We start from the raw sequence: 72,089 nt of genomic DNA, 5'->3' as shown, positions 1-72,089 counted from the left end.
TTGCTTCTCTTGCAGAGAAGCTGGGTTTGGTTCTGAGCACCCACACAGAGGCTCACAATCATCTGTCACACTAGTTATAAGGTATCTGGGGCCTTTTTCTGGTCTCCTCAGGCACCAGGCATACACATCTTTTACAGACATAAGAAACATTTATACACCTAAAACAGAAACAATATGTAAATCTTTTAAAAGTCATTTAAATTGTGTTTTTGTTTTTCCATTTAGACATCTGACTAAGGTTTTTCTTTTTCCCATCTATCTTTCCTTAACAGGTCAGGCTGCAGTTTGGTTTCTATGTTGTGATAAAGACCATGACCAAAAGCCATCTGGGGAAGATATTCAACAGCCATCTTCCTCCTTCCATCTTCTGGGGAAATCAGTGCAGAAAGTCCAGGCAGGAACCTGGAGGTAGGAACTGAAGCAGAGACCATGGAAGAACACCACATACTGAGTTTCTCCACATGACTTTTGGCATCTTTTCTTACACAGCTGAGGACCACCTGCCTAGTAGTGGTACTTTCTACAGTGGGCTGCGCTGTAGATTTCACAACAATCCTCAATCAAGAAAACACCCCACAGACTCAATCTACAGGGTATCTAATGGAGGTGTTTTCTCAACTGAGCTTTTACCAGATTGACAAAAACTAATCAGAACAAGTAATGACTGTTGAAACAACAATTTATTGTTTTGTTTTATTGTTGTTCTTTTTTTTTTTTTTTTCAGGAAAGCAATTCTTATCAAGGCAGATAAAACAAAAAACATGTAAGCTTTGAGTAGAAGTATTAGTATTAGGGCACTGGAAACGTGAGTTTAAGAATGTCTCTTGCTTTTTAATTTGTTTTTGTTTATTTTATTTGAGATCATAATATACTTACATTATTTCTTCCTTCCCTTTCCTCTCTACCAAACCTCTTATTTAACCCTCCTTACTCTTCTTCAAATTCATGGTCACTTTTATTTCATTAATTATTGTTAAATGCACTTATGTATAAGTATATACATATATATTCCTAAATACAAGCTGCTTGGTCTATATAATGTTAACTGTATGTTTGTTTTCAGGGCTGACCTTTTGGTGTTGGCTACCAGTTGGTGTGCTCTTCCCTGGGAAAGTCTATTTCTCTCACTCTCTGCATGTCTTACTTGCCTATAATTTTTTGTGTCAGATGGAGACCTTGTGGTCTTTCCCCATGCACTTTTTGGCATGTCTATTGTTGGTTACCCTTGCTCAATTTATGTTTTGACAGTCATGCTGGTAGGATATTATAGGTGTAGCTTCTGCTTTTTCTAGGATACACAAACAAATTTGTTAAAACAATGATTCATGCCAGGTGGTGGCGATGCACGCCTTTAATCTTAGCACACAAAAGGCAGAGACCCTGGTTGATCTCTGGTCTACACAGCTGGTTCCAAGATAGCCATGGCTATATAAAGAAACCCTGTCTCAAAAAATTAAAAAAAAAAAAGAAGAAGAATTCATTGTTTCCTCCTACATTTTACATTTCACCAATTCTAATTGTTAACATTTTACCAATTCCAATTGTTAACATTTTCAGGCTACTGCCTCTGGACAATATGTCATTATTCAATTTTAAAAAGCCCCTGCCTTCATTTTTTTAAATGGCCAAATAGCTTTTTATTTTTCAAAAATAAAACAAAAACCATGAAAGATGAAGCTTCTGACTCTGACTCAAATATTTCCTTCCACTGTATCTGTCTTCCTCTAATCACAACAGTACCCATATCAAGAAAGTGTTATATTTATGTAACTTTGTATCGACATAGTTGTAATCTCAGTCAGTAGTTAAACAACTTTCTGTATTCAACAACTGTTGCTGGAGAATTTCTCTCCAACTCCCGCCACCAAGTCCGGCCAGTCTCAGAGCCCACTTATAAAATAAACACACAGACTCTTACATTATTTAAACTGCTTGGCCATTAGCTCAGGCCTGTTATTGTCTAGCTCTTACTCTTATATTTAGCCCATTTCTATTAATCTTTACTTTGCCACGTGGCTTGTGGCTTACCGGTAATTTACATCTTCCTTGTCCTCATGGTGGCTGGCAGTGTCTCTCTCTCAGCCTTCCACCTCCCAGAATTCTTTTCCTTGTCCCGCCTATACTTCCTGCCTAGCCAATGGCCAATCAGTGATTTATTTACTGACCAATCAGCAACACACTTGACATACAGACCATCCCACAGCACTTCCCCTTTTTCTTTTCTTAAAAAGGAAGGTTTTAACTTTAACATAGTAAAATTACATATAACAAAACAATTATCAAGCAAGAATTACAGTTACAATATTAAAGAAGAGATCCTATCTATCTTATATTTGTAAGTTTAAGGTTTTATATCTAACTTATCTTTTATTATAACTAAGGAAAATTGTAAGTATCTAGTCTTTAACCACATCAAAGACCTCAGAAGGATATACTACTACCTGAGAAATGGAGAAGGATATAAGCAACTTTTAGGAGTCTTGTAGGGTAGACAGAGACAGCTGGCAGCTTGGACAGTCATTCAAAGTTCTCTTGTAAAGTTGGGGCATCTGTCTTCAGCCCACAGGCCTAGAGTCTCTTATTCACTTTTCTCTGTGTCCTGTAGAATGTCTGGCAGTTTTCTCTGCAAAGCAGGAACCTGAAGGACCATTTTGTCAAGCAAAGTTCAGTGGTCACCTTTGTATGGGTCCTGCATGTCCAGTTGATCAGGCAGTCCAGGCAAGAACAGTTTCTTGCCCAAATGGCTATTTTTGTCAAGGTGAAGATAAACTCCATATGGAGTGTCTTCGATGCCCATCCTCCTCTCTGAAGTAAATCGGTGCTGTCAGGAGCAGACATGTCTCACTGTCCAGAAAGTCTAAATTTTTAAAACATTTTAAATGCCATATTCTGTAGGTCTTTGAAGTGTTTGAAGACTACCTATCTATCTGAAATATAACTATGTATACCTAGAAGACTTAACTAACATGGCTACAAATATGATTATCATAGATGACTAATTATTAATCTATTTTTTAATTATCCATTATAATTTTAAATGAGTTACATAAACATAATACCTCAAACAAGAATAGAAATATATATACAGTATAACAAAATTAAGTTTAAATTTGTATCAATAAACTAAAATCTATAGCAATGTAAAACATTTTAAACAAGTTGTTACTCTTTAAAAGTAGGTTCATTAATCTACTTTCATCCTATCATATCTAAACTATCCCCTTTTTTCTTTAGAAAGAGATTGTATTTATAATCAACCTGATTTAAATAAAAATATTGGTTTTTCTCTGTCCCACACCAGAGGGCTCTTCTGATTTGGGACATAAGAATCTCTTAACCATTTTTTTTTTAAGCAATATGTCTGGGTTTAGAGGGGGAGTGAGCCAATTCCATCTCTAAAGCCAGCTTGGTATATTTGGGAATTTGGGCGTAGTTTCTCTTACTACTTCCTGCTGGAGGGGGGCGCTGTATCTTCTGGAGACAGAAAGAGAATTTTAGGATCATGGAGCAGTCCGTGAGGCTGTATATCTGAGCCAGTTGACTTGAAACCATTCTGGATGTTGAATCATCTGGGCCATGGTGTCATTGGAGACCTTTCAGGGGGTCTTGGCTGGTCAAACCTGATGTATCTTAATCTGGAACAAATCCATAGTCTCTGGCTTTCTGTGGAAACAAGAGCAGAGACTCTTTTCCAAAGCAACATATCCTTATATCCAAATTTTGAAGTCAAGGTACCTTTAAAATATACATTTTGGCATAACTCAACAGCTTTTACAATCAAATGTTTTTCTGCAGTTACGAATATCAAAGAGAACATAATCCAGATTCTCTGTGTGGTAGTCATCTTTACGTGGCTTATTTTTTTATATTAGCTTGAGCCTATTACTTTTAAACTGCAGCCTTCTAAGCCTGAAATGGCGCAGTGGCTGCTGGCTCCGCCCACTTCAGCTTCCCAACATGGCTGCGGTCCGCTTTCCGCCAGCTCTGGGAGCCATAACTCTCAGAAATAGTGGGTCTACACTTTTACCAAAGTAGCGTGTAGCCCAGAAACCTCTTTTTTTGTTTTGTACTAGCAAAGGCTAAATTCACCACACAGTTTAATGTGCTACTTGCAGAGGCCTCATTCCTGCCATACGGCGGCAGGTCGAGCACGCACGCTAGGAACCCGCCAGCAGTAGCTCAAACACGCAGGCTGCCGCTAACTTGATAGAGACAACTAGGAACTGTTTTCAGCTCCGTTTTAGAATCTTTTTACTCAGGTTTTAGGTGGAAACTCTTGCCACCACGTTGGACGCCATTTGTTGCTGGAGAATTTCTCTCCAACTCCCGCCACCAAGTCCGGCCAGTCTCAGAGCCCACTTATAAAATAAACACACAGACTCTTACATTATTTAAACTGCTTGGCCATTAGCTCAGGCCTGTTATTGTCTAGCTCTTACTCTTATATTTAGCCCATTTCTATTAATCTTTACTTTGCCACGTGGCTTGTGGCTTACCGGTACTTTACATCTTCCTTGTCCTCATGGTGGCTGGCAGTGTCTCTCTCTCAGCCTTCCACCTCCCAGAATTCTTTTCCTTGTCCCGCCTATACTTCCTGCCTAGCCAATGGCCAATCAGTGATTTATTTACTGACCAATCAGCAACACACTTGACATACAGACCATCCCACAGCAAACAACTTCTCTCCTAACTATTGGGAATTTTTGAATGGCATGCTAATTTTCCCTAAGAAGCATCTTTCTTATATCTATACCTAGTTAGTTTATTTTTGTTTAGAACTAATTTTAGTAAGATAATTGTAAGTATACATTCATATACCTTTAAAATTTACCATTGTCATAATTTCATCAGAGGACTATTTATAACCTAATTATGTAAATTATTAGGGATGCAAATGTCACCTCAGAAAAGGATACTGTGTGACAAATGGTTGCATAGTCACCTATTAACTGGATTAGAATGTAGCATCTGCCAGCACCTATTAATAGCAACATCTGTATCTCTGTTGCTATCATGTTAAGTACTTGATCTGAAACAGAAAAATAAATATCCTATTGTAATTTATGAGAACATATTGTATAGAGAAGCTTGATTATGTCACACTTCAGCACGCACTATTCATCTTCATAGAACCATGTCAAAGGGCAAATGAAGGTCTTGGTAACTACTTCCCATTTTTGACAATTATAGGGAGTGAAGCCGTGTCCACAGTGCTCGCCTGAGTAAAATGATATCCCCATCTTTATTATGCCAACTTTTGTACATGAGAATGTCTTGACTCAGGAATTATACTATAAAACTGGTTCAATACAAGTGTGTTTCTGGCCGTGGATCTCTGCGTCCAGTTCCCTCAGTCGTTGGATGGGGTTTCTAGCACGACAATTAGGGTGTTTGGCCATACTATCACCAGAGTAGGTCAGTTCGGGGGTGTCTCTCGACCATTGCCAGCAGTCTATTGTGGGGGCACCTTTGTGGATTTCTGTGGGCCTCTCTAGCACTTTGCTTCTTCCTATTCTCATGTGGTCTTCATTTACCATGGTCTCCTATTCCTTGTTCTCCCTCTCTGTTGTTGATCCAGCTGGGATCTCCCGCTCCCCCAAGCTCTTTCCCTCAACCCTCGCCCTTCATTACTCCCACTCATGTCCAGGCTGTTCATGTAGATCTCTTCCATTTCTCCATCATTGGGCAATCCCCGTGTCTTTCTTGGGGTCCTGTTTTCCAGGTAGCCTCCCTTGGCGAGAAAGAGGAGGGTTTATATGAGCGAGAATTGTTGAGACCAAGGTTAGATAAAGCACAGGGACAAATAGCCAAATGAATGGAAACACATGAACTATGAACCAATGGCTGAGGGGCCCCCATCTGGATCAGGCCCTCTGAATAGGTAAGACAGTTGATTGGCTTGATCTGTTTGGGAGGCATCCAGGCAGTTGGACCGTGTCCTGTGCTCATTGCATGAGTTGGCAGTTTGAAACCTGGGGCTTACGCAGGGATGCTTGGCTCAGCCTGGGAGGAGGGGACTGGACCTGCCTGGACTGAGTCTACCAGGTTGATCTCAATCCTCGGGGGAGTCTTTGCCCTGGAGTAGATGGGAATGGGGGGTGGACTGGGGGGAGGGGAGAGAGTGGGAGGGGGGAGAACAAGGGAATCCGTGGCTGATATGTAGAATTAAATTATATTGTAAAATAAAATAAAATTAAATTAAAAAAAAAACTCGTCAAGATTCCATAGTCACTTTATTCTCTGCCTTTTGACCAGTTGTAAGGGCATATATTTAAAAAAATCATATTATGGACAATTTTATCCTATTTATTCAAATTTTTAAAAAATGTCATTTAATAAAGTTTTACAGTTTTTTTCCCAGGGAAAAAAAAAGTGTGTTTCTGAACTTTTCCATTCATAACCCCTTCTTAGTCTCTGTTATGATCATCTGATATTTAGTGAGCCTTCTGGTGCGCAAGTACTTCCACAGATGTGGAATGCTTAACTCTGGGAGCTCCGAACTTGGTTTTCGGTAGCACACTGACAGGTTTACATAAGCACAAAGGCAAACACATGCACACACAAAACAAAAAACAGTAATTTCGAAGTACAAAGAAAACTTTGTGGATATTCTGAATTCAATACTTAATGTTATGATAAATGGAAATTTCAGAAAGACAATTAAATAAGATTTTAAATAATAATATAAGTGGTATGAACTTGGTAAAGGTTTTAATATTTTGTTCTTCTCTAGAAAAGTACAGTAGATGCTTACCTCACCCTTACCTTGCAATTCAGATTTTTTTCCCTAAATCATGTTTTTTTGTTTGTTTGTTTTTTGTGGGGTTTTGTGTGTATGTGTTTGTATTTTTAATCACTTTTTAATTTTTCCTCTTTTTAAAAAAATGTATTTATTATATTATTAATGCTGTGTGTGTGTGTGTGTGTGTGTGTGTGTGTGTGTATGTGTGTGAGCATTCATGAGGAAAACACTCTAGAATCAGCTCTCTCCTTCTGCTGGAGCAGTGTTTTGCTTTTTCTGACATACTGTGCACTCCAGACTAGTTGACACATGAGCTTCCTAGCAATTCACCTGTATCTGTCTCCCATTTTATTTAGGAGTTTTGGGATTATAGGTATACACAACCATAGCAAACCTTCTTTTCATGTACTCTAATGATGTAACTCAAGTCATCAGGCTGAGTCAAGCAATTTTACACTCTATGCTAGCTCACCTGCCTATTTCCCTTTTTTATAAAGGTTTATTACCTGGCTACTGAATAGTATCACCTACTTTTAATACTTGGCATTTTCTCTTTTAATCTCATTTCTTCTTTTTTTGTATTTTAATGTTTATCCTAAATTATGAAAATAAGTCATTAAAATTACTTCTTTGATCCTACATCTTGGTCGGGATAGGCTTACATAATTCCATTCCCTGAATTGTGATCTGGACATAGTACCATGCTTTTGATAATCATAATATACCCCAAATAATGGAATGATCCTTGCTGTGTGTGGAGGGGCCCCAAAACAGCTTGACCACACAGCTGCCATGACAGGCCTAGAGGCCCAGGCACGGCTTCTGTGACAGGCTTACTGGCAGGCAACACCCAAATCCAGGAAAAGCCATAAGCTGACACCACCCAGGGATCCATGCAGAGATGAGGAAGTACCTGACATCCCAAGCATTCCAACCATGAGATAAGGTGGCCAGATGTCCCTGAGTTTAGCACCTGACTATTTTTGTTTCACAGATACCCCTAGACAACTGCCAGCCAATCAGGGTCCTAAACCCTGGAAATCCCAACCTCTGCTATGATAAAAAACCCTACCCTGCCTGGCCTCAGGGCTCTCTGCTCTCACTGCTGCATGGGACAGACCAAGGGACCAAGCTCAGAGCTTGAAAATAAAGGTCCTTTGCTTTTACATGTGGGATTCTGTCTCCGTGGTGGCCTTTTGGGGGTCCCAGCGATCTGGGCATAACATTGTGTCTCGAGGTACTTTGTACCTTATTGTCTATTTCTTTAAAAAATAAAATTGTATATGATTGGACCTTGAAACTCACATCATTTTTCAATATGAAATTAGATTTCCTGAAAATCTGAAAACTAGATTCAAGGTAAGTATCTCCTAACTCCATGGAGAGTCTTCACTTGTCCTCCATAAATGAGAAGTCCAACAGCTTGTTTTGTTGAACTTTCCTGCCCTTGTTTTCTTCCCATCTGTGTATTTTACTCCTGTGTTGTGCTTCCTGTTTGGTATTTATTCCTTTTATAACAATTATGCCCTTCATGGAGCCAGGTTGATTAGTTTTGAGAGTTTACAGACTACAATGGATTCTGCCCCTTCCATTTTTGCTGGAGACTTACTACAGGAGTGGCTAAAGCCTCTTAGCTGTGACCGCCATTCTCAAATTAGTGGGCCAGCCATCCCAGTGAGTTCATCTTGTTACTTTAAGTGTCTTTTTTTTTTTTTTAATGGTTCTGCCCTAAACTCATCTGCTTTTTTAGATGAAATAACTTTTTGTTATTGCTGCTTGTTTTCAGTTCCCACTTATATTTAAGTTTTCTAGGGATAACTTGAGCCTAGTTTTGATTATGTGCTTTTTTACTGAATTTATATAAAAAGTTACACACCACCACCACTGCCATCATTCCACAATTTACACATATGGAGTTTACAAACCCCATCTGCTTTGTCTTGTGATGACCAAATATATACTGAAGGAAGGTAAGTGATGCATGGGGACAAGTAGAAGGTGAGTTTGCTACAGAGAGAATACATATTCTCATATCATAATATCTTATATCTAACAATTGACAAGAATTACCTATAATATGCCTCTTCTTCCAGATACTCTGCTTATGCTCAACACAGACTTCTCACATCTTACTAAATAGGTCCTAACTTCCAAATGTCTCTGCTGAGAATACAGTGTTCATCTAACTAGGCATACACACTTACAGAATTTCATGGGTTGTAACAAAGCATCTCAGCACTTTGTTTTATTGTAGAGAATATTTCACACACAATCCCAATAGATAAATCTAATTTCCCTTGTTAATTATGTTAATAGATGTGACATGAATTACCCTTCAGAAATAAAAACAGAAAGATAAAAAAAAAATCTTACTTTGGTTCTTATCTCTTTATTCCTAGGCAAAAGGCTGTTTAAAAGAATTAGTAATTTACACAACAAATGTAGTTCCTTAGATATTCTTTCAATAGTAAAGTGACAGGGAAGTGGATATTCTACTCAGATACCAAAGTCAAGATGATTAAACATACACTTGGAATTTGACTCATCCCTGGAAGTGATCTTCACTCCACCGCCTTCCTTCTCTCCATGTATTTACCACCTTCTGTTCAGAATACAAAAGCACAATTTATGGATTTCTTAGGAGCTGGCAGGAATGAGAACGGAGACATTCTCCAGTGCAAATGAAAGACTGCTTTAGGTGCAGGGCCGACCTTTTAGCTATGAATAAAGAATAAGGCTTAGCACAACACAAGGCTGAGAGTTGAAATAGTAACTTAGACTGTCAGTGTCTTCACCTAAATTGTTCCTTGGCAGCCACGCCTGTGTTACGAATGTGTGTGTGTGTGTGTGTGTGTGTGTGTATGTGTGTGTGTGTGTGTGTGTGTGTACATCCTCAAACATAAGCATCTTTGTCCTTAAAAAGGGCAAGGGAAATAAATAAATGAGCAAATTTCTAGAATGTATGTGAGATTTGGTTGCTAAAATATTCACTTCGATTTCTCTAAATGAAATGGAAGATCTCAAACTGCATTCCCTTTGGCAAACGTGGTTCTTCAGATATCAAGGAAAAGATTGCATCCAGAATTTTAAAGGATTTTAACTTGAACTCAGGCAGAGGAAAAGGGATGCACAGTAATATGCAACTGAACAAATTCTACTAGTAGCAACAGGTTAAATCTCCTTGGGATTTACACTTTAACAAATGTAAAAAGTCTATGTTCACCCAATATCAATATTAATGATCTGACCTCAGTATTATAGTCAATGAATTTGCAAAACTAACAAGAATGACTATAAAATTAGAGTATTGCTCATTAAATAAGCAGAGGATTTAAAAATCCAGAGTGGTTATTCCTGAAACACACAAACTACAAAATCAAGCTCAACAGATTATATTTATATATTTGTGCATATGTATGTGTATGTGTAACAATAATTAAAGAAAAAGAGTCTATCATTTTGAGACTGGGGCGCAGTGGGAGGGCTTGGAACGTGGGGACATGAGAGGGCTGGAAGGAGGAAATAGAAGGGAGAAAAGTGGTATAATTATATTTCAAATAAAATGCATTTTAATTTTTTAAATTTAAAGCAATAAAACAGAAAGTGCAAATAAACATTGTTATATAGAAAATTAATGTTTGTTTTTCTGAGTTTGATATAATATGCAGTTTCTATTTTAATAATCATTTGTATATATGAAGAACTCCATGCTAAACAAGCTTACACATAAATATGTAGTTATATATGCCACACAAATAATAAGAACTCAATGAGTATTTGTGAAATTGTTTAATTTATAATAAGTATATACTCAATAGAAACATTATTAGTGAAAAGGAGGCTCAAATCCTTATAGTAACAATAAATTACATGGGAAAACGTGTTGTACATAAAAGCAGCCACCTCTAACTGTCCAATTATAAAAGTTAGTCTCTATTTGTATATCTCACCAACTTAATAATAGATCCCATGTCCCATATGCAGCACTGTATCTGTAGATCTATCTCGCCTGTAGTGTTAGTGGATATCTGTACAGTGTAAATGTGATTCAAATTAATTAAAGTGAAATTCAAATTTTAAGAAGATAAAGAAATTTATGAAATCTCCAAGTGGGATACTGAATTTACTTGCAGAGCCAATAAAAAACTCAAATGAGGTAGAACTCTACACTAACTAATAATTGCAAACAAAAGGCAATTGACGTTAGTGCTGAGTTAGTGGGTGCTTCAAAAGAAGAGGGATTTTAATATCACAACATCAAAGAGAAACTGGCAAAGCCTTTGAATGTTTTAACAAAAATATTTCTTTTTAATGCTATGAAAGAAGAAAAAGCTTTTCATTTCTTTTTATTCATCCTAAAACTTAGATCCTGGCTACATTTAGAAACTGACCTTCCTTAAATAAAACATCAAGCATATTGAGTTTTGATATTTGTCCTCACATTAAAGATACAATCTCAATATTCTTGTCAAGGTCACTAAGCTCTACTGCTTTATGTTTTCCTGGGTTCATGGTAGGAATTCTTTTCCTTATAATTCTTTTTAGATATTTTTTCATATTCTTCTCAGAGTCTGCTGAGAGGCTACTGTCTTTATCTAGGTGATCACCTCATTATTGTTTCTTGGGAGAAATTGGAGCAAATAATATACAATTTCTCTCAAAATATAGCCTTTAACTCATGACATACCAGCAGTTATTTTACTCTGTTTCCTTTCACATATTTTCTCTGTGTCTCTACGTCTACTTCGGTTCATGTTTGAGCTGCTTATTTAATGGGCATGTCAAAAATACCAGTTGTCTGAACATGATGCTGTTGAGAAATTTGCACTTGCTAATTTTCAGTAACTCTTTCTACTATCATTAAGGACTCTCAGCATTTTTGATCACCCCATACTGGAACATAAGATGTGTTTAGGCCACTGAAAGGTTCAGAGAAACCTTTTTTTTTTTTTTTTTTTTTTTTTTTTGCTGTGATGATTGATAGTATGAGCTTTGGCACTAGAGAGGGTTCAGTACCATGCCCTGTTTGATACTAATTAAATATTTTTGATCAAGTTATTGAATCTATTTAAGCCACATTTTTCTGCTGTAAAATGCCAGAATACAACAAGCACTGAGTGAAAAATTAAATTAGGTAAACATTAATTGCCTTATACATAGAAATTAGCCCTTAGTTAATTAAAATGTGCATCATGTCATATCTATGATTCTTGCTCTTTTTCCATATTGAGTTCACACATGGGATACTTGTAAGTGGATGGTTTATTGCAGGTGAACATTAAACCAAATTGAGTCCTTTTGAATTGAACACAATGAGCTTCAAAGTTAGTCTGAAATGTTCAAAAACCATGCAACATAATGAATTGAAAACCATTGCATTAAAATTTTAGTGTTCAATGTAATCAGTTTTGATATAGAAAAACAAGTTTACCAGGTGATCAGTTTACTCAATAAACAATCTTAATGTAACTAGAGCAATATTCCAAATCCTTTCACATATACATTCCTGCTCAGTCAGATTGTAAACCACTTACAATCAACTACCTGGCTTGTTTCAATGTGCATCATCTAAATATCCACATAGTATACATATGATGTTGTCTCACGGCTCACTGCAGCTCACCACTCTTATTACCTATCAGGTACTATAAGCCCAGTTTTGTAAATTGTGGGAAGCCAGGCATAATTTATCATTTCCCCCCTCAAAGTGTAGAGGAAAAAAATACAGATATTCCATGTACTGCAGCCTATATTGCTAGTTCAGTAGATAAACATTCAGAGTCCCAGCCCAAGATAGCTCACTCGCATTCATGAGAATCTGACAAGAGTTAGTGCACAGTGATGAGAGTAGTAACTGGAGAACTGCTGCCTCCCCAGATCAGAAAACAAGAGGACAAGAGAACATTGGCATCCAGCCGGGGGGAATATGAAGACAACATTATTCTGACAGGAGTAGGGTTCTTTCACGTTTAAAAGCAGTTAATTTAAAGCCAACATCTAGAGTAGGAGATAGTGACCATGGCTTATGAACTCATTCATTCCTCCCTCTGATCTTGTGATAAGAAATCTTATTGACCAAACTCTTCCAGAAACCAGAAGGGAAAGAGATTCTCTCCATTCAGTCCATAAATCTCAGACCGATAAAAAGAAAATCATAATGTAGAGTAGAGAGTGAATCTGTAAGAACAGAAAATAGACTGCCATGTGTGGCTCACCCCCACTATCTCATTCCAGAGAAAATTATTTAACTCCTCATAGCAAATGAGCTGAGCCTAAGGAAGGCTTGGATATGGTTGCATTTTGAAGTAAACTCTTACCAAAAGATAAATTCTTTGAGACTGGAAAAAATATCTGTGGTGATATATCATGTCCCCCAATATATTGTACACCCTAATAAACTTATCTGGGGTCAGAGAACAGAACAACCACTAGACAGACATAGAGGCCAGAAAATGGTCACACACACACACACACACACACACACACACACACACACACACACACACCTTTAATCCTAGCATTCTGGAGGCAGAGATCCATCCGGATCCCTGTGAATTCAAAGCCACACTGGAAACAGCCAGGCATGGTGACACACACTTTTAATGCCAGGAAGTGATGGCAGGAAGCAGAAAGGTATATAAGGCATGAGGACCAGGAACTAGAGCCTTGTTAAGCTTTTGACTTTTAGCAGAAGTTCAGATGAGATCCATTCAGGTGAGGACTCAGAGGCTTCCAGTTCGAGGAAACAAGATCAGCTGAGAAGTTGGCAAGGCGAGGTTGGATGTGGCTTGTTCTGTTTCTCTGATCTTTCAGCATTCACCCCAATACCTGGCCCTGAGTTTTTTATTAATAAGACCTTCTAACAATTCGTGCTACAAATATCGTCTGCCTGCAAATTCTCCTATGTTAATTGTCTCTTTACTGTTGCTTTTAAACAATTAAAATATATAGCAATTTTGACTTTTGAGGGATGCAGTCAACATTAAAACTTGATCATCAAATTCACTACAAAGATGTTTTCTTCAAATCAAGTGAGAAGTGGGCATGGTTGTACAAGCAAACAATCCTATTACTCAGCAGGCTGAGATAGGGACATTATTAGTTTGAGGCTAGTCTCATATACAAAGGAAGAGATTCTGTATCACATATACTCACATGAAATTGCCGACTCATTGAATCAGAATGATACCTAAAAGATCACAGGAGTAATTGGCTCTGACACTAAAGCCTAGGTGCTCTTAGGAGGCTTTATAAAAACATCAGTTTGAATTGAGACTAAACAATGCACTACAATTATCAATTAATATATGTCATAAATGACATACTTTGCTCTATAATGGCATAGTGCCACAATGAAAAAATAAATAAAGTCTCAAAATTCAAATAGAGCAATGAATAGAACAGAAGAAAGTCTCATAACTTCCTGAGTACAGTAACTGCCTGTATGGGACAGGCTATCCATATATTATCTGGGAAGGCACACAGAGCTGGGCTCTGATAGAGCTGTTCAGAGTTCATGCTGCACACTCTGTCCCCTCTGTATAAACATAAGAGACCCATCAATGAAACAGTGACATCCCACTCAGAACTAGGGGTAGCATTATTTAAAATACACTTAGGGCTTTATGGTGATATTTTATTTGGGCTGAAATGTGATTTTATTTGTATGTTAATAAATAAAAGTGCCTGGGGGTCAGAGCTAATAACAAGCCATTTAGCAGAAGTCTGGCAGTGGTAGCACATGCCCTTAATCCCGATCACATGACAGGCAGATCTCTGTGTGTTCACGGATACAGCCAGCATGGAGACGCATGCCTTTAATCTCAATACCTACCATAGAGACCTGGAGCTCTGTATCGACAGGCAGTGATGAGGAAGTCATGTGGTTGGGTTTACAACCAATGAGAAGGCAGAACAGAAAGTCAATAAAAAGACAGACACACAGGAAGTAGCTCTTTTTCTCAGGGGAAGGACGGCAGCAGCATTGGGTGGTAAGAAGGTGGTCTCAGCTTTTGGCTACTGCTCTCTGACCTCTGGGGCTTTTAACTGCATTTGGCTCTGTGTTTCTTATTTAATAAAATCGTTCAGAATTACATCTACAGGGCTTGCATAATCAGATATGCAAGGATTGTTGCAAGGAGGTGACCATCCCTCCAGTTCAATCTGAGTTTTCACAGCCCCTTTCTCTTCTTGTCTTATTCAACATTATGAGATAATGAACAGGACTGAAAATTAGGGTAAGCAGTTGACTAACCTCTCCTCTCAATCTTATAACAACTATAGAAAATAAAAAAGGTGGAGTCATCTCTGCTGGCAATAGTCAAGAGGGTGCCTGAGCTGACCTACTCTGGTGATTGGATGGCTGAATACCCTAACTGTCTCACCCAGTGACTGATGGAAGCAGATGCAGAGATCCATGGCCAGGTCCCAGGCAGAGCTCCAGGAGTCCAATCAACAAGAGAGAGGAGGGATTCTATGAGCAAGAGATATTGAGACCATGATTGGAAAAAGTACAGAGACAACTAGCCAAACTAGTGGAAACACATGAACTGTGGACCAGTAGCTGAGGAGCCCCCATGGTACTGGATTAGGCCCTCTGGATAAGCGAGACAGATATTTAGCTTGAACTGTTTAGGGGGCTCCCAGGCAGTGGGATTGGGACCTGTCCCTAGTGCACGAACCAGCTTTTTGGAACCTAGTGCCTATGGTGAGACTTTGTGCAACCTTGGTGGAGGGAGGAGTGGCTTGGACCTGCCTCAACTGTATGTACCAGGCTCTGCTGACTCCCCATGGGAGATCTTGCCTTGGAGGAGGTGGGAATGGGGGTGGGTTGGGGGGGGGAAGGCTGGAGGATGGGAGGAGAGAGGACAGGGGAATCTGTGGTCAATATGTAAAATGAATAGAAAATCTCTTAATTTAAAAAAAGGAGAAAAAAAAAAGAAAAAAAGAGCTATCAGCTTCCAAGAACCTATGTTTATAAAGTTTTGTATCCTAAGAAACCTAATACTGAGAAATTTATCCCTAAAAAGGAATATCTCAAAAATTTAATGAGACCAATTCCTTATACAAAAAAAATTGCATAATCTAGTTTACATGTAAGCACATTTTGTATGAATCTTCTTCTTGAGTCACAGGAGGAAAAGGGGCAGGATGAAGACAAACAGAAGGATGCAGACATATACCTTAATAAAATCCCTAATAGAACTGAAGATATTCAGCCTGGTGTCCTCTGAAATCCTACTGCCGTGCAGCGCAGTAATACTAGGTGAAGTAAAAGACTTTACCTGGATGAAAGTGAGCTTTTTAAAAACATGTAAATCTACCTTCAGTTTTGAAATCCTGTGTAGCAGGACAAGATGCAGTAAAAGGTTGTCAGATCATGATAGAGCATCACTAGCAAGGGGAAAGTAAAACTTGACCAAGTTTACTTATATTCATTTATAACTAAGATTTTATTTTAAAAGACAGAGGCAAAAATGTTTCATAGCTGAGTAGAACGTCTGTGCTTGAATATAATTTACTAGAACCATAATGGTAATAATTCTCAATTGTTACTGTGAATCAAAATCAGCTTAGAAAAAGAAGATCAAAATCAAAATAAAATAAAATCATAAAATCAAACAATGAAATTCCTTCAAGTTTTATCTCCATTGCTTTGGGGTAGAGTTGGTTAGTGGTATTTTATTGTTATTGTTGTTATTGCTGCTGTTTATTTTCCCAAGATAATTTGTTTTTCCATTTTGGCTGGCTGAGACCAGTGGTCTAACTGAACTGGAATAGCTATTTTGTAGATAATAAGATACAGGTATGCACTGTGGCTGTCTTATTTAGTAACAGTGTGAATTATACAAGTCACATATTCACTAGGAACATTATCTCAGTTAGATTTTCTATTGCTGTGTCAAAACACCATGACCAAAATGCCAGCTGAGGAGGAAAGGGTTTATTTGGCTTACACTTCCAGATCATAGTCCAGCATTGGAGGAAGTCAGAAGCAGGCCTGGAAACTGGAAGCAGAAGCTGATGCAGAGGCTATAGAGGAGAGCTGCTTACTGGCTTGCTTCCACTGCCTTATTCATTCTGCTTTCTTATAGAACCCAGGACCACCAGCCCAGGGATGGCACTACCCACCACGGGCACTCCCACATTGATCATTTATTGAGAAAATGCCTTGCAGCTGGATCTCATAGAGGCATTTCCTCAACTGGGGCTCCTTCCTCTCTGATGACTCTAGCTTGTCTCAAAATGACACACAAAACCAGTACAAACATGAATAAAATACACACTTGACCTGTCTTTCAGAGCTGTTGACAATCAAGTGATGTAAATGATATAAAAGCACTCTGTAAGTAATGCAAAGCATAAATGCAAAGTACTATATATGTACTTGAACTAATTTTTGTTATTTGTAGTACAGGCAAGACTAGAGCACCTGTCTTTATGAGTTTTATCTCTTTTCTGTTTGTTTGTTTGTTTTTTGTTTTTCTAGACAGGGTTTCTCTGTGTAACAGCCCTGGCTGTCATGGAACTCACTTTGTAGAAAAGGCTGGCCTGGTACTCACAGAGATTCACCTTCCTCTGCCTCCTAAGTACTGGGATTAAAGGCATGTGCTACCACCACCCAGCACATGTTATCTCCTGTATTAATACTTTTAAAAACCACTTGACTGCATCAGTGAATGAACTGCACATCCATATTAGGCATTTCATAAATTACATGCAGTGTTAAGTACATTAATGCAGTGGCCAATAATTCACATTATGTCCCTCATGTTCATTATTGTCACCATTTAAAGTGTGACTGGACCAAAAACTGAAAGTGCTGACTTCAGGAGACATCTCATATGAAATGTGATCTCTCAGATCTGCTGACTACAAATCTATAGTTTAACAAGATTCTCCAGGGGAATCAGATGCACATGGAAACTTGAGTGCTACTATTCGAAATCTCCAGTTGTCTGTGTTATGTAACTAGGATTAGTGTTATTTGGCCAGCTCTGTGGATCTGAGTTCAATCCCCATGACCTACAGTGGTAGAAAGACCAGATGTCTGAACATTTCCTCTGACACTTACAGGTGCATCGCGGCATGCACCACCCACATGAACATGCACACCTAAATAAATTAACCAATTTTAAAAATAGATATAATTTTTTAAAAGAAGGTTGTGATCCTGTATGAAACTGTAAGATTCAGTAAATCTTCCCTTCCTCTGGGCAGAATAATAGTATTCATTGCATTAATTTTCTCAAACACGCTTAAATTTCTCCTCATAATAATCAATTCTTAACAGTAATTTTGATTCATTTAAAGTAATCACTATTAGATCCCATGGAAACATAGGGATTTAATGTTCTCATTCTAGATGAGATGTTTTGAACAGAAGTGATTAGACTCTACGTGATCAAAGTTCCCCACTGACTATACAATATGCCTTTCGCTCCCTAGTCTTCAAAGAAACAAATTCATTTGACTCAGTGTAGGTTGAAACTAATTTGCAATTCTTAGGGGTGGCCAACACACACAATATTTGGAACAGATCACTCTAGTTATGGAACACACACCCTTGTAAATTTTAATTTGATCGGAATATTACAATTTAGAAGGCGTTAAAGGAGCAGAGCATAGTTTCATTATACAGATACAAAATAATGAAAAGAAGTAAACAGCTTTATCTTTAGTTTTTCTCTGGAAAATCTGTGCTCCAATTAATTATCCTGTCTTAAGTCATTCCCTAGGCTCTGCACAAATTAGGAGTGTCTGAGTGGAAATTAAATAAGGTGAAATCTTAACAAATGGCAGCTACATCAATCGCTCAGGCATCAACAGACACTGCATACTGAGTGAGTGGAAATTTTCTTCCAACCCTAGATTTCCCTCCGCATCTAATTGGATATAAATTGCAGGCTATTTATGCTAGAACCATGAGGAGATGGCTGTGGGAGAGTATCATGAACCTCAGGTACATTGCAATCAGTTTTTGATTAATTTGTTTCCATGGGAGGTAACGACTTTTGAAAAGTGAGGCAATACAATGTGAGCAGGGCAACAAGATGTGGCAGGAAAGATGCCCTTTAAACCTTTGTATGAAATGAGCCAGAATTAAGGATATGAAGTGATCTGCCTGGCTTTGTTGGAAGATGAGTGGAACTTCCACTCAGGGCAACTGTCAATTTCACTTTAGACAATAGAAGAATGGAGAGAGAAACTAAGTTCCAGATAATTATCAACAGCTTAGGGGGAGTAGATTTTTTTTTCAAATAAATTTCTACATCATCACATCTGTATTCTCTGCAATGTACCTTGTCATGAATAAGTACATTTGCAAAATGCCAACCTTAGTGCCAGATATAATTGAATCAGCTAGTTACAGGGCCAGACTCATTTTATATCAGTTCACACAAGTATTTGTCATGTCCTATGTCTCTCTTCATTTAATACTGCATGACTGTTGATCGATTTCTCACTTTCTACAGGAAATACTCCATGCTACAGGCAAAAGAAAACATGCACTTCTATATTGATTAGGACAATGTGAGAGTGGTCACATTGGCTATGTCCTTAATGTAACTCTACATGGAAATATTTCTTGTGATTGTCCATCTCAAATGGAGTCATGGCTCATTTCATCTAAGTATAGACAGTTTTCAGTTTTCATGAACGGACTCTTCATGGCTATGCATATATTCCTATTTCCTTTATAGACAAAGGGGTGGCCTTTAATTTAAGTGTCTGGAGATGACAGGGTGAACATTTACCATTACTGATAAACGAAAAGGCCTAAAAATTTCTAAAAGGTTCCACTTTTCACTGCCTGAATATTATGGAGCACTTGACGTATTCTAGGTCAAGTTCACTCTAATTAGCTTGGTTTCACAGGCCATAAAAACACTTAAATGTTTTTGCCTCTGGCAGAAATTAACAGAAAACAAATTAGACAAGTAGGCTTCAAACTTTACTTCTGCCTACCACAGCTTTACAGGATGCTCTCAATTTCTTCAGTGTTTTCACCTTGAAAATGCCAGCTCACTGTGCCACCACACTGATAAAACAGACTACAACATATGTAGAGAATACAGAATATTCTTTTCTGTACAGAATAATGTTGCCCCATACAGAATAATGTTTTCAAGAAATGCCACTTCTTCCTCTCTTTTATATTTGAAGAAGAAATCTCTGTATTTCAGAATGGTCAACAAAGACTTAAAATGTAGGTATACAAATACTAAAGTATAAAAAAGGTACAATAAGGACATTCAGATGCCATCTGTGATGGACAACTCTGAAACCCTATGGTAGCTGATTTGTGTTTCTAAATGTAATTGAGAAATGAAGTATTATCCAAACTCAATGTGTGTTTTTACTTTTGTTATACATCCCTGTTCTGTCAATTTATGTGTATAGTGTCTCATACATTTTGGGACTGTAAGGGTTTTTGGAGAAAAGAATTCAATTTCACCTGGAATATATTTAATCAAATGATTCTTTTATCCCATCTTCAGTGACTATTTTCTAAGATATATGGATGTAATAATACTCTAGCCCCATTATAGTACTGTATACTCATAAACACAGCAGATCTTGGCCCACAATTGCATGCATATCTGTGGTGTTCTAATGATCTTCCTGTATGTACCTATAAAGACATAATGGTAATCACCATGAATGCTGTAATGCTCGTATTGCAGATGACAGAAAGCTAGCTGCTCCCTGAGCTCTTCAAGAGCTGCTTTTCCTTTGTCCACTTCTCTCAAGTTTTCCACACGTATCCACAATCCAGTAGCTAACCAATTTGTGCTTTGGCACTAATGTTTGGATTTATTCTGCTTGACCAGTTCCTAGGCCGTATGCATTATTGAATCATTTCTTTTCTTTGTTGTCTCTGCCTATATTCTTGTCTTTTTTTCTCTCATCAATATAGCATAGAACCACCCTAAGTAGTAAACTGCCACCTACTCATTCCCATAGTGGCTTGGATTTTTGCTCATCCCATTCACACTTGTGTCCTACTGGTCTTTGTAAACCATGATATTGGCACAACCAATGGATAATCTCTTCTTCTTCAGACATTAGTTTATGATTCTGTCACTTTCAGTCCTCTCCACACACTGTGGCATTCTAGAGCAACATTCTTCTTTTATGGTATGGTATTGTCCCATTGACTTGTCCTTACTTTCTCACCAGTTTTTTGTTTGTTTGTTTGTTTGTTTTTTTTTGGGTGAATGTTCTGATTTCAGTTTACTGTAAGCAACACTATACCCATTTCTATGAAGAAGGACACAAAGAAGAGAAGTTATAGTTAGTGCAATAGTTTTCACATTCTGCTAGGCATTGTACCCTTTCAAAGCACTAGAGACTTTTAAGAAAGAACACAAACTGGTTGAAAAAAAGGACAAACCTGTTGACTCCACCTCAGTTCCTTCCAGGATCCACAAGGCAGAGCAGGAGAGATCACAGTGCTGTCAGTGTGTCAGAGAGAGGCAGTTCAGAATAGGAAAGCTTGTTAAGCTTTCTTTGGGGAAATTAGAAGATGAAGTCTGTAGAGGGGTAAGCATAGTGAGAACAGTGTAAGATCCAAGGTGAATGCCTTCCCTCCAAGTCTACATCTTCAAGTCCAGCTGACTCATCAGCTAAACGAGTGTGAATTGCCCAAGTTTGTTTGCCCATTCTCCCATACCTGCTTTCTGGATTTCTTTTAGACTTCTTCTTCTTCTTCTTTTTTTTTCATTCACCATGATTATAATTATTTTTACCAACTTTTCACATTTGATGACTAATAGTTTCTCCTTTGTGAGTCACTATCCACAGCTTTTGATGATAGATAGCCACATGTTCTTTGTGAGTCCATCCAATTTCTGTGATACTTAAATATAGTTATAGTTAGTTAAGATTAGATAGTTATAGTTACAGTTTTCCTTGTTAAGAATTTCAAAAAAGAAACTCACTAAAGAGGTGTAAGTATATAAATTTGAAAGATATTATAAGATAGTTCTCTTTATTTTTTTTTTATTTTTTTATTTTTCTCGAGACAAGGCTTCTCTGTGTAGCTTTGCGCCTTTCCTGGGACTCACTTGGTAGCCCAGGCTGGCCTCGAACTCACAGAGATCCGCCTGGCTCTGCCTCCCGAGTGCTGGGATTAAAGGCGTGTGCCACCACCGCCCGGCAAGATAGTTCTCTTTTAGTAATACAAGTTAGGATTAAAAGTGAATCAGGTACATTTTCAACTTACCAAAATAGGATAGATAATGGAATATTTTCTCTGAGTTTGTCAAATGCAAATGGACTAGACATTGTTGAGGTATTTATTGTTTGTATATATTATGTATAGTTACTGTACTTATTGTATATAGTTTTTCTTATATTAGTTATAACTTTTTTTCTTTTTATTAGAATAAAAGGGGGAAATGTGGTGATATTTTAATTGTTCTGAAATGTGATTTTATTTGTATGTTAATAAATAAAGTTTGCCTGGAGATCAGAGGTCATATAGCGAGGTCACATATCGAGCCATAAACAGAAGTCAGGGGGTGGTAGTACATGCCCTTAATCTGATCACATGGCAGGCAGCGTCTCTGTGTAGTCAAGGACACAGCCAAGCATGGTGACACAAGCCTTTAATCCCAGTACCAGCCATAGAGACCTGGAGGTCTGTATAGACAGGCAGTGATGAGGAAGACATGTGGTTGGACTTAGAGCCAATGAGAAGGCAGAACAGGAAGGCAATAAAAGCACAGGTTAGACGGGAAGAAGCTCTCTCTGGGGAAGTGACAGCGGTGAGGTGGTAAGATAAGGTAGTCGTGGCTCTTTGCTAGTTCTCTGATCTATATGGCTATTACCTCTGTATTTTGCTCTATGTTTCTTATTTAATAAGACTGTTTAGAAATTCATCTACACTTAAACATTATGTGGTTCTCTAGCTCTCCCTGTAGTCTACTGGTTTCTATATCATTGTAACATAGCAAAGGGAACCTTTCTCAGTTTTTTGTGTTTCTTGTGGATTTGTCCAAATTTTAAAATTCATGTTAACCAATCTTACATATAATTATGTACTTTGTACCTATTCTTTCAGGTTATGAGAAGAGTCTGCCTAACCTTGGTTTCTAATCTTTCTTATGGCTCAACGATTAGGTAAAGAAATGTTAAAATAGGTTCTTAGTAGACAAATATTATATGGATCTTCCTTTTCCTGTCTCCATGTTTACCTGGAAATTTGCTGGTAATCTGAATTTGTTTTGAAACAAACATGTCTTCAGGCCTCATACTCAAAGATGCAGATGCAGCTTTTCTTCGTAAACTCAGTCCAGGAATCCACAGTTTTAGCTGAAGCAAGCTACGCATGGAGGCAGCGCCTCTAGGGATGGCAGGCCGACGAAGAGCAGATGCTGTTGACGTCTTAACTGTTCAGCAGATGCTGTCAACTACCTTAAATATGCTTCAGTTATTTTATCAGAAAGAGACCAAAGAAATATAATAGGAAATCCAGAAATAACTCAAAGGACATATGGCAATTTGATATTCTAAAGGTGGCACCTCAAATTTAGGAGGAGGAAGGAAGAGAACATTTTTAAGGAATTATATTAGGACAAACAGTCATTTGAGAAAAAAAAGATAAATTTGGATTCATACCTAACACATCATATCATGCACGATATGAATGCAAATTGATCAAAATCTAAATATAAAAATAAAATGGTACACATAGTAAAACATCACTGTGAAGAAATCTTAGATTTAATCAAGAAGTAAGCACAAGAACAAGAAATACTAATTATTCTATTACATATCATTTTAAATATTACTTGGGGAAATTATCTTTCCATGATTAAAAAAACTTTCTCAAATAAATTATATATATATATATATTGCAGAAAAAGAATTTCAGTAGCCCTTGAACATCATAAAATGCTTAGAGAGCAAGCATATTGCTGACTTGGGGAGTGAATTACAAAGAAATGTATCACTGATGTGGACAAGGAGACAACTCACTGATTCCACGTGCTGAGTCAAAATGAGCAAGAGAAGGAGCAGTTAGAGAAGAAGATTTGACTGATCAGGGCAGATGCATGCTGCAGCCGTGGCTTTCACTCTTAGCCAGCGGTTCTCAGCCTTCCTTATGCTGCAACCCTTTAACACAGGTTCTCATGTTGTGGTGACCCCCTAACTATAAAATTATTTCATTGCTACTTATTTCATAACTGCAATTCCGCCACTGTTATGGACGTATGCCAGATATCTGATATATGAGCCCTGTGAAAGGGTCATTTGACCCCCAAAGGGATCATGACCCACAAGCTGAGAACCACTGCTCTAAGTAAAGTGAGAAGCCACATTCATTTTCAGTAGCAGAGATAGATTGATGGTGGGTAAACTGTATTTTTGCTATTATTACAGTCTCCTTTTTTTAAGACAAAAAGACAGGTCTATAACTTCCTGCTCTCTAAAACATCTACACACACACACACACACACACACACACACACACACACACACACTCAAAAACCATTGGTTTAAATGGCAGAGATGTCTATGTCTGGATTACAATCTGTCTTTGACACATAATAGCTATGTGACAGTGAACACATGCTCTAAATGTCAGCACTCTCATCTATTGGACACTGAATGTGACAATCATGCTAAACTTTCTAGAGTAATGGTATAATTAAATGAGGGTGTTTGCAGAAGCTCCTAAGTTTAGATGCTCATTGGTGGTTTCTTCCTCTTCCTGCTCTTTCTTTTCAGGCTTATCTTGAAGGCTTCACTACCTCTATTTGGAGTTGTTTTATGTATGGTGACAGTGGTGACTTAGGTGACCGTTTACTCTCTTCCAAGACTGGGGATGTTCTTTTCTCAGAATCTACACTGTTCTCTTGGATGCTCACTGACAATGTCTAGTCCTTTTAATTAGCTCACATAGTGTTCAAAGTCTCCCCTACTGCTTGTATCAGAAGAACTGGGTCTGGATGAAATCACTCTCCCTACTGTAGTATTCTTGTGTAAAATCTTTCTTGCACATTTAACTGTCAGTTGCAATATTTCTTTGACAATAGCTAACATCTTGCCAAGATATGAACACTCTTTGAGGCCTATGGTTCAGACTAAAAGTCTAAGGATAAAATTAAAACTAGTGAATTTACAACCTATGATATTTCTATACCAAGACTGGGTGCTAAGAAACAGGATGAAGAACCTTCCTTGTAAAAGAAATCTATTCAGGAAAAATAATAACTTGCTCTCATATTTTCCTCACCTGTGGTGTGCTGGTCAGGATTTTCCACTTTTCGGTTGCTTCATGTGTGGGAAAACATACCCCATATCTTTCTGCTTATGACCATATACTTCTCTTCTCTCTAAAGATTCTCAGTAAGTCTCCCATGGTTTCTGTCTTTTCCATAGCTCCTATCGAGCCACATCAGGTAAGCACACTGGAGGAAAAACTGGTTGTGGGCCTCCTGCTCACAGCATCTCTTTGATATTAGCACCGAAGTAAAAGATCCCAGATGCCAAAAAAACATTTATAGACAGAAGGTTGCCCCTAGTTTTCATTTGCATCTCTTTGTTCTCATCATCAAAGGCAGCAGTTTAGCACTTGCCATAAAGGATTCTTCCAGAGGCTCATTATGTGCTTCTTCCCAGTGTAGCATCATAGCTGACATTTCCCTTGCTAGCCTGCAAGTGTTCTGATTAATGCACTGCCCTAGGCAAGTCGTCTATACAGCCTCTGGTGAAACGTGGCTTTCGATTTTCTTTACATGCTTTGCATGACAGGATCTTGAAACAGACGTCAGTTCTGTGCATATATAAGTGATACAGGGTAAATGGAATAATGAACCTTCTTAATCAAGCCTGGCACGGTGTTTGATTACATTTACTTTCCCACAAGAAAAATTAACATTATCCATGTTTATCTAAAGATTGTTCAGAAGATCACAGAGTGATCAACTCTTATCTGGCATTAGATTGCTATGAATGGGCAGAATTAGAAATCTGTGACAACTTTGGAGGTCAGAAGCAGGCAGACAACTTGGGCCTCAAATTAAGAAAGAGGGTATTAAGTTAAAACGTATGGGAAGGCCTTCTCTGTCAGGAGGCAAGGTGACTACAAAGGGAATTTTTGAGCAAGAAATCCAAAGCTTTTATTACCCTTTCTAAAACTATTTAATTCCTTTATCTAAAATTACTCCCCCTCAAAATATCAAAATAAACAGAAGTAACAATTTATTACTGGAATTCTCACTGGACTTTGACAAGACTTTCCTGCAATAAATTAGGAATGGAATTTTAAAAAGATGTCCAACACTCTTTTTACAGGGATCTGTCTAGCTACTCTTCCAGAAGAGAATGATGGAGATACCTGCATCCCTCATTGGGGGAACCTACAGTGGGAGATGTTTTGACCCCTGCCAATCTAAGTGGAAGTATGCAGACACTGGTTGTAGTCTACATTTCTTTGATGATGTGTTAATGTACAGACTTCTATATGTAAGAGGCAGTTGTAGAAGTTAACAACAGATTCACTTCTCACTCAGTTCTTCCAAATACAATCCCCCAGATTCATGCTCAGCTCTGTAGCAGACTACCTGCTGCATCCTCTTCTCTGCCACCATCTCTAGCAGATTTTACAGACCTTCTTCAGCCTTCTTCCTTCTCATTCTGTATCCCAGCCTGTAGATGTAACAGTCTTATTAAATAAGAAACACAGAGCCAAATGTAGAGTTAAAAGCCCAAGAGGTCAGAGCAGTAGCTAAGAGCTGATATTAAAACCGCCTTCTTACCCCTTGCTGCCACTGCTGTCCTTCCCCTGAGAAAGAGACCTACTTCCTGTGTATCTGTCTTTTTATTGACTTTCTGTTCTGCCTTCTCATTGGTTGTAAACTAACCACATGACCTCCTGGTCACTGCCTGTCTATACAGACCTCTAGGTCTCTATGGTTGGTATTGAGATTAAAGGTATGTGTCTCCATGCTGGTGGTGTCCTTGAACACACAGAGATCTGCCTGCCATGTGATCATGATTAAGGGCATCTGCTACCACTGCTAGACTTCTGCTAAATGGATTGCTTTTAGCTCTGAACCCCAGGTAACTTTATTTGTTAACACAAGCCCCCAACTCCAGCAGGCATTCTCTGGGAACTCACTACCCAAGTGTGCCAGAGAAGCAAGTAGGCCAGCAAAGTAGGTAGGTGAGCTTCAGCTCTTTACACTTCCTCCTCTCCTAGAAATCCAATCCCCCAATCTCATGCTCAGCTTTGTAGCAGACTACCTGTTGTGGCATCTCCTCACTCTCTGCCTCCATTCTCAGAGGACTAAGCAGATACTACCGGAACACCAGGCTTTCCTGCCTCCTGTGGATCCCTCAGCTACACTCTTCCTAGCCCATCGCCAACCATAAGCGTCAGATCCCGATATCGAGAAACACATTTTACCTGGGACCTCTGTGGCTACAACTACCAGGATCCCAGAAGAATTCTCTACCTAGGAATACACAGCCACCACACTCTCCTAGATTCATAAAGGACATCAGAAACCAAGGAACAAAACACCTATCCAACAAAGATAAGCACCTGGAATTACAATTTTCCCAAACCCAGATGCCTAGATACAAGCATAAAAACACAAGCAATAAGCCAGATGGCGGTGGCACATGTCTTTAATCTCAGCACTTGGGAGGAAAGGCAGGCAGGTGTCTGAGTTCAAAGCCAGTCTGAACTATAGAGCAAGTTTGGTGACAGCCAGGGATACACAGAGAAACCTATCTCAAAAGACATACAAACAAATGAACAATAAACAAACAAAAAAGAAAATAAACAAACAAACAAAACAACAACAAAACCCACAACCTATAACAGTCTGAACAACATGCCTTTAAAAATATTAACCATGAAATTCACAGGTAAGTGGGTGGAACTAGTAAAAATTATCCTGAGTGAACTAACCCAGACCCAGAAACAAAGACAGTATATATTTCCTTGTATGTGGATAATAGCTGTTAAGTCAATGAGAGACAAGCTAGAATCCATAGAATCATAGAGGGTAGGAATAGAGAAAGGGACTGGGGCAGACATGTCTGCTTAGGAAAAGGAAATAGAAGAGATAGTTATGGATGAATAGGGAGAACTGGAATGGAAGGACCAAGTATAGAGGGAGAGGAAAAAAGAGAAAAGACAGCTAAAATTAAGGGTTAGTGTGGAAAACTAATACAGTAGAAGTATTAAAGTCAATTTAAATGAAATCACCAAATAATGGAGGAGACAGAACCCCCATTGGACATTCTCTTGTCACCAAATGAAACTTCCAGTACTGAGACAGGATTACATCTAATTGAGTTGTTGGCCAAAGGGGTCCCATGCGAAGTCCCAAACAACCTACACTATTGCCAAGACTATGGGTTGCTCTCTACAAACTGACCGCAAAGCACTATTGCTGAAGACAACACCTACACAATTCATTCAACATGGAAAAGTTGTGCTGGTGCTTCCACAGAGCCTTTACCCTATGTGCTAGCATTTTTGGTACATAAAGGAGCTCTGCATGGTACCAAAGGAGAAATGTAATCCCCAACCCAGCCACAAATCCTATGATTTACAATGGTGTCCTACTTGCAGGATATTCTAGTGCAATGGTGGCACAAAGCTTGTAGAAGTAACCAGTCATTATCTGATTTGACTTAAGGCCGATTCCATGAGATGGAACTTGTACCTGACACCGCTTGGGTGACCAACAACTTGAGACTACTTAGCCCAGGGACCAAGGGTAAAACCAAATACTACTGTTCTTTAAAAAAATGTAGCAATATAATGACTTCTAATGACATTCTGCCATACTCATAGATCTGTACCTTGTTCATTCATCATCAGAGAAGCTTCCTCCTAAGCAGATGGGAACAAATACAGAGGAGAACAAAAGCCAGACAACATGCTGAGTGAGAGAACTTGAAACACTAAGTCCTATATGGGATGTTTCCATCAAATCCCTTCCCTCTCAGCACAGGGAACCTCATGGAAGATGAATCTGAAAAAGTGAAACAGCCACAGGGGATGGAGGAAAACAAGGCCCACTAAGTCAACATGTCAGATGCAAATATGAACTCACAGAGACTGATGCAGCATGCAAAGGGCCTGCACAGGTCTGCACCACATGGGGTGGAAGAGCTTAAAGAAGTGGACACATGCCTCCATCCTTAAGCCAGATGCAATCTCCAATTGATAGCTTCTTGTAAATGAAAATTTAGTTTCCTCCAAGGGAGTCTCACTGGAGAAACAAAACAAACCAAACTCTTGAGGGAAGACTGCATGCCCAGCAATAAATGGCCAAAGGAAAATAAACTCAAAGGCATCTTTGGTCAAGATTCTTCCTTTTCTTAAAATTTTATCTTATTTTCTTTAATTATTTACTTGTAAATATTTTTCTTCTTTCTTTTTACCCTACAGATCTTTTGTGTACATATTATGGCTTCCAGTTGAGTGTTTTTATGGGATTCCTGAGTGTGCAAATGAGTGGGTCTTTGTTTTTGTTCTTTCTCTTGGTCTCTTTTCTTTCTTTTTGTTTTGTCTAATTCTGATGTGTTAGTTTATATTTTTTTATTTTATTGTTATCCCTTAGAAGCCTGCTCATTTTGTAATGTGAAAAAGAAAGAGGGTAGATCAAGAGGAGAGGTGGGGCAAAACTTAGAGGAGTAGAGGGAGGGGAAACCATATTATGTAAGAAAAATACCTATTTTTATTAAAGGGGAAAATGTAAAAGAAGAGAAATGAGGAAGATGTATATGCCTTGGTGCGACTGGCTTGGCCACTTTCTTTGCTTCCTTGCAGCTGAAACCATTGCCTGTTTATTACAGATTTAGAGTTTCTGGCCATTGGATATATGATATCATTGCCAAACGTTTTTCAGAGTTCCACTACTATTTTTGGTACCTTATTGCATACTTACACTATGAATTTTAGTAAAATTTATCTTTTAAAAAAGTTTCACACTGCCAGGGTGGTGGAACATGCCTTTAATTCCAGCACTTGGAAGGCAGAGGCAGGTTAAGTTTGAGAAACGCTTTCTTAAAAAGAAAGAAAGAAAGAAAGAAAGAAAGAAAGAAAGAAAGAAAGAAAGAAAGAAAGAAAGAAAGAAAGAAAGAAAGAAAGAAAAGAAAAGAAAGAAAAGAAAAGAAAGAAAAAGAAAGGTTTCCACCACTGTACAATGTATCATGCAAAGAATAATATTTTAAAACTTGTTTTATTCAGGTGATGGGAAGATGGCTTGGTGGGTAATAGAGTGAGCAAGCATGAGGATTTGAGTTCTAAACCTCAATAATCCTCAATTCCCACATGAAAAGCCATGAGTGGCTGTAACCTCCAGGTTGGGACCAAGGGGGAGCTTGGTAGCTGTTAGCCATGTTCAGTGAGAGACTGTCTCAAAGAAACAGCAAAGTGACACCAGGAAGACAGATATGCTCTTTGGAATTATCCTGGTTTGTTTTGTGTTGACGTGACATTCTGACCAAAAGAGACCTGGAAGGACAGGGTTAGCTGATGGAGAGCTCACAGGCCATTGCTGAGGGCAGCCAGAGCAGGGGCCAACACAGCAGCCTGGAGATGGGAAACGAAGAAGAGACCAAGGAGGACCGCAAGTTACTGCTTGCTTCCCAGAGCCTGCTCAGTTTGTTTCTTATACAACCCAGGACCACTTGCCTAGAAATGACACAGCCCATAGTGGGATGGGCCTTCTCATATCAGTCATTCATCAAGAAAATACACCCACAGACTTGCCTACAGGTCAATATGAAGAAGAGAATTTTTCTAATTGAGGTTTCCTATTTCCAGGTGGCCCTGGCTTGTGTCAGTTTAAGGAAAACCTTCATTACCCCATGTCTCTACAAACACACACAGAGAGAGAAAACAAAAAACCAAAAAAACTCACTTACTTTGGCTATCTTTTTAGTATTTTATTTTTCATATTTAAATATGGAATTCATATAGATGTGAGCTGTGAATCCAATTTTATGATATTTCCAAGTGACTGCCTATACACCCCAATGTCATTGCTTGACAAGACAATGCTTGAGTTCCTCACCTATATGAAATGCTTCATTTACTTTCAAATTTCATATTTACTTGCTTCTATTTCTGGAAATTTCATGATATACAGTCAATTAGACTGTAAGTTTCATAACTCCATGCCACTTTGATTATTCTAGCTTGATGTTTAAATATTAGCAGCACCAATCCCAAATTAAATCCCCTGAATATTCTTTCATATAAAATTGATTCAGTATGAAAACAATGAATTAAATTGTATTACTATGTTTGACTTGTTGGATTAATAAGTAAATAGGCATTATCAGCACTATCATGTCAATCTTTTTAATACTATAAATTTCTTTTCATTTCTTTCTTCTTCAGGTTTCTTGGTAGTTATTTTTAATTTTACCAGCTGGACTGGACTGGTTTTCCCCTTCACTCCATTCAGACCCTACTTTAATTTACTCAGTGTGACATTTTAGGATGGCTCAGGTTTCTGATGACTTTAAATCAATGTTTCCTTTCATGTTTTTTTCCCTTTTTTATTAAGAATTTTTTTTCATTCGTTTTACACACCAATCAAAGATCCCCCTCTTCCCTCCTCCCACCCCCCTCAGCCTCCCCCTCCCAATCCAACCCCCATTCCCACCCACAAGAAGGGAAGGCCTCTCATGGGGAGGCACATCCAGTAGAGGTAAGTCCAAGCCCTTCCTCCTGCCTCAAGGCTGCACAAGGTGTCCCATTATAGGTAGTGGGCTCCAAAAAGCCCACTCATGCACCAGAGATGGATTCTGATCACACTGCCAGGGAGTCCCCCAAGCAGATCAAGCTATAAAACTGTCTCGCCATGCAGAGGGCCTAGTCCAGTCCCATGTAGTCGCCATTGATCCAACTTTCATGAGTTCCCTCTAGTTTGGTTTGGTCATCCCTGCATGCTTCCCCATCATGATCCTGATGCATTTGCTCATAGAATCCCTCTTCTCTCTCTTTGACTGGACGCCTGGAGCTCTGCCTGGTGATTATCTGTGGATCTCTGCCTCTGCTTCTATCAGTCATTGGAGAAAAGCTCTGTGATGACAGTTAGGGTATTCACTGGTCTGATCTCTGGGGCAAGCCAGTTCATTTCAGGTACCCTCTTCACTATTGCTAGTAGTCCAGGCTGGGGTCATCCTTGGGGATTCCTGGCAACTTCCCTAGCACTGAATTTCTCTCTTGTCTCCATGATCTTTCACTCTCTATCATGGTATCTCTTTCATTGCACTCTCACTACATCCCTGTTCCAGTTCAACCATCCCATCCCTTATGTTCTCATCTCCTATCCCCTACCCTCCATTGCCCTCCCCTCATCCCCAGTTTACGCATGGAAATATCATCTATTTCCCCTTCCCAGAGCAGTCCATGAGTCTTTCTTTGGGTCTTCCCTGTTAGTTAGCTTCTTTGGAGTTGTAGGTTGTTTATGGAGATGCAAATCAAAATGACTCTGAGATACCATCTTACACCTATCAGAATGGCTAAGATAAAAAACACTGAAGACAGCTTATGTTGGAGAAGATGTAGAGAAAGAGGAACACTCCTCCACTGTTGGTGGAAATGCAAACTAGTATAGCCATGTGGTGGTATTTTACTTGTACTGAAATGTGATTTTATTTGTATGTTAATAAATAAAGTTGCCTGGGGGTCAGAGCTATTAGAGCCATAGCAAGTGCGTGGCGGTGGTGGTGTGCGCCTTTAAGGACCTGGAGGGTGGTACATACAGGCAGTGACAAGGCAGTCACGTGTTTAGGTTTACAACCAATGAGAAGGCAGAACAGCTAGACTATAAAAAGACATACACACAGGAAGTAGGCCCTTTTTTCGGAGAGCTCTCTTGGCTGAAGCAGGATAGCTGAAGCAGGAAGGGTAAGGCTCTTAGTTCTGACCTCTTGGCTTTCTTCTCTGAATTGGCTCTGTGTTTCTTATTTAATAAGACAGTTGGTTACATCTACATAGCCACTTTGGAAATCAGTATGGCAGTTTCTCAGAAAATTGGAAATCAATCTACCTCGAGACCCAGCTATACCACTCTTGGGCATTTACCCAAGGAGTGTTCAATCACACCACAAGGACACATGCTCAACTATGTTCATAGCAGCATTATTCATAATAACCAGAACCTGGAAACAACCTAGATGCCCCTCAACTGAAGAATGGATTAAGAAAATATGGTACATATACACAATGGAGTAGTACTCAGCAGAGAAAAACAATGACATCATGAAATTTGCAGGCAAATGGATGGAACTAGAAAATATCCTGAGTGAGGTAACCCAGACTCAGAAGGACAAACGTGTTATGTACTTACTCAAGTGGATACTAGATATAAAGCAAAAATCCTTTCACTTTTAAATGTAGCATTTTTATATTCTGGACACCAAACATATAGTTTACCAGAATTTTCCCAGGGGCCTGCCTTGAGAAAATCCTTCCCAGAGTCCTGGGAAAGATGCTACATCTGGCGTGGGGTTATCTGAGTGAAAAGAATCTATGTACACCAGTTTCATACATTCGTTTACTTTGTTTCTCTATAATAAACTTCTATGTACATAGCTTCAGTTCCTCTCTGTCTCTCCTTTTTCTGTCCTCTTATAGCCCTAGTAATAACTAAGCTCCCATGCTTTCAATCTCATCTTTGTCCTCTGTTCCTTCATCCTCCATCTTTCCTTCCTCTTTTCTTCTCCTGACCTGATTCAAATCCACCTGCAGTTTACAAAACTTTTCCTTGATCCTTACTCCTCGGCCCAAGCTGGTCTGTCTTAGCATCTACAGAAACTCTGCCTTGTTCTCTTCTCTCTGGCCATGCAACTCTGACTGGACCAAGAATTCTGCTTCAGTCTTTGCTGCACCTGATTATGCAAAAATCTCTTTTGTCTTGAGTCAATAGTCCTGGCATGCCACTAGGCCTGAGGGAAAGGGATGGTATGAACTTCATTTGCACAAGAAACATAGCTAAGTGTCTACAGTCCACTTGTTTCCTAGGCTCTGTAGAGGTGTTCCCAAGTAGATCAGCATTAGATCTGAGAAGCTTCTACTATTTACCATATGGCCTAATAGTATATGAGTGCACAAAAAATTCATGGCAGTAGACAGCTGATATATTAAAAGCTGAATAACACTAAATATTCCCTGATAAATGGCTTCCCTCTACAAAGATTCCTTAACATTTCTAAGTATAGTTTTATTATATACAGCTGAATTTCTGTACTATATTCTTGTGGCTTGCAGCAATAATTGATGTTAAGATATCTGTTAATTATTTAATTAGTTTGTGACAATAACTCCAATGTCTTTGGCCGCTATTTTCTGTTCTCTTGGTTCTCTAGTACCAGATCTGATAAAATACCCTGAGTCTGGTACAGCTCAAACAGAAAAGCCACAGGAGAGGTTGAGTGTCCTGCACTAATGCTGAGTGTGTTTCTGTTCAGCTTTGAATGAAATAAAGCCAATTCTTGTTGACTTTAGATGCTGGTGCATTTGGTCCACTGTTAGAACCCAGGTGTTTCTGCTTCACTCTCTTTTGCATTGACCCAGCATACCTCTAAGGCATTACTGCTCAGGACCACAGCACACCTCTAAGGCAGGTATTCAGAATATTGCATCTTTAGAAATTCACTCTGTGTAAGGCACACAGTGGACATAATAAAAAGGAGAGGCTTAAAAACAGTAAAATTGGAATTATTTAAAAATTCTTCTCATGCTCACTACTACCTAAACAATGCATACACACACACACACACACACACACACACACACACAAACACACACACACACACACTCAGAGAGAGAGAGAGAGAGAGAGAGAGAGAGAGAGAGAGAGAGAGAGAGAGAGACACTCTTATTGTTCCTGTCTGAATTTCTGCTGAAAATAGGATTTCCTCTTCAAATGTGCATTTAAAGGTACACCATGAAGATCAGATGCAATGGCATTTGGTATCTCACAGTGTTCAGGGGCTCTGATAGATACTTGTGACTGAATTTGGTCACATGGTATTGCTAATGTCCTGTGAATTCAGAACTGTTATTGGTGTTTGAAGGTGGCAAACTGAGATTGAGGGAAGCCAAAATCATTACTCTGCCTGTGCTACTCTTTAGTCACCTTTGTAATAATGATTAAAACAAAGAACTAACTATTTTTCTCAAAAGGTTTTTTTTTTCATTATTTTCTATAAAGGAAGAACTGTTTTCACAAAATATCTAGACCGGCTGTTCTGTAGTAGACACATGTTTAAAAGGTCCTTGCTATACACTGAGTTCCTTCCCACCATTTTTTACATGTTGAAATCCTAACTTTGAATGTAATGATATGCTAAGATAAGACTTCTTTTGGAATTAGCCTTTATGAATATGATGAGTCTCTTTATAAGCAGACAAGAGACAGTTGGTTTCCCTTCCTCAGCTCTCTGCCATGTGAGAATACAACACAGAAATGGCTATTTCCAAATGAGAAAGGCTCCTTCCAGTCAGATCTTGCCAGAACTCTGATCTCCAACATCCAGCCTTGAGAACTAGGAGATGTTAAGTTCTGATTTGTGTGAGCTAGCAGTGTTCTGTTACAGCAGCTCATACAGACTTGACAGCTCTGTGGAGTCTCCTTTGAGAGTAGTTTTGTAAGAAGTACATCTTGTGACTTGCACATAATAAATGGATTATACAAAGTATGGTGGAACACTATTTCATGGAAGTAAAATTAGGATAATGCTGAAGCTCTAATTTGACTGTGTTTGAATTTGATGAAGTAAAATTTATACCTCCCCAAGCATGGTGGCATCTGGCTTTATTATTAAAGCACTCAGGAAGCAGAGGTAGGAGGATCTCTGTGGATTGAAGGCCAGCCTGCTCTACATGGAGAGTACTAGGCTATCATTGACAGCATAATTAGAAACTGTCTTTTAATACACACACACACACACACACACACACACACACACACACACACACATATATATCACATGTATATATTTATGGAGAGAGAGAGAACTCCTCAATAAGTCACTTGCACACAGTAGGTGCTGCATATGTAGGTGAAGATTTTCCCACTTTTCTCATTTCTATGTTGCCTTTTGGTCCCATTTGTTCTTAACCTTTCTGCTAAAGATTTTTACTTTCTTTCCCTCTATTACAGTTGTTTATGATAACTTATCATTTTGCCTAATGAACTATAAAAGTACTTTAGAGGCAAAAATTAGGTTCATCTTACAATGCCATTGACCTAATATTTGACAGATATTTAATAAATAACAATCATTGATTATTTTCACTACTTATCCTCAGTACTATTTATGCAGTACAACTTATCCACTAACCTGGTCCCCAAGTGACAGCTCCCTGCTGGAAATGACCATTACTTGTTACTCTTAAGATCACCAACAACAAACATCCCTACCCTTGCCTATTGGTTGATTTCTGATGAAGAACTTTCAATGTACATTGTTTTACTATCATATTCATTTGACTACTTACACATTCTTTTCTTTCTGGCAGGAATTTGCTGAGAAATAGCCAAAAAAGTGAAAAGGAGAGGTTGGTTCTTATACTCGGGGATCATAAAAAATGGCTTGGAACCACATCAAGCAGTAACTCATAAACCTTAAATATTCTCTCTAGAGTTCGCTTTGTGCTGGATAAATAACAAAAACAAAAACTAGCTGCTCAATACAAAGTTGAGATCATAAAAAGGCTCTATGTATGTTGAACACAAAGCTGAATGCTTGTATAGAAGGTACACAGTAACCCTTGAATAATTTTTAGATGTAAACTCTTTCATGAAGCCTTCTTGTATTCCTCAGCTAGGACTGTGGCCAGAAACCTTTTGTAACTTTATCAATTGTTACATTTAGAAAATGTCTTAATCAGGTCTTTACAATAGTAATGGACTATGTGGTCTTCTAGATTTCATATTCTTAGGATAGAATATGGTTTACATTTGGTACAAAGTCTTTAATAAAATGTAGGAAGGAGTACTTCTGTATCTTTGTCATACATTTATATCTCTGTCCTCTCTGTAACAAGAATATACATTGAAGAAAGTTGGTAATATTATTGTCTGAATTTGATCTTTAGAGTATTTTCATTAGAGAGCACTTTGGATTCCATATATCACTATGACTAAGCTCTTTAATAAACAGAATTAAGACATCTTTTGTACTCAGTCTATCTATCTATCTATCTATCTATCTATCTATCTATCTATCTATCTATCTATCTATCTATCTATCTGTGTTTCTGTCTCTAAACTCCAAAGTCTCCTCTGGCCTAGGTGGGGCTTAGGGTATATTTAAAATAATCTCTCTCTCTCTCTCTCTCTCTCTCTCTCTCTCTCTCTCTCTCTCTCTCTCTCCTTCCTTTTCCCATCTCTCTTTGAAATTATTCTAAAGTATGTGCCATCCCTCTCCCCAGTCTATAATCATTTTCCTTCCCTCTCTTGGAGATGCAGAGACGAGAAAATAGACATTTCTCTAATTTCTCCTAACATCAGATTATACATAAAAGCAAAAAGACAGAAGATAATATCTGACTACATCTTCACTCATAGAAGAAATAATAATATAAAAACCCATCCTATAAATGTTTGGTGTTCAATAGCAGCAATACTAGTGGTCAGCATGCACTGTGTCCCTCATGAGCATTTCTAATGATGATGTGTGCACTAACTCACAGGTCCTCAGAACAATGCAGAGAAATCAGAGCTGATGCCAGGGTTGTCAAACCAACTCACTCACAATCAACCAGCAGATAGCCCATAAACCAGAGATAAAAACTGAGACAATTTGGCTTTAGCAAGAGACAGCTCTAATTGTGTGATTGTGTGATATGCCACTGCTTACTCAAGGCTTAGTTATGAAGTAAATACAGAAATTAGACTTTCCCCATATATTCTTGAATTATGCCCCAGCCTGGGAATGGTGGCGAGACATAATGAACTGTACGTTACGTACATGGTGAGTTGATTTTTAATAAATGCTTGTTAAAGAAATGAATGCAAGTACATCATTAGATGAAAGGGAAAATCACTACATGAATCAATCCTATTCATGTTATACTAAACTGAGACCTACTCACTGACAACAATCAAGTTACCTACATTTTTATGAGGACAGTGTGTGTGTGTGTGTGTGTGTGTGTGTGTGTGTGTGTGTGTGTGTTTGTGTGTGCCATTTTCACGGGTTCTGATTCAACATGTATTCACCTACCAACACACCCATTTTATCCATCTGTGAATCAGATGTGATTTCTGTGTTAAGTCAAAGAGTGGTGCTTTCTTGGACTCCAAAAATGCACTAAAAGAACTTGTTAATAGTGTGCTGTACAAATGCCAAACACCCCAAACACTCAACATTCCCTAGCCATTTCATAAACAAACTTCAAAAGTCAATTCATTTAATTCAACTGTCAAAGTAGGTCAGACTGAAAGGGTAGATAGTATATATAAATAGTGTCTGTCAGTTCCTGGGAGCTTGTCACTAGGTTTCAACCCTATCATAATTAATATGTTATTAAAAACCTCACAAAATAAATTGGCTTCATTTAAGTCAGAGAGTGGAAGTAATCAGGGGAAGTGCAAAGGGAGAATTTGTAGGCACAGTCCTATGATTTCCCAGAATTCCAAATGTAGACAAATCAACGCAGGCTGTCATATTCCTTTATGTGGAAAAACAATTAGAGGTCTTGGCATTTAGTAGGAGCTTACTCCATTCCAATGTAACAAAAACTTAGAAGAAAGCAAAACATTCATGACTTCTTCCATTGTAGATCCAACTCATGATTTTCTCAATTCAGTACTTTCTCTCCAGCAAAAGTAACACATCTTCCTCTGCTCACTGGCACATCTGCCTTGGTGCTGAAATATGTCCTCATAATCTCTGATGGGGAAATCCTCAGAGATAACTGAACCAAGCTCCTGGGAACTCATGAACTTTAGACGGATAGCTGTGGAGCCTACGTGGGACTGAACTAGGCCCTCTGTGTATGGGAGACAGTTGTGTAGCTTGGTCTGTTTGAGGGGCCTCTGGCAGTGGGACCAAGATCTATCCTTGGTGCATGAGCTGACTTTCTGGATTCCATTATCCATGGTGGGATGCCTTGCTCAGACTTGATGTAGTGGGGAGTGGCTTGGTCTTGCCTTAACTGAATGTACTAGGCTTTGCTGACTCCCCATGGGAGCCCTTACCCTTTTGGAGGAAGGGTTGGGAAGGGGGGATGGAGGCTGGTGGGAATCAGGAGGAGGGATGAGAAGGAGATCTATGGTTGGTATGTAAAATGAATTAAAAAGTTCTTTAAAAAAAAGAAAATGCATTCTCTGGCAGCTATCTAAGTATAAAGAGAAGCATAAATCACTTGAAATATCCTAAGACACACAGGATAACAGGTGATTAGAAAGCATACTATTGTTAAAAGGATAAAAGGAATTCACAAGATAAAATTATGTGAATAATTTTTATTAGATTTATTCATTTTATTTTATGTGTGTTTTGCTTGCATGTATGTATGTGCAACTTGTGTGTGCTTGTGAGTGTACTTGCATGTGTGTGTGCAAATGTATGCTTGGCACCCACAGAGGCCAGAAAAGGATATCAGATACTCTAGAATTGGAGTTACAAATGATTGTAACCATCCAAGAGGGTGCTGAAAATTGAACCCGGGTCATCTAAAAGAGCAACAAGTGTTCATAACCACTGACTCATCTGCTCACACCCTATGTGAACATTTTTTAAATCTTTCCCAATGATCCTATATGCATTTAACTTTTCATGTGACTCAGTTTACTTGTAGCACAAATAATGGAAAATTAATGTTGTAGCTAGAAACATGGATCCAACTTCTTGGTCTATGTTAGGCACTAAACTAGAAATATCACCATTACTTAAACAAGCTAGCTTATTTTGCCAGGGTATTCTAAATTCCCTATAAACTTGTAAAGACTTATTTTTAATTATGAATACCTACTAAGCTACTAAGCTGCAAGGCTGAATCTATAGTTCATTAACTACACCACAAAATGAAATGAAGACATGGGAAGTTTTCTTTGGGTCCCTTGAAATGGCAGCACGTTCTTTTTCTCAAAAACCAAATGCCCTTCACAAACATTGACCAATGCAAAGGTCCTTCTGCCCTAGATATTCTAAAAATGGCTTGAAGACTTTCAAGTTAAACAGCCAGTGTCTTTATTGGATTAGACACATAACCACTGAGCTAAGACAGCAGAGTTCATCTCGGAGGAAGTCAGCAGCCAGGTCATAGTAAGTTCTGCTAGTAGACTGCTAATAGGACTAAATCAGAGGCTGGGTGCCTAGGTGGAGCTGTTACACTCACTTTCCACACCTTGGCAGCATGGATTGGGTCAGCATTCTCAACACTAAAACAGCCGCAGTAGGAGGGGAAATGGGAGGCAAGAATCTACAGAAACCGTTTTACTCTTCAAAAATCTCTACCTGGTAGCTGAATGTGAGGTGTTTCTGCTGTGTTTACTTAGAAGAAGCATAGACACTTGCTTTGATTATTAGAGCATATTCTGAGTTCTTTTCACTGCAAGGGAATATTAGCAAAAGCGTGCTCAGAAACCAGTAAATTTGAATCTTGTGGGGACAGGGATATGTTTGGGTAGTCTGGAGGACAGCTTATGCAAGCATTAAAGTATCTATATTTTTCAAATAGATGCACTTCTTGTTTTTTTTTTTTTTAAAGGCGGCTAATGGTAGAAGGAAAGATACTCACCTTTACTACTATCAATTACAATGACATACATAAACACATACAAACATACATGTACATATCACATTTCTATTCATTAGACATTTCTAGGCATTGAGCACTGTGTTAGTATGTACTGTCAAACAAAGGAAGAAGACAGAGAGTGTCCTTTGCTTTCATGGAATTTACTGTTGGACAAGGAAAACAGATTTTGGAGAATTAATTACAAGAGTGACCATCATGAAGAAAAACAGACATCATGACAGCACTTGACAAGTTAAAGTTTAAGATTTCTGAGTAAAAAACACAAAAACTGGGGCTGGAGAAATGGATCTGTGCTTAAAAGCACTTGGTTACTTTTTCAGGGGTCAGGATTTCAGTTTACAGAATCTGTGTCAGACAAATCACAACTGCCTATAATTCTAGGTTCAGAGGATCTGATGTCCTCTTCTGGTCTCCATGGGAACACATACACATGTGTATATATACACATATACATATACAAACACATATGTACACATAAACAAAATTATTAAAACCATAGAAACCATTTTAGAGTGACATTTTATCTAAATGCAAAAAAAATTAATTATTTGGATATTTTAGGATTCTGTTCTCTTAAAGAAAAGCTTACCTAGAATCTGATTCAGAAATCTAAGTAAGACATCACAGATATACCTGGAGAGCCTGTCACCATGCAAGTCTGCCACAATCATTAACAGCATTTTGTCTCTCCATGTAAGAATAGTGCAGTGAAAGTTGTCTGAGTGTTTTATTTTTAGAAACGTGGTCCAGGTGGTAGCATCTGTGATCACACAAAGGAGAGAAGTAGCTGTGTTCTTCAGACAAAAAAAAATGTCATAAAGATATTACTGAAACCAAGGAATGGAATTTCAGTCAAAATGTGAGCTATAAAATATGTAGAACTGTCTCCGTACGTCAGATGAATAGCTCAAGATGTATAAAGACATAATGAGACATCCATTGTCGCACAGCTCTTGGCACAGCCGTTCAGATGCCTCATTTGTGAGTAATTGAAACTACTCTAGTTAAAGAACACATAGTCTTTCCCATTGTGTCACATCTCCCCAAGTCATTAAGAACAATTAAAGGACGGACTTTTAAGGGTGTCCTAAACCATTTTTTAAATGAGTTGTCTTTGGGGTTCCAAAGAGAAACAAAAGAACACCTTTTATTATCCACCATTGAAAGAGTCACACAAACTTTATTTATAATTGCATCAAAGTCAATTTTTGCCAGACATAATTACATGGAATACATTTACAATTGTGCTGGCTAGTTTTATGTGAATGTGACACAAGCTAGTGTAATCAGTGATGAGGAAGCCTCATTGAAAAAAACCTGCCTCCAGAAGATCAGCAGCAGGCAAGCCTGTAAATCATTTTCTTAATTAGTGATTAATGATGGAGGGTCCAGCCCTTAGTGGGTGGGGCCATCCCTGAGCTGGTGGTCCTGGGTTCTAAAAGAAAGCAGGCTGAGCAAGGCATGGGAGCAAGCCCATCAGCAGTACTCCTCCATGGCCTCTGCATCAGAGCCTGCCTCCAGGTTTCTGCCTTGCTTGTATTCCTACCCTCACTGCTTTTGATGAAGAACTGTTATATGGAACAGTGTGTGAAATAAACCCTTTCCTCAGCAAGTTGCTTTTATCATAGCATTTTAACAGATCAACATTAACCCTAACTAAGTCAGCAATAAACCCAAATGGAAATCTGACTCCAGGAAAATATTGAAGGTAGTTCTTGACTCCTAAATATTGCCAGTATGGCCAACATGAAGGGTGACAGTTGGAAATGTAGTTAACAGATGGGGTCTTTTTTCAGAAAATTGGCCTTTCAACATCTCAAAATGTTAGTGATTTAATCATTTCCCAATATAGTATTGAAAAAAAGCAATTTAACAGGAGCCAGAATAATGGTAGAAATGGTAGTCACAGGGGTATCCTCTGAAGTAGCCCAATAAAAAAGTTACAATGTTAGTTCTAAGAAGTTTCAGTACTGTCTATAACATGATGACATTTCCTTCCACTCAAGAGTATAACAGAACACTGTGAGAAAAAGGTGGTATAAAAGAAATTATTTGGAAATGACTCTTAGACAGGTACACTTAAGCAATTCTACTTTGTAGTATTAGGATAGACCACATCTATCATTCATTGATTATGAAACAAATGTACCATGACAGGATTGCTACAAAGGTGAGTCACTTCTCTAAAGTGCCTAGCCCAGATCACTGGACACATGTTCAGAACCACAATATAGAGCTCACCCAACAGAATGCCCTATTTCATAGATTTTTACTTCCAGCCATGTGTCAAGCAATGATGGAAACACATCCTAGGAAGTACATCACCAGATGACTTGATCACTATGTGCACATCATAGGATTCACTTAAGCAAACTTTGATGGTATAGGGAAACACTGAATGTCGCTTCTTGATGCATACAGGAGATGTATATAGCACTTCCAGCAAATGTTTTACAGAAATTTTTTTTTTATAAAACTAGGAGTAAAACAAAATAAGAAGCATAAAATAGCAAATACATAAACCAGTGATCTTATTGTCTACTATCATCACAACCAAGATATATGTGCGGTAAAGAGTTCTGTGTACTATACTTGAAAATTTATTATTATTACCATTGGTGGTGGTGGTGGTGGTGTTATGTGTATGTACGTGTGTGTGTGTGTGTGTGTGTGTGTGTGTGTGTGTCTGTCCGTCCGTTTGTCTGTCTGTCTGTCTGTCTGTGTCTGTGTCTCTGTGTGTAGACAAGTGCAAGTTGGGCCTCCATGGAAGGCAGAGGACTACTTTTGGGAATTGACTTTCTCCTTCTACCTTCTACTGTGGGAACTGGAAGCAAAATCAGATTGTCATGTTTATACGGCAAGTACCTGCTGAGCTATCGCATCTACCCATAACTGCTATTATTTTTATGATAGCTCAGTAGGTTCATTGACAACAGCATCACCACAAATGCATGACTAATGTGTCAACAGTATCACTAAACAATATGAATTTTCAGCTCCCTCATAATTTTAAGGAACCATTATTGTATTTTTAGTCCACGTTTGTGGAAAACATTATCATGCAGTTTATGGCATCATTTTCTCTTTATTTCCTAGGGGAATACATTGAAGACACCAATCAGATCATATTACAGAGGTGGGCACAATTCTTATTCATAAAAATATTTCTCTCCTGTGGTGATGTTATTGACATGATGGAATTATTTTACAAAGAATATGTGGAGTCTTAGGAAAGTACATCAACCTCCTGAAGCTAGCAGGTACCACAGAAGCAAACTATAAGATGGCATAAGCTCATTTCCAATGCCTACATTTTAATCAGGATTTAAAGCCAAAGTAAGACTCAAAGTGAACACCACTAAATCATAATGTGTTATTCTTTTGAAGGCTGCTAAATTTACTCTGTGAATATTTTACTAATAACTACTGTTTATGCTCATGAAAACTAATTTGTATTTTTATTAATGTTTATATATTGTTTGAGAACAAGATAACTCTGAATTCCTAGAACAAAATGGGACATGTTCTCTCTTCCTTTGCTTGCTTAAAGTGTACAAAAAAATTGTGTTATTGATGTCTTAAATGTTGTGTAGAATTGACCAGTGATGTTACTTAGCTTAGAAATTTCACTGTAATAAAGAATTTGATTGTGACTTTCTACTTTCCCTTAAGCTAATTTTAATATGTGCCTTTCAAAGAATTTGCTCCTTTTATCTAAGTAGTTGACACTGACATTAAGACACTCATATCTTATCCTATTAACCTTTTCAGGTCTGCAGGATCTGAATGGTGTCTCCTCTTCTCATTTCTATTATTAAGTAATGAATAGCTTTTGTTCCTAACTAGTCCAACTGGAGGTTTATCAATTGCTGCCTGAAAACCTGGAACACATTTCAGATGTTCCCTCCAAGCATTTATATTTACCATTAACTTTCTATATTTACAGTCTCAGAAATATATCACTCCCTGTACATGTGGAAGGTGCTGGAATTAATCTTTGACATTTCAAAACAAAACAGAAGCAAGTTGGAAGAAAAATGCAATTAAACCAGAAAAGGAAGTTTTAAAAAGCACCAAGTTGGGAAGAGAGAAGAAAAGCTGCAATTGTAGATAACTTGATTGTGCATGTGGAAAATCCTAGCTATCTACCAACAAAAGCTAATGCAGATAATAAACACCATGAAAGAAATTAAACAATGCAAAAATAAAGCCAGCATTTGCTGTCTTTGAATACAAAGATGAATATTATCCATAAAACAACTCCTAGAGCCAATATATTACCATTCCAAATACCAACACAAATTTATAAATTTATGGAAATTGATTCTTTTTTGTGAATATATGAAGGGCTCCTAGTACTTAATCTCAGAATATTTTATACATTGTATCAATTAAGGATATGTGACTGTGTGATACTGGTATAAGAAATGCTGTACAGATTTCATATTTATATATATATATAAAATAAAACTAGATTCCTATATTTATGATCAATTGTTTGCCAAAAATGCTAAGATAATTGATGGAAAAGGAGAATTTTCTGATCAATAGGAGTCGAACAATTAGATGAACAACTAATCTAAATCCTTGTCTCACATGATACATAAAATAAGGAACACTGACTTATATGTGGTAATAAAAATTAAAACAAAATAATCCTTTATGGCCCTACTGTAAAAAAAAAAACAATTATCAAGATATAAAATGTACATGGTCTACCACAGCCGGGATCTGTGTTGATGTCGTGGCCCATGTTGCCACCAAAAGCTACAGGGATGTCTGGGAGCTAGGCTGCAACATGTAGCCATGCTCGTCTGAGGGTCATGACACAGACGGGGCCATGGCAATCTGAGTGGCCTTTGCTGGCACCTGGGGCTGTGGTGTGATCTGTCCAGGATGCTGTCAAGGGCTATGTCTGGGTCCGTGGTCTTATTGCAGCCAGGGTCTGTGTTGATGTCTGTGGCTCCTGTTACCATTGAATGCTGTATGGATGTCAGGGATCCAGGCCTCCATCCTCGGTCATGCTGGTTTCCTAGGGCCATTTTGCCACTGGGGCCATGGTGATCTTAGTGGCCTATGCTGTCACACAAGGTCATGGTGTTGTCCAGCCTGGGCTGCTGCTGAGAGCCATGTCTGGGTTCATGTTCCTGCTGCACCGGGGTCTGTGTTGATATCCATGGGGTCATGTTATTACAGGGGGTTATTACAGGGGTTCTTAAGAACCATTAGTGTTGAAATCTGAGGCCTGTGCTGAACTGGACCGGCCCTTCACTGGCCCTGGGATGGGTGGTCCTGCCCCTCACTGAACAGTGCAAGCAGGAGTGCTGGTCCCACTCCTCAAGGGAGAGCAGACATCCCCTACTCGGAGAGATGGCCCCACCCCTCGTCATGGGAGAACTGGCCCAGATGGCTTGGGCCTAGGAAAGATGGCTTCACCCCTCGCCTGAGACAGGGCTATCCCAGTGGCCCAGCTCACCTACCAGCCAGACCCACATCCTGGGCCTCGGGTTGGCTCACCCTAACATCCACCTCATCTATGACTGGTCCTCTGAAAAGATAGCTGCAGGGTATCTCCACACCTAGGGGCAACAGCAGGAAATCTGGGAGTAGTTTCAGTGAGGGTCCAGTGATGATGACGTGCCAGCGGACTTGAACCAGACTAATGACTGATAGCAACGAACATTTGTGGATGGGACTGATTGAACAAAAGGGTGTGCTGCATGGTACACTGCAGCTCCCAATGCCACTAGGATGACTGAAGAGGTGTTGGAGAGATGGGAAAGGTAGAGAGTGAGGTGGAGTTTTTTGTTTGTTTTGTTTCATTTTTAATTAATTTTGAGGTGGTTCTTTTTGGGGGATGCTGCGGGGGTGATATGGAGGGACTAAGAGTATTGGAGTGTATGATGTGAAATTCCCAAAGACTCAATAAGGACTTGTGATTAAAAAAAAAAAAAGACAGGATAATAAACCTTTTAAATTGTATTTCATCAAAACTCAAAATGTCTGTTCATTGGGAAATATCATAGGTACTATTCAGTTGAAGACATCAAGTAGAAAATGTTTTATATACAGATAACATATATTTTTATACATATATAATACATATTTATTACAAAAATACAATACATATACAAATTACATAAATAAATATTCCAAATAAATAAAATGGCAATCAAAATAACATCAAATGGTAAATTATTTGAATAAATATTTCACAAAAAATAACACATGGTTACCCAATACATTTACAACAAGCTGTTTAAGTCTGGAATGATACACTATTATAAATGTGGTAGAGTGAGTAAAATCAAAATTAAATTTTAGTGAATTGAGAGATTCATTGGGATGATAAAATTAAAAACTTAAAAATCTCAAGTGTTGGTGAGAAGATAGAGGAAAATAGAGTCCACACTGATGGTAGGAATGTAAAATATTGCAATTGTTTGTGCATTTTCCAGTCTCTTATGAAATAAACACACAATTGCCACATATCCCTGGAATGTCAATCTTAAGAATTAATTAAATTAAAATATGTATTCAAAAAAAAGACCTATATATGAAAAGAAAAATTTATGATATTTATGAAATTTCATAAAAATTTATAAAAAAAATTTAAAAAATACATTTATGTGCAAAATTGTCAGCTGGAACTCATCTGTAATGGTAAGAAGCAGGCCAATGGTTGTCTGGGGCCCAAATAGAGGGTGGACAGATATCTTTGAGGTGGAATTTTTTTATATACAGATTATGGTAGAAGTTACACATATATAGAAATTTGGGCATAAAAATATACAACTACAACAAATTCATTTAATTCTATTTAGACTTCATTTATGTAAAGCTGCCTTTAAACTGATACACAACACTGCTACATTTCACAGCCTCATTCAATTTTTAGCCATTTCCAACTGCTATCACACATGCTCAAACATTACAAGAACTGAGGAAACATTGTCAAGAGAGATCTGCTGTTAGTCTGTGACTAACTCTTTTTCTTTTCTGTGGACTGTCCTGTGGTGTTGGTACTGTTTGGACTCTGCTAGCATTAAATACTTTGTCAAAACTAACACCTTAATTCCAGAGCAGAATTTCATAGAAACACACACACACACACACACACACACACACACACACACACACACACACACACATTTACCACTAGAGAATTACCACTAGAGAAAAGATGAAGAACATTTTGGGGATGGTGCTGCTTTTCGGTGTTACTGTTTAATTTACTTATTTTTACCATGGCAGAGGCATAGTGGACATTGAGCAAGAGAGAAGAGCAAACAGAGTAGAATTATAATTATCACCGGGTTAGAGAGAAAGTCATGGTGGGAAAGACACAGAAAACTTGATAACCACTAAAGTGTGAATGAAAGATTGAGATAGAATAACAAAAAAAAACCCTTTTGTTTAGACATAAGTTAATATACCACTATGGTGCTTTGAAAGAGTTCAATAACCTATTTATCAAATTTTTAATTATTCTTGTTTGTAAAGTGGAATATGATTTTCTGTGGCCAGTATTTTCAAGAAACTCTGTGGCTTATACAGATTACAGAGGGTAAAAATGGCCTCTTCTGAAGCTGAGAAGAGAAAGGTGGGGAGAAAAACATCTGTCTGTCATGTGTCCTGGGAGGTTTTCTGTGGTAAAGTGAAAGATTCCTATGCAACTCACTTTTCTTTTTTTAAATTTTTTTATTCATTTTACATACCAACCACAGATCCCCCTCCCATCCCTCCTCCTGCTCATCCCCCCACCATTTCCCCTGCCCTGAATCCTTTATTCAACTCATTTTTCTATAACTCAGGCTTCCTTCCTAGATGGACTATTAGGCTCGTGGGATGTTTTAATGCCTTCTTGGAACCCCATTAGTGGTTAAATTAAAGTCATAACCCCCAATTGTTTTATTGTACTTCCTTTTCAGAATGCTGTAGGAAGGAATGGGGCTGATACAAGTTCTTTTTCTCCTATTTCTTACTTTTTAAGACCCTAAGGATGCCTACAAGGAAACCTTATGTCTATCAGAAGTGGGAGAGCATAACACACAGATCTGTTATAAAAATACTTTATTTTAGTGCTGATAAGCTGTGAAGGTCATACATATAATAACTGAAGTAATGTTGATTTCTGGTGTCCAAACAGGGGTATGGTGAATCCACAGGAAAAGGAGAATCTGCAAACCAGAAGAGCCATTGCAGGAGCTTCATCATCTCCCATCTGGGGCAAGTGGGAGTCTACCTTTTAACAACTATCATACTTTTTTCCCAGCATAATCTTTTTATTGATTATTTGGGAATTTCACATCATGCAACTCATCACACTCACTTCTCAGTCCTCCCAGGTCTGTACCCCATCCTCATGGCCTCCACTCCTACCTCCACCTCAAAAAAAAGAAGAAATAAGACCACAAGTTCTATTTGTGCTGCCCACATATGCACTGGAGCATGGTCAAACTCCCAGTAACCAGCCCCTTACATAAAACTGAGCCCTTCTCCACCTGCATTCCCCACCAAAAGCCATCACTTGGGGAGAGCTGCACTTCAGCATCCTTACCACAATTTTTAAGAGTTCTCTTCAATGATTTCCTGTCTAGGCTGTTACTTTTTTTCTTTGTCAGTGTGAAAGCCTACACTCTCAAACTACAAAAAGAAAAAAAAAGTGTTACCGACATTTCTTTTGTAGCACTACTATTTTAAGGAACTAGCTAAACTTGGTAAATTTGTAATATAATTCCATTGTTTAATTTGGACTTAATTTTTTCAATAGTCTGAGAAAACTCCATATATGATTCCAAGTCACCCCCAACATTTGGCCAAGTAGGCACAATATGTAAAAACAAATCTTGCATCTCAGGTAAAATCTAAATGTTTCCTCTGTTACACCTCCTTAATCCAGATGGCCTCTTCTGAAAACTTTCTAAATTCTTATAGATGTCTAGAATGTCTGAGAAACTCACAACTCACTTTCACTTTTTTCTAAAGAGGAATGACAAACATCTTTTCTCATCCTATGTATGAAAATCTAAACTAAAATTTTCTTGCAAAATAGATTTATTTTCCATCAGAGTATAAATGATACCGTTTCCTCACTTTCTCATATAAATAATAACACCAGATGGAAAAGAAAATGAGAGTTAAGACATCAGAGGTTGTTCCCACAATGATGGTGCCTCGTGAAAATTTCCTGGGGTATAGAGCATGAATCATAGACCACATAAATGCTTCTGCTGTGTTCTGCATTTTGTTTCCTCATAAAATTCATATACTGAAGTCCTAACTTCCAAAGAGTTGGTCTTAGGAGGTGGGCCATTTAGGAAAAGAGTCTAAGAAGGTAGAGCCTACATGAACGAAATTACTGATCTCAGAAAAGGAGCCTGAGAAATATTCCTTGCCTCATTTCTACCATAGAAGAACATGGTAAGAAGAACCCTGTAAGAATTCAAAACTCTGGGTACTTTAATCTTGGGCCATTCTCCAGAGCTGTGAGAAATGAACTTTTGCTGTACATAAGAAAATCATTAGTAGTACTTTGTTATCCAGCCCCAATTCAATAAGACAGCTTCCTTCCTCTCTTCCAATTTATATATAACATTTTATCATGGAGTAGAATGTGCAAATCCATTACTGGTGTCAGGGTCAGATGTTTCCATATTCTTGGCTTCTTTTCCAAAAAATTGAAAATAGATGTTCACAGATTTGCCAAGGAGGTAAAATAACTTTATTTGGAGCAAATAAATAATCCCCATTAGGAAAGGACACACTGTCAAAACTGACAACAGGACAAATGAGCAAAGACCCATGAAGGCCTAGGATTTGTACAGGGTTTTTATTTATAAGGTTACTTCTTATGATTGATAAATGAGGTCATATAAACATTCTCTATTGTGCATGATCCTTCCCATAGTGCACCTGATTTTAATCATATACATGCCAGATAAACACAGGATCTTCACTAAAAGTTTACTTCAAGACACAGTTTTGCCATATTGTGCATGTGCCCCAAACCACTTCAAACAGGATCAGTTTCTCTACCCTTGGATCAGGATGTTATGGTAATATGTTTGAATGAAAACTATTCAAATTTGATGCTTATGAAAATAAAGAGGAGCCAGGCAGTGGTGGCACATGCCTTTAATCCCAGCACTTGGGAGGCAGAGGCAGGCAGATCTCTGTGAGTTCAAGGCCAACCTGGGCTACAGAGTGAGTTCCAGGAAAGGCGCAAAGCTACACAGAGAAACCCTGTCTCGAAAAAACAAAACAAAACAAAAAAACAAAAAAAAAAAGCCAACAACAACAAAAAGAAAATAAAGAGGAAATATTAAAGTGAAAAGAAAATATCCTTTTTTCCCAAAAGGGGTGCATGTGATGCCTGATACAGGTGGTATGAAATTTCAGGTTAGGAAAATAGTGTGTGCATGTACATAATATATGCAGGTAAAGGGACTAGGCTACCAAGTACACTAGCAGCAGAGTTATGCATAGTCCAAACACAATAGGGTCTGAGGTTGTTGAAATATTCTTTATGCTTGTTTGCCTCAACTTTCCCTTGAGAAACATTTCTGCTGAATGTGTTCTGGGAGTTGAGGGAAGAGGGTTAGTCTTAAAACTGCGTCATGGTAAATATGGGTTTTAAGCTGAGTAGGTGCAGAAATAGTCACCCATATTCGGTGCCTATAGCTGTTATATCTCTTGGCACCCTGCTGAAAAGTCTCCAAAAATATTTTATCCTGCTGGTACAGGATCAAACAGATGTCTCTCCTGGATACATTCACAGGTATGCCCTTCATTGTTGTTTTTGATGGACGTTGTTGATGAAGGACCATCTGGAAATGGATCTGTCCAACTCTGGAAGAGTTGGATTGTATAGCTAAATGAGAAGATGGGGCCAAGGCAAGCAAGAGACTCAGAAAAAAAAAAGAATAGCAATCTCTTTCTTTAGGTCCATCTCCAGGAAGCACTGTCAACAGAATCCAGGTCTTTGAGGTTGAAAAGCTACTGCCCAAGGTTTCAACTGAACCTAATCCCCTGGAGGATAATTTTGATATTGTGTTGGACTGATTTGGATTTGTAAACATAAATGGATTTACTTAATATTCACAAGAATGTTGGATCACACACTGTGGCTATAGAGAGGGCCAAAGACAGCTCAAGTTAACCATTGACACCTAAACTGGAACATGTTAGCTCTTCACAATCACAGAAGTTGTCAGTTGTTTGGCCTTCTAGAATTGTTAATATAAGTTTGACTTCTTCTCTAAGAACTTCAGTTTACACTTCTCCTATTGGTCAAACACCATATACTGGGCATATGAGGGTCAGATACTGTCATATGTCCCATGTGCTAAGTGTCTCATTCCTTAAATCTAATATACCGAGGCTGAGTTGGAAGAAAAGCAGTCTTCAAGAGAAAAAAAATAATGGTAATGACACTAAAGGAGAAATCCCTGGATCATGTCAAATCTATTAGCCATCATGATCCAAGTCTGATTTTTTTTTTTCTGTTGTGCCTGATACAAGACTTTTAAGTGTCCCAGAATAGGAAAATTGCATCTAAAGTTAAAATAATCACAAACATAGCATGGCCTAATGTAATAAGGTAGTAGATTAAGGAAGCATGCATCAGGGGGAAGAACACGGTGAATTGTGAATTCCTGGGGTGTAGCTCTGTGGAATATCTCTTTAGGACACTAAACATATTCATTCTCAGGTTAGATGGATAGCATGCAACATCACTTTTGTTTCCTTAGGATTAGTTCTATGTTTCTACATATTTTTTTTTTCTTTCTAGCTGTGGCGTTCTGGTGTAAGCAGTTACTCTTGAACACCTTCTAGTTGGAGAATACAATCAGTGAGCCGTTTGTGAAAGGTCTTGACTCATGTTTTAGGATACTGTATGGGTGGGTGTTGGTAGAGAAGTTGTATCAATGGTTAGAATTGATGGCTCATTATAATCATTATAAGAACTAGGTTCCAATAGGCTATATGCTCAATCAAGAAGGTCAAGGAAGATCTAAAAGTACTTATTTCCTCAAAGTTTGGTTTGGAAATGGGAACAGGACAACTCATAAGATGTTTTATTAGTTTAATCTAATTAAAATGAGATTCTCTAGATTGGAGAGATGACTCTACATTTAAGAGTACTTTCTGCTCTTAGAAAGGACCTGAATTCAGTTCTTAGTACCTATGTTAGGCAGCTCACAACTACCTTAACTCCAGTGCCATGGACTCTGCCAGCACTCAATACACGGATACAATCACACACAGACATATATATACATATTATTAAAAGTAATTTTACGAAGTAAATTTGTCTTTAATTAGAGAAAGGGAGTTATGTAAGATTTATATGACAGAAAATACAGGATACTTCCTAAATATATATTTTGATTATTGAAATTTTCTCTCTGAGAAATATTGAGTCTATCAAGGTTAGTGATACAAAGATAAATTCAGGAAGGTAAATGGATACTTCAAGATGCTCTCTTGAGCAAAGATCTAGAGAGATGATAGAGAAGAAAGACATCTTGCATTTCAAACCCTGTACTTTTTATGCTCAAAATGACTTTTCACTTGCTGCTGTGAACTTGTGAGACAATCAGGACACAAGGTGACTGTCAGACAGAAGCCTCTGATTTAAGGAAAGATATGCCTCGTTGTAGGGGCAGGAAATATAAATACTAGCCATGATATGGTTACTGAAGAAGACATGACCCATATCTACCCATATATTCTTCCTTATAATTTATTATCCTAAAATTCCTTATATCATATTCCTTTGTCCTAGTATTTTATTTCAACTATGTTCTTGGTCACTACCGTATCAACAACTGACAATGAATTATATGCTTAATGGATGCAGTAAAAGACTGAAAAAATAATATGTAAGTTAGCTCTTAATTTTGCTAAGCACTTTGCAATGCACCATATGTATAGAGATTGAGATAGATTCATTTAGCTTTGTGAGAAGTCTAGGGAATAAGTACTTAGAAATTTAAAACATAATAACAGTAATGTATGAAGAGGCAAGAACAGTAAGTTTTTCAGCATCAGGGAACAAGAATATGACAGACCTTCAGTTTGTTACAGGCAGATCTGGAACCAAAATGTCTCAATCTTAGCCACAGTACCATAAAGCAATGATAATGTTTTTACTCACAGCTGGAATTTGATTTCTAAAAGACATATCAAATGCCACCATACCCATCCAATCATAAGAACTACATATAAAGTTGAACAAACTGAAGTTTAGATCAGCCACAAAACCAAATGGAACCAACTACAAATAATCCATTCTCACTTTTCACGGATAATGAAAGAATACCTTATTTAGTGTGCAGAATAATTTCACTGTACCAGGTAGAAACATTTGTTGCTTTTGTTGAAATTTACAATTTTAAATATTATCTGAGTGTATTATTTGATTTTATGCAAAAATGGGGTAGATTATGGAAAGCACCTTTTCTTTGATTTATGTACAGAGACACTCAAGCATTCTTCATACATTTATGCCTTCTTAGATCTCACATGTATTTGTATAAGCCATATTTTGAAGCTACCACTGTAAACACATTCCCTTCAGTCATATGAGTTATTACAATAAAATGATATATACTTCATAGTTTACAAACAACATATGCTTATTTTACACAGTGCTGGAGAACATGAAGATCAAGGTAGCAGCAATTGTAGGGAATGGTAACAGCCTACATTCCTATTCATACACAGCACCTCATAGCTATTTCCTCATATGCCAGAAGAGATAAATGGGTAGTCTGAGTCTCATTTATAAGGGAATTAATTTAATTTATAAGGATGCTGCCATTCTCACATAATCACCTCCACTAATGCCTCATTTCTTAATATGTTGTACATCACATAACACATTAAAGATAACATCTCAGAAAACACTAATATGTATTGATCTCATATAAAGGAATGAAAACAAAGCTATTTCCACTCAGATTAGTTTGACCAACAGCAATTTGAAATTTTAATTCTCCACATCCCTCCCTGGACCTTCCATCTCTCTGTAGTCAGTGGTTACTACCCTGTAATCTGTCTGTTGTGTGTGTCTATGCTTGATGTGTATGAGCTATGCCTGTCCCTGTGTCTGTCCCTAACAAAGGCTTTGATCTCTATTTACTAAACGGCACAGAAAACACGGCATGGAAAGGAATTACTTTACAGAAATCTTCAACAGTATTTTATGAGAAAAACTTATATTGCTGCTCCCAACTGACCCACAAGCACTCAATCCAGCAGACATGGAGTTATAGCTGCAAGTTACTTCCAATATCTACGTAGAGATTTTCTTATTAATTAAGGTTGCTTCCAACCACTTGGCTGCTTTCAGCAAATGAGTATCATGACACATACACACATACACACATATATTACTCTCAGTAAGTGTCATGGAAGAGCATATAATTTAAGATTAAAGTTATGTATTAATTTAGGTTGTAAACACAGCACATTTTTTTCTAGTTTATTAAGATAAATAGCACATAATTGTTAGTCTCCTAAGAATTTAGTGTAGTATTAAATTATTTTAAAACAACAGCTTGTTATTCACAGCAACAAGAATATACTTAATAACACAAAAAATATGGATTTTAAATGACTGAAGCCATAAATGCTATGTATATTTAATCATTTATCTCCATTGTCCTATTTAACTGTCTCAAAAGCAATAAGTGATGCAAAATGGGATTATCCTCTTTATATATGATGAAAATTAACACAAGTGGGATTTATGGTCTTATTACGTGTCAAACTATAGATTCAAGAGTCCCACATGTTCTTTATGCCAGTACCTATGTCATCAACAATCATTCTCTATAAATGTCATTGAGAGTCTTGTACTAATACATTGCTATGTACCATACTTAAAGACTTAACAGAGGGTGGGGAAATTATTCAATAGGAAAAAACGCTGCAAAACTGGATGACTTGGGTTCAAATCTCCAGAACCCATGTTTAGAATGAATGCATTAGGACAAATGTCTGTAATCTCAGTCCACCCATACTGGGAGCTGGGAGCTGCAAACAGAATCTCCCAGACCCAGTGAAGGCCAGCTAGTCTGACTTACACAGTCACAAGGAGACTCCCTCTCTCTCACACGCTCTCCTCTCTCTCTCTCTCTCTCTCTCTCTCTCTCTCTCTCTCTCTCTCTCTCTCTCTTCCTCTCTCTCTTTCTCTCTCCCTCTCTCTCTCTCCATCCCTCCCTCTCTCTTGCTTTCTCTTACACATACACACACATATACACACATGCAGAGAGAGAGAGAGAGAGAGAGAGAGAGAGAGAGAGAGAGAGAGAGAGACTTAACAGAATTAATGTAGAAGTTTTAATTGGTAACAACCAAAACTCAACTCTGAAGGGCTCAGTGACAGGTCTGACTTTTTTTTCTATCACTTGCACTTGAGCCTATAGCCCAATTTCCTGGCCCCTGTATTTTTCTTCCATAAAACAAGGGTTTATATCAACTGAGTCAAGCTTTTCTGCAGTTCTGCCATTTCATGGCTCCAACTCTAATTAGAAGTCTCTGTTCTTATCCTCTATGTTAAGAAAGAAATGTGCAAAAACTATTAACTATCCACAGAGCTTTGAAGTTTTCTTCATATCCTTCTTTACCCCCTACTCCCTCCCTGGGTTTGAATAGAGTAAGGCCTGATTTTTTAAAAAAAAAAAAAAAAAAAAACAACTCAAGGTCATCATGCAAAGCTGTGGTATAACTTCCAGTTAAAAAGTACACATCCAGGAACCAGGGATATACACGTACAAATAAGCACAGATCATTTACAGTAATATCTGCTCCTTTGATTTCCTAATAGAAATGCCAAGGGGTGGTAATCTCCTCAATTTTGTATCCATTTCCATGGAGGCTTCTTTGGAATCAAATATGGAAAAGCTCAATAATAGTCAACTCTAGAATTTTTCATGTGAATTTAGGTCACAATCAAGGGCATTTTATCTTTGGTATTAAGCAACCAATCCATGCCACCATTTTTTCCCATTAAAAGTGTTGAATGGGTTCTAATATTATCAATATTTTCATTATTCAGGTTAATTTCAGGATCTCCTCCTAGATACAAGCTCTGTTAGATACTGCATCCCATTGCAGTATTTGACTATTAATAACAGAGTCTAATGCCTATACTCTTTATATAATAAGCACTGTTATCTTTATTTTTCACTGATGCTTAGAAGGAGGAGTTATTTTCACAGAATCCCAGAGTTAGTATTGTAGTCATACTTGTTTTTTCTAATGCTCTTAACTTCCTCATTGTTGAGATAATTATTCCCATTGAGAATGAACTTCCTAAAGGCTGAATGAAAATAATTGAGCTGATCTTCTTTATTGTGGAAGAAAGGTACTTTTGAATCTAATAGGGTCATCTACTAACACTGGGTTTCAGGAAAGAAAAGTGTTTGCACATATGTCAAAATCGGCTGAGTGATGACAAGGAGGCAAAGCAAGGGGATGGAAGCAGTTGGCTTGAATTCCTAACAAAATCAGTGACATTACAGAAAAACCGGATACTCTTACCTGGAACCATGGAAAAGGTGCCCTGTAATAAAAATGTGAAAATTAGAATTCATTTGAATAGAGGGAGTATGGCTGCATTCCTGCTGAGCTACTCCTGGCCTGGCTCCAGAGAGTAGCACCTAGCCCTAACTCATCTTTTGTTTAACCTAACTGATACGTTTTGTTTCTCTAGTTGCCCTATGTGAATCTTTTCTTAGAGTTTCCCAAGGATCAAAGGCCTATGCAAAACTTGGTTTGGGAAACCCAGAAAACTGTGGTATTTTATAAATATTCCTACAACAAAGACAGGTTCATTAAATTGGCTTACAGAATGTGGTCTTGATAGATCACCAGTAACATTGGAGAGGCTGAGAATCCAATAGTTGCTCAGCCCACAAGCCTGAATGCCTAAGCAGTCCAGTCAGGTGATGAAGGCCCCAGAAGATTCCTGGAAAGTTGCTAGTGGTGTGCAGTTTATGTTGGAATCCTAAAGAACATAGTTCTAACATCTGAGAAGGAATGAGTATGCAACTGGACTTGCCAGTGAGAATTTGAGCAAGTGGGAAAAAAGAAAAGTTTTCTTCTTCTCTGTCCTTTTACTGGACTGCCAGCAGAAAGTGTTACCTAAATTTAGGGTGGGTCTTCCTGCTTCAAATAATCTGATCAAGAAAATACATCACAGAAGTCCCCCACTGCTGTTTCCTGTTGATTCCAGATGCAGTCATGTGGTGATATTTTATTTGTGCTGAAATGTGATTTTATTTGTATGTTAATAAATAAAGTTTGTCCGGAGATCAGAGGTCATAGTAAGTCATAAACAGAAGTCAGGCAGTGGTATCACATGCCCTTAATCTGATCACATGGCAGGCAGAGTCTCTGTGTGGTCAAGGACACAGCCAAGCAGGGTGACACATACCTTTAATCCTGGTACCAACCATAGAGACCTGGAGGTCTGTATAGACAGGCAGAGACAAGGAAGTGATGTGGCTGGGCTTAGAGCCAATGAGAAGGCAGAACAAGGAGACAATAAAAGCACAGGCTAGACAGGAAGAAGCTCTCACTCTCTGAGGGAAGACGGTGAGGTAGTAGGTTGAGGCTAGTCGTGGCTATTCGCTACTTCTCTGATCTCTTCGGTTATTACCACTGTTTTTGGCTCTGTGTTTCTTATTTAATAAGACTGTTTAGAACAGTCAGTTGTCAGTCAATGCTATCCTTTTTTCAAGGAGCTCATAGTGAAAAGATTGTATGATGAATTTTGTGGGAAAATAAATATTTCATTGGAAAATAAATATTCAGATCAAAACATTTTGCACTTTGGGCATTAGAACAATACTAAAACTGTTACAAGCATGGTAATAAACTTGGAAATGAACTAAATGCATTTTATGTTATGAAATGATGAATTTTGGAATGCCAAGCGTGAAATGTTATCATTAAATGTAATATATTTGTGGCCACGGGGATCACAGCTGGGTAACACTGTTGGTTACTTTTATCCTCTGGTAGTGGACATAGATAGAGCTCAGCACTATGGAAGCTACCCAGTAAGAATGAAGCTTCCAGGTCCATACAGGTTGATTTCTCCATGTCTTATGACTCAACTATGTAGTGTCTTCAGCATTAAGAGTCCCTCCTCAAGTTCTGGAAGGTAACTAAGAACAATGTCAATAGCCTATAATGCTTAGGAAGAGGGCATGGTATCAGACCTAACCAACCAACACTGGAAAAGATGTAACCCATACTTTGCACTGGGCTTTTTATTTCATAACCTATAACCCAAAAGTTACTGAACCTTTCTGTTCCACTATCCTCATTTCCCCTTTCACACCCCCTGTGCCCCTTCCTCACAAACACACCTCAATGGCACTGTTACTGGTTCTTTGTCTTCTTTGGGTACTCCAGTTTAAACACTCATATCTCAAGATTCAAAGCTAAGACCAACATGTAGGAGAGAATATGTGATATTTATTTTTATGTGTGACCTGCCCGTGGTCACACAATCCCCATAATCCCCACCTTAAAAAGCCAGAGAGGAACCCCACCCTCTTTTTCTGTTTCCTCTCTGCTCTGCTCTACTCCCTCCCCATCTTTCTCTCTCACCAGGCCTGGTCCCCTTCTCCACACCCATTTTCCCTCCTCATAAAGCTCTAAAAACTAATATTGGGTTCTGCCATTGCCCGTGACTTTTCTGCCAACCAACCAGCACCGTTCATCCTTTCAGAAGGATGATTCAGATTTCCTCAGTGATATGCCCTCTGAGAATTTACTCATAATCCAATGGCCTTTGGTGGGTATATTTGAAATAAAGAGCACATGAAGTTAGAAGTTGGGAGGAAAAAAAATAGAGGTAGAAAATTGGGAGGAAATGGAGAAGAGGGATGAGTTTGATCAAATCTACATTATAAACATCTATGAACTTTTAAATAATATTTTAAAGTAGTGCATTTAAGTGTCAGGTTGACATGAGTTGGGTTTATGACAATTATTGCCATTGTCAACTTGACTGGGTTCAGAATTACCCGATGGATGCACCTTTAGGTGTGTCTTCATGAGGTGGTTTCCATAGTTCTTTAACTCAAGAGGGAAGACCTATTCTTCACAAGAATGTGAATTGTACATCCTGTGGATAATGGTCATGGACTGAATAAAAAGGGGAAAATGAGAATATCAGCTGGAAAATAAAAGGGAAGATGATGATTTTCTAAGTACTGGATTGCTTTTAAGAGATGCAATCATCATTCCTATTTTAATGACTATTCATTTGTGTCCAAAAAGATGAGCTAAAACAAAGCTGGTCTAAGTACTAGTCCTTTTATTTCAGATTATGAACACTTGAAAGACGGGTACAATGTGTCCTAGTCAGCTTTTATGGTTAACTTAAAATAACCAAGAATGATCTGGGAAGAAGTCTCAACGGAATAACTATCTAGATAACATTGGCCTGTGACCATGTCTGTGTAGAACTGTCTTAATTGTTGATGAGGTGGGAGGTCCTAGCTCACAGTGGGTGGTAACATCTTGGGTAGCTGGTCCTTTGTTGAATTAGAGAGTTAGTTGAGCATGATCCAGAGGGAGCAAGCCAGTAGCAACATTCTCTCCTGGTCTCTGCTTCAAGCTTTTGCCCTACTTGAGTTCCTGCCCTGACTTCCCTCAATAATGGATTGTGACCTAGAAACAAGATTAAATAAACCCTTTTTTCCTCAAGTTGTTTTGGTCATGGTATTTATCATAGCAACAGAAAACAAGTGGGACACATTATATCATAAAGGGACTTTGACTCTTCACAAGATGAACCCAGATTTTGAGACAATTATTCAGAGTAGAGAAGAGTATAATAGCCAGGCTTATAAAGATTTAATGATAAATCTATAATTTACATTCAGTAATCAACAATATTCTTCTTTGAAATTATATCTTGCTGAGTTGGCCCACTTACCCAGAAGCAAGTTAGATATGCAGAATCTGAGATATGCACATAGAGTGTGACTTGTAGAACGCAAGGTGTGATTGATAAAGACTTTTCCCACTACACTGATTTATTCATTCTTATCTCGTCAGTGGAAACTTTTTTCTTAAGTATTCTGAGGCATAAAAATGCAGTAGTGGACACAATCTACAATACCCCTATCTTCACTGAATTTACAGTGAATTAGAAAAAAGCAGGAAGTCAACATTTAGTGGCAGCAGAACACGATAAGCAGAGGGAGAAAGGGGAAATGAGCAGATTGGCAGTGACTTCTGGGGAGAATGAGAGATTATTGAATTTGTACCTTCACAATGCAAAATGAGAATAAGTAGTCAACACAGTAACTGGAACTATACATTGGTGGATAAAATGCCCATTGCACAAGCATGAGGACCTGCGTCTGGATTCTCAGCACCCACATTAACTACGGAAAAGGCTATTTGAATCTGTGACTCCAGTATTGGTGCAGACATAATCCTGGGGACTCAGTGGCCATCTGGCCTAACTGAAATGGTGAGCTCCAGTTTCAGGAAGAGACCCTATCTCAAAGTGGAAAACAACAGTGGGAAGAAATAAGGAAGACACACTATTTTAACTTCTGGCCTCCATATGTACACACAGAGTTAAGTACACCTGCATACACATGTGTGCATGAATTTATATCCCCCCAAAACAAACACACAGTCAGATAAATAAATTACATTTAAAAAATTGAGAGCAGTCAAAACAAGATGAAGAGAATGCTAAACCAATTGAGTAGATAGTAATAAATATTTAGTTAAAACTAAAGATAAAGCAATTAGTGTCGGCAACAACAGGACAGAAACAGAAATCCTGAAGAAAGCCCTCAACACATAACATGAGACACTCTTTACAGAAAGCATGAGCTGGAGTGGATGCAGCCTCTAGTTATAGGTAGTAGTTTTATCAATGATGGATTGATAAAAATCTTTTTCATTCATTTCAAATTCCAGGAAGATATTTCACAGTAGGTTAGGTCTTCCATAGGCAAATACATTTTTTGTAAATATCCATTAAATATGTATTGTTAGAACTCATAGGACCAAAGCCTGGGCTCTGGCAACTCCAAGAAACTAGACTTGGTCATGCTCTCGCAGTAGTCCCAATAAAACAAACAAGTAGTAGTGAGAAGAAAAAGATTTATTCAGTATGATCACATTGTGAAAATAAACAAATAGGTCCAGTGATCCACCAGGTCTATCTCCAGGAGTCCTGAAATGAGTACAGGCTTAAATTGAGGTCAAGAGGCACATACAACTGAGGTTTCTTGGTCAAGGTGTGGTTCTGTCTATCATTATCTGGGATCTAGTCTCTTCTGTAAGATGGTATGGCAAGTTGTCAGAACTGTTTAAATCTCTTCCTGGGAGACAAGTTCTTCTGGCTGGCACCAAGTTTTAGCCTTTTTCTTCTACCAGCGTGAAATTCCTGGGAAGTCTCAATCTTCTTGGAGACTAACAGCCAAAGGTTGTGTCATAGGTATCTCTTTAAGATATTTTCATTCCTTCCAGAATGGTTGCAATCAGACAGTGACTGAAAAAAAAAAGTGAAAGGGGTTTAGAGATAGACTTCTTCAATTTGATATTCCACAATAGTACTGTATTCTTAAGAATGTGCCTTACTCTAAGTCTCAGTTTCCTCATTCATAAATTTAGTATAAAAGTTTAATAATTATACCAGACTAGCTAATATTTGAAAAAATGAATAATCTACTGAATAACTCCCTTAGTTACTGTTATATTACTGTGAAGACACATCATGACCAAGGTAACTCTTATAAAAAGAAAGCATTCATTTGGGAACTTACTTAGAGTTTTAGAGGGTTAGTCTATCATCATCATGAGAGGAAGCATATGGTTATGGAACTGGAGCAATAGCTGGGGGCTTTACATCCTAATCCAAAGTCCAAAGGCAGCATGGAAAGATTATACACACACACACACACACACACACACACACACACACACACACACACACACATATATATATATATATATATATATATATATATATATATATATAGAGAGAGAGAGAGAGAGAGAGAGAGAGAGAGAGAGAGAGAGGGAACGCCTGAAGAAATGGCAATGCCCACCTCCAGTGACATATCCCCTTCAACAAGATCACAACTTCTCCAACACAGCCACATCTACTAATCCTTCCCAAACAGTTCACTAACTGAAAAGCAAGAATTCAAACATATGAGCCTATAGGGAACATTCTCATTCAAACCACCACAATAATCAAGCATATTGAGTTATATAAAATCAGAATCTAATGAGTCAGCATAATTATATTGCATTCTGTACATGCTAAATTAGATTTCCAAGTACAGAGTTTGGGCAAATAGAATACAATTCAAAGCTCTACCCATCTCCCCCATGCCAATGAATCATCTGAATGGTTTAAAGATCTGACAAGTCTAGTGTACCTTAATATTTGAATAAATAAAAGGGGAATAAAACAAGGTGGAAAGTTAGTATAGACCTGATCAAAGGGCCTTGAAATTCTATTTTAAATATTTTGTTTTATTGTGAAAGCACAAATTTCAATATACTAAGTTATTTTCCCAAAGGAATAGGCAAGCACATGCATATACACCGGTGCTTTATGATAGTTACAGTAGAAAGTAGAACAAAGCTTCTTAAGGCAGAAGAAAAGGAGCTTCCCCAAGACTTCAAGGAGTCTCCTTGTAAAAGTCTGGATAGGCAAGACAGTTGTTTAGATTGAACTGTTTAGGGGGCTCCCAGGCAGTGGGATTGACCTGTCCCTGGTGAGCCTGCTTTTTGAAGCCTAGTGCCTATTGTGGGACTCTTTCCACAGCCTTGGTGCAGGGAGGAGGGGCTTGGACCTGCCTCAACTGAATATACCAGGCTTTGCTGACTCCCCATGGGAGACCTTGCCTTGGAGGAGGTGAGAGTGGGGGGTGGATTGGGGAGGAGGGCTGGGGGGTGGGAGGAGGGAGGAGAGGGGAATCTGTAGTTGGTATGTAAAATGAATAGAATATCTTTTAATAATTAAAAAAAGAAAGGAAAAGAAAAGTGTAGAGATAACATATAGGCTACATCCTGTAAACGAAGGTGGAGTTTTTCTGTCCTGACCAACCAGTCCCATATAAATACAAAAAAGCTTATATTAATTTCAAAATGCTCGGCCAATATCTGAGGCTTGTTATTCGCTAACACTTACATTTAAATTAACCCATATTTCTATTTATTATTTTCCATGTGGCGGTACCTTTATTAGCATGGCACATTCATCTCCTGTTCCCTCTGCATCTGACTGGTGACTCCTGGCTCCACCTTTCTCCTTCCCGTTATCCTTAGTTTGGTCACCCCGCCTATAGTTCCAGCTTGGCTACTGGCTAATCAGCATTTTATTAAACCAATTCGAGTGACAAATCTTTACAGTGTACAAGAGGGTTATTCCACAGCAACATCTAATCAAATATAATGAGGCCATGGTTTCATCTACATCCTATTAGCTGTTTCCATTTTCACTGTGTGTAACATGCATCTGATCTAAGCCACAACTTCAAAATAGCAATTCATGAGAAAACTTGTAGAGTATGCAGGTATACACGTGGTCCTTCCAACCTTCTCAGCCAGCGCAGCTCTTCAGCTTTCACCAGGAAGTTCCCCTGTTGAAAGGTTCAGAGTTTCTCACCTTTCCTATCATGACACAGTAGAAGAAGTCAACTCTACTAATGGTAGGCTGGGCAGAAATTAGCAGAGAAGCAGATGTAGGCTTTACCAACATCTTCAAAGGCTGAATTAGAGCTGGTACTTGTTTTCAATGACAAAGAGAATTATTTGTGACTGATGAAGAATTTCTAAGGGCCCTGAGATACTAACAGATAAAATACACCACCCTCAAGTTCTCTTATATATCCTCTGTCTTATTACTGAGTACTGGTATTAAAGGTGTGTACCACCACATCTGAACCTAAACTGTTCTCAAATTCCTTTTCACAAATTGGAAGCTTAACTGAGTGGGGTCTTGCCCTGAGGTCACCACTCCCTTTATTCCATTTCTTAATCTGTTTATCTCCTTGAACACAGGGTTTAGTTCCATTCCACTTTCTGGTGTCCCTTTTCTCCTCAAATTGTACACTTTGTGCTTTTATTTGCTTAGCATGCTCCTTTTTATTATAAATCTTAATTAGAGTAACACTAATAATCATACAACAGAGTCAATACTAGACTGTTTTAAGATTTCTTCTGCCAGTGGAATTAGTCCAAATCTCTTCAATTTAGCCTCAGGCAAACTTTTTGGATGAAAAGGGCAAAAAGCAGCCATATTCTTTACCAAAATATCACAAAAGTGACCTCTAGGCAACATGCTAAAATTCCTCTGAAACCTCTTGAACTAGGCCACCACAGTTCAGCACCCCTATTCCATGCTCATATGAGTATGGTCCACTAAGCAGCACTTAAAACATCCCACTGCTTTCCTAATCCAAAGTACCAAAGTCCAAATTCCTTTAAACAAAAACATGGTCAGGCCTATCAAAGCAATACCCTAGTCCCTAGTACCAACTTCTGTCTTATTTAGTGTTTCTATTGCTGTAAGGAGACATCATGATCATGGCAACTCTTATAAAGAAAAACATTTCATTGGGACTGGCTTACAGTTTCAGAAGTTTGGTTCATTATCATCATGGCAGGACATGGCAGCATGCAGGCAGACATGGTGCTGGAGAGGTAGCTGAGAGTTGTACATCTTGATCCACAGGCAACAGGAAGTGAACTTTGCCACACTGGGCATAGCTGGAGCACAGGAAACCTCAAAACCCACCCCACAGTGACACACTTTCTCCAACAAATCTATACCTATTCCAACAAAGCCACACCTCCTAATAGTGCCACTCCCTATGAAGGCCATTTTCTTTCAAAGTACCACATCCTCCTACCCTGAAAGCACAGTTTGTCCAGCATGCCAGAAGTACTGGCTAAAAGGTTGATATTGAGTTTTGATGCCAGCTAGAATAGCCTCAGAGCCTGGAGGACACACAGGCCAACAGCCTGGATAAAATTTGTCTTTCATTTTAAGGAAGAACATCTTGGTGTTTTGGCCACATAGACAAACTATCTTCTCTAAGGTATTAATGATTTAAATATATCTGCTATCAGGAAGCAAATATCTAAGCCATAAAAAAGACCAATATGTAAAATCAAGTAAAGATATTGTACAAATTAATCACACATTTCCTTCTTACCTTTTTACTTTCTCCAACAAATCTTTCATTCCAGCCATTTTAACCTGGACAGATTTCAATAGGTAGTAAATAAAGTCTTAATTTCTGTCTGTGGTTCCTGTTGTTCATTCTCTTCTCTAATGTTCAAAATCTCTCCATCCATTCATATCTGACCCCATACCTCTTTTTTTTCCCTGAAGGAAGGCCTGCATTACTTGACTCAAGTAAAGTTATCACCTTCCTGGAATTTCTCCTAAACTTCAGCTTATAGATCAGGAGGAAACCTCAAATAAACCTAAGATGATATAATAATATGTATGTTTAAAAATCATAAATAAGTATTCAGAACATAAGCTGTCAAATGAAAGCAGCAGTCTCCTAAAGTTTCCCATTAAACATATGGCTGCTGGCTCAGTTGTTGTGCCTGTAGTAAGTACTTGTGAACATACAAGGCATATAGGGATAAAATGTGTGGGAGAAAAATTTAAGCTAATGAGTAGAACTTTGTAACTTCAGATATTTTCTGAAAATTAGAAAATTGTTAACTTTATGAGACTTTCAACATAGGATATTTCAGTATAGTATTGAATGATAGAAAGAAAGAAAAATGAAAGGACATGACTGCTTCTAGGTATGGTGGAGGAGAAAGTTCATCGTAGCTAACAGGGAGCATAGCCCATGGCAGGGACATCCGGGAGAGTCCAGAGTGGACATGACCAGGCTGAGTTGAGCTACTTGATGAGACAGGAAAGGGGAGAGGGGAAAACCAAGAGTCCAGGAGGGAAAAGGCTAGATGAGAAAGACCAGGCAATCATCATAATTGGATTATATACAGAAGGGAAGTTGGTGGAAGGGCACCCCAGCCCCTGGGCTAGAGAACTTTAGGGTAAGGGCAGAGTATGCTGGCCATACCCTGGAACAGGTAGGGACTGAGGGATGCAGGGAAAGTGCCACAGTCCACTTTGATATATTAAGTAGACACCTCAGCCATATGTATGAGGTTTGAGACCTAACAAGTATATATAGAATAGCAGTGTTTATTCTTATATACTAGGTAACAGTGACCCAGATTCTTGATCTGTACTCTGTTCTGCCCGGCCATATTTAGTATATTTTATCTAGGTAAGGACTGAGCATCCTGTACCAGGTGGAGAATGCCTTATCATCTGTGTATCTGTCTGACTGAACAGCTGGTAGGCAAGCAAGTTATTGGTCTTAAAATTTGGTAGGTCAAAAGTAAATTCCTCAGAAAATGTATCAATTCCATTGACTCATATACAAAAAAGGAGTCTGTATGTCCAAGAAAAAGAGCAGTCATCTGCTGCAGGTGAATCAATACAAGTTTTCTTAGATCTGTGATTGATACTTGCTTCTGGGATATAATGGAAGATACAGTGATGATACTTTAGCAGTCTGTGGTGATGGAAATGATCCATTCCAAAACTTAAACTCATAAACAAATATATCTTCCCCATTGGCAGTAGCCAATGTGCAGATGATTGGCAAAAGGCTGATAATCCTGTTATTGTGTCAAATGATGTCAACACACAATAGCTATAATAAGAGCCCTCCCCCGGCTCTCATCTAACATATACCCCAGGAAAAAGGAACTTACAGGGATAATATTACTTAATACAATTATTGCACATACACAAGTGGATGGTCATCACATACCCCAAGTTCATCTGGGGAGTGGTCACTTCCTTTTCAAAATTCAAGGTCTTCAGACTAAGTGAAGCAGACAGGATCCGAGACTGCTGTTTGCTTTTAAACAAAGTTTCCTAAAATACTTATTTTCTGCTTGTGAAAGAGAATATTAGGAGTGTGTGGGCCAGAACAGGAAAATGATAACACAAAATGTGCTCGATAGCCTGAGGCAATGAGCTTTTATTGGAATCAGTTGTGTGCCTGCCTCGGGCAGAAGGAAGCGGTGTGAGAGGGCTTCTTGGGAATTGGAGGATATTTTTTTTTTCCATCTCAGAGGCCAATTAAACAAAGAATAAGAAATCCATGCACAAAAACCAGTTGACAAACTCCCTAATCCACAAATTCAAGCCAATCAAATTCTAGAAGCATGTAACAGCACTGCATCCCTACTTTAGATCTTGTTTAAATCAATTACCTCTTAATAGTGTGTGGCCACTGAAAGACTACTAGTAATGAGGGGGGGGGGGGTAATTGTTTCTGGCCTCTTATCTTAGTTGCCTGGCGTCCGATTGGTTTCTTTCAAACACCTGATATGCATTTCCTTCATAGCCCTGCTCACAGATGACCCACTATCACTAAAAGTGAGAATTATCACATATGATTCAAGCTTTAGAGAACGCACAATTCTGAGCACCATTCAAGATGCATGAGTTTAAGTATGAATGACAAAATCCACTTACAGATAAACTTAATCCAGTCCCTAGAGTCATGGAGCTCGGGTAGGTTATACTTTATCCAATGGTATCCTTCAGAAAATAATTTCAATGTATTTGGTCTCAATTTTTGTTAAGTAATAGCAGGTCAATAATTTCAGATCCACTGTTGTAAAGACCAGTAAGTAAACAATAAGAAGTGTACTCATAAATCCATTAACAGAAAGGTCCTAAAAAATGGAAAGTGTTGATAATTTAAAAGTTTCAGCTTACTCTCCACCCCACTCCCCTCTCTCTGTGTGCCTATGCATGTTCATGTATTTGTGTGTGCGGTGGTGTTTACAGGTGGAGATCAGAGGATAACCCTAGATATCTTCCTCAGGCTCAGTATATCTTTCTTTGCTTTTTTAAAAAATTCTTTTCTTTTTCAAGATAGGATCTTTCCTTAGTGGCCTAGATTCTGGAACTGGAAAGAGGAAAATAACTGAGTTTTGTGAAAGTTCTCCATGAGAGTATCTGAAAACTCTGAGCAATTTACTATCTTCTTTAGTCTCTTTGTCTGCATTAGATAACTGTGTGCCTTCCTGCTTTCCCATAAAAGAAGTTTTCGTTATATCTTGTAGTTTTCCACCTCCTTTTGCATGTTCTCCCAATTTTATATTTATCTGAGCAGGTTTTGCCTCCTTAACTTATCTTATACTGTGTGGGCTATGTGATTTCTAGGGAGCTCCTGGTTGGTATTTATAAGAAGCTGGAAAAATGCCCAGCTTGTAGACTTGAAGACCATTACCCATGAAATATGGCCATGCATGGTGGCATGCATTTGTCATCCCAGTGTCTGGGAGGCAGAGACAAGAGGATCCCCCGAGATTACTAGCCAGCCAGTCTAGCATACTGCTGAGTTCCAGAATCTAGGCCACTTTTATGACTGTTCCTAATCTCAGTTGCCTTTTCAAAGATCACCTGGGCAAACACAGCCACACTGTTTTAAAGTCTCAACCTGGGAATTTGGTAAAAGCAAGAATTCATGACGTATGTGCCCGAAACTTTCCACAGTAGATAAAGGAAAGTTTACTCTTTCCAATTTCTCCATGAGGAGAGTCTTACAGAGAAACTCTAAAGTTGAGAGTGAGATGGGAACTTTGAAAAACACTCTTTCCAACAACCTATTCTCTACCCTGAGCAAGACATCTTCCTGGAGGAACATGAAAGATGCAACTCAAGACTATGTCAGGATTGAAGAGTATAACTTTTCAACCGTGTCTATAATAATTTACTTTTCATCTAGATGCATCTATATTTAATCTTAAGTGTTCAAAACAATGTCTTACAGGATGGCACATTCTTCCCCGATGATGCACTTTAGAGCTTACTTTCCTATTCTCTTTCAGCTTCATTGTTGCTGTGGACTAATCAAGTTCAGTTACTGTTTGATGGTCAAAGTAATTTTTTTTTTTGGCTGGTCAAGATTCTATAGTTACCACTGTACTTCTAATAACTGTTTTTCTAATAACTGTATATTTATAGAGTTTCTATAAAGTATTTTAAAAATAATTGTTTTACATATATAACAATTATATATATACATATACATATTACATGTTACATATATATATATATGTTACATGTGTGTATATATATATATATATATATATATATATACACACATGTAACAGCAATTAATGAAAAATAAGGCCATGGATTTGAAGAGAGCAAAGAGGATATACGGAGGGCTTGGAGGGAGGAAAGGGAAGGGGAAAATGATAGAACTGTATTATATTTTCAAAAAAATACAAGAAATAATAAAAAAGAAAATCAAATTCAAAGTCTAAATAAAAAATAAATAACTAATTGTTGGGATAAAGCCTTCAGTCATGACTCTCCAAACACTGTTTTCACCACATGCTTCCCTCCTGGTTAAGTCCTCAGTATCGTATAAGCTGGGAAATCACAGACCATGATTGCCTCCTTTATTCTTGTTGTAGTTTCCATTTATTTATTTATTTATTCATTCATTCATTCATTCATTCATTTATAAAATCCATGTTTTAGGTTTTTTTCTTGCTGTTATTGTTTGCTTTCTTTTTCTAACTAATCCCTATTATATGTCATTCACCCTCTTTGTCTTCTTAAAATATGATATTAAATTTATGACTACTAATTCTCATTATGGTATTTTTAGCTTCAGACTTCAATTGGATTATTTTGAAAAGTGTCACACATAAGATATATCCCTATGAATTGTCAGTAGGGGATACCTCAGAGGTCTCCCAAATAACATGGGTTATTACCATTGCATTAGGCTGTTCACCATAACTAAATGGTAGACCTTATTGTACTGAAGTGAGTGTGAGTGCTCAGCATAGAGCTGTTATCTATATTAACCTGTGCCCATTCAAGACTCAGAGAAAAAAATCTCAGCAAAAAGATGGTCTGAAAGAATATAAGAACCAAAGGATGGGAGAAACGCTGTTTTCTGGACATGACATGGCTAATGCATACCCCAACTCACACTAGCTGGGATTTACAGCACATGATGTGTACAAAGCCAAATGTGTAAAACTTCCAGTATGCAATGGGGAGGGGTTCCCAAGGCATCACCCCTAACTGAGGTACAATTGGAAGTTGATGGCTGTGGAAGAACAGTCACTTTTCTTTGGGGAAAAAGTGGGGAAAGAACACTGGTATATTGAACATGTCCCAGTGTGTGGCCTCACATATATAAATCCATTCACACTAATTAGGCTTGGGAAGATAATAATATAATGATAATAATAGAAATTTTAAAAAATGATAATATAATGACATGAAGTATAGAGGGAGACAGGCTGATGGGTCCCTGTGGGGGTTGGAAGGAGGTGGGGGTGGGTAAATACATGGTGTAAATGTATGAACTTTTCAAATAATAAAATTATTAAGAAAGAAGTACAATCTTTCACAGTTGGGTTCCAGTTTTGTAAGTTCTGATGTTTCTGATTGTCTTTCCTCCCTTGATATAATCCCACAGAAGACCCAATTGCAGGTTTAGGTAAGTCATCCGTGCCCCCCTGTTGGGTAAGCAGTGTGTTTCCACATTTGTATAAACAGCCCAAACCTCTAATTAGCTTCCAACCACCCAACTACCTCTTTCTGTTTGAAGTGAATGCATGTTTGTTTCAGGAATATAGATATCCTTATGAATCAGCTCACTCTCCAGCAAGTCTTTCAGCTAGTGTAACAGATGAAGATGAGTTAATCTGTAGCATGCCTGAGGATAAAACTCTCAGTGGAAATTTCCCAAACTTAATAAATCACCACACTAACAATTCAAAGAGGTAATGAATCTGGAAATAGACAAGATGTGAAAACTTAGGGGACTGTCACTTGTGATAACATCAAGAATGAAATGCATGCCATTCAGGTGTGGATGAGTCTGCGAACCAAGGCTCCTGACTGTTTAAAATGACTCTACAGCATCATTTGTTTCCATCACCCTCTATCTGGGCTTGGTCTGCTAGCAATGGAAGAAGGCAAATTGGATTTTTGAGCTTTAAGCTCTGGGTCAGCAAATCCCTTATTGGCTCTTGGCTGTTTTAAATAATTAAATACGTGATTTTTATTAAGCAGACATTAAAGGCAGAGGTAGTAAAATCCTCTATGAGACTCTGTGGTACAAAGAATGGTTCTGATTTAATCAAAATAGAATGTCTTGCTCTTTGTAGTAAAGCATCAGATTGTTTGTGGTTACCCAGAAAAAAAAAATACACAGTGTTCTGGAATTTACAACCTCTTCCAACACTGTGTAAAGCACAGCATGACTTCTTGGAATGGTCTCGTCTTTGATTCCATGTAAACATAATCCTTTGGGCCTCCTAGAGTCAATGGGGTACTGTTCCATCTGGAGTATAGTTGGACTGAAACAGCCCATGAAGCTGTTTTTAACACTACTGCCATTTTCCTCAGGGGGAAAAAAATAAATCCATAAGATAAAGCCACCCTCAAGCCTAGGCACAGACACAGGGAGC

Source organism: Peromyscus eremicus, chromosome 4, assembly GCF_949786415.1.
Source record: "Peromyscus eremicus chromosome 4, PerEre_H2_v1, whole genome shotgun sequence".
Lineage (NCBI taxonomy): Eukaryota > Metazoa > Chordata > Mammalia > Rodentia > Cricetidae > Peromyscus > Peromyscus eremicus.
The sequence above is the reverse complement of the archived record's forward strand: the minus strand, read 5'-3'. Positions refer to the sequence as shown.